General features: G+C 39.2%; 2 protein-coding genes across 2 annotated transcripts; both read left to right on the top strand.

The window, feature by feature from the left end:
* The first annotated feature begins 27,449 nt into the window (after positions 1-27,449).
* LOC113462805 lies at positions 27,450-47,547 on the top strand. Its single transcript, XM_039122935.1, has 11 exons — positions 27,450-28,312; positions 28,471-31,383; positions 31,530-32,037; positions 32,233-32,324; positions 37,288-37,425; positions 37,779-37,843; positions 39,009-39,643; positions 41,665-41,716; positions 43,469-43,592; positions 44,966-45,382; positions 45,514-47,547. Exons 1-11 carry the CDS (start codon positions 27,962-27,964, stop codon positions 47,545-47,547), a joined length of 7,329 nt encoding a protein of 2,442 aa, XP_038978863.1. The 5' UTR covers positions 27,450-27,961.
* Positions 47,548-47,641: 94 nt separating this feature from the next.
* LOC120109187 (putative adenylate cyclase regulatory protein) lies at positions 47,642-53,561 on the top strand. Its single transcript, XM_039122936.1, has 5 exons — positions 47,642-48,964; positions 49,111-49,660; positions 49,799-50,001; positions 52,988-53,119; positions 53,214-53,561. The coding sequence occupies exons 1-5, from the start codon at positions 47,708-47,710 to the stop codon at positions 53,217-53,219; spliced, it is 2,148 nt and encodes a 715-aa protein (XP_038978864.1). The 5' UTR covers positions 47,642-47,707; the 3' UTR covers positions 53,220-53,561.
* The last annotated feature ends 9,645 nt before the right edge of the window (positions 53,562-63,206 follow it).

Here is a 63,206-nt window from a genome sequence, read left to right as displayed (position 1 = left end):
TCATTAACAATTTACTTGATGCAAAAATAATATTATATAAATGAATAGTCTAGAGAAGGCAGTTCATTACTTACATCGAACACGATCCACAACAAATCCAATTAATCTCACAAATCCCTCGCAGAACCTAATATCCAAAATCATATTTTTCTTTTAAAATTCATCACAATATATATAAAACTTAAATTTTAACATTCTCCCAGGGCCGACCCTGCAGAAGTGTCTAGCCCCCTCCGGGTTCGGGTTCGGATTCGAGTTCATACCCATAAACCATCCTCTCCCTTTATTTATTTATTTATTTTTTTTCTTTTTTTTCTTGCTTTTTCTTTCTTTTCTTTCTTTTCTTTTTCTTTTCTTTTCTTTCCTTCCCTTCCCTTTTCTTTTTTTTTTTTCTTTCTTCTCTTCTCGAGAACCTTCTCCCGACTTCTTCTTCCTTCCCTCTTTCTTTCTCTTTCTATTTTTTTTTTCTTCCTCCTCCTCCTCTTCTCCCGACTTCTTCTCCTCCCCCCTTTCTTTCTTCTTCTTCTTCTCCCGCAAAGGGAGGTCGGCCGAGCTCGAGAGACGTCAAGACGAGGCCGGCGGCGCCCGCGGCGGCCGACTCTCTCCTTCCCACGGAGGAGGTATGCGCACGGGAGAAGAGGAAAAGCCCACAGCAGTCGGCCTTCTCCTTCTTCCCTCTCTTCCTTTCTTCTTTCTTTCTTTCTTTCTTTCTTTCTCTCTTTCTCCTTCCACTATTCCTTCTCTGTTTCACTGAACAGAGAAGAGGAACAAGGGAAGGTGGTGCTCACCGGTCCTCAAGGTGGCCGCCACTGAGGGGCCGGCGACGCCTGTGGCCGAAGGCATGCCGACTGCCACAGGTGCCTCCCCCTCCTTTTCCTTCTCTCTTCTTCTTCTTCTTTTTCTTCTTTTATCAAATGGTATAACAAGCGGTGAAGCTAGAATCCTTACCTCAGCCCCGGCGAAGATTCGGCGGCTCCCTTCCGGCGGCAAACAGAGGAAGAAGATCACCCGAAAAAGAAATCCGGCACCGACGGCTCCCTCCCTCTCTCTCTCCCTCTCTCTCCCTCTTGGGCGGCTGCACAAGGAAGAAGAGAGGACTCGGGTGGCCTCAAAGAGAAGGAGAAGAAGCCCTCCGAAACCTGGGACTGGGCCGGTCAAATGGACCGGGCCCAGTTCCGGGTCTCACAGTATTGCTTTCATATCATTCATGATGTTTGTGGGTAACATCCTTGAAAACCCTCACGAGACAACACTCGTCCATAGGGTAACCTAGGGTTTAACGGCTTGTTGCACGTGCTAAGTGCAATCGTGATGCCCTACGAAAGTGGGTACATATCTTAGTTTTATGTCTTGACCAACACTTTTTTTGTACTCTCATGTTATTATTTACTCTGAATTGCTAGAGACTAGCAATAAGCTAGTTGGGGGGTATGATGAGAGCATAAAAGTGCGTTATACACGTTGCTTAAATTAATTTTATTGCTAACAAATAATGATAAAAAGGCTGCATTAATTTTATATTTTATTTGGCACAGATTATCGTAAATCAGAGTTTAAATGTGCATTTGATTGACTTCAAGCCTGATTACACTGGAATAGAATTGAACCTGGTCGAGCACACTTGCACCCGAGGGACACATGGCAGCCATCCGGAGGCAGCACAAGATGGATCCACTAAGGGTCTAATTTCATCATCCGGGAGGATCCAAAGCCCGTAACGGATCTGTGATTTGATCTCCCGCAACCCCTCATCCAGATCCCGCGATCAAGGCCCTCATCTTCTGCCCGTTTAAGGCGCTTCCCAGCTTCCTCCTTCGCTTGCGACCCTGTATCCCAGCACCCAGTCATCCGCCAGCGTCCGTCCGCCTCCGCAGGCGTCCGCGCGTCATCCTCAACCGCAATCGGCTCCCTTGTTTCCGCATCCAAGCATCCCAAACCGTCCACGAGTCCAAGCTTCATCCCCAGCGATCTTTCGGATTTCCAGCACCCGCACGTCGTCCGCGTCCGCGATCACCTCCGGCATCCGCACGTCATCTGCGTTCTCCTCCATCGCATCCGCGAGGGAAATCTTTCCGCATCAGGCCTCCCAAGCATCCGCCTCCTCCACAGTGGTCCACGATCATCTCCCGGAACCTTCCAGCAGCCGCGATCACCTCCACAGCTCCCGCGAGCCCGGTGAATCACCGCCCGGCCGTCTGCCACCGCCAGCTTCTTTCCGGCCGTCCGCTCCTCTCGCACAACCAGATCTGCAACGCGTCCCAGCATCCCGTCTCCACCGTGTCCGCTTCTCCCGTGCTCTCAGCCATCTGCCGGACCCACATCCGAGCTCCTCCATGAACGCACGCCTCCGCCCGCAATCACCTCCACAGCTTCCTCCCGTCAATCCCGTGGCGGCCCTCCAACGTTCACGGATCTACCTCCCGAGATCCCGCACCCGCTTCTCCTCCACTCCATGCTCCGGCAATCTATAAGAAGGGGTGAGGAAGAACAAGATGAGGGGCTCTCATTCGAAAAAAAAAAGGAAGAGAGGAGCGGGGCCGCCTGCAGGGGTTGAAAAAAAAAAGAGAAGAAGAAACAGGGGATGCCCTGTTTCGAAAAGAAAAAAAGAAAAAAAATAGAGAGAGGAGTAACAGGGGAGAGTCTTTGATGTTGATGGCTAGCCAATCCTTTAGGGTGAAGGGTGATGGAGGAACCCTTGATGTATTGCTATCATTGAAGTAAATTCTAAACCTTTAATTCTTATAGATTTATATTTCCAATATATTATGGATTCTTGCATAATTATTTTGTAGATAGTTCTTTAATGGTTTATGTTGATCGACATGTTGGACCGCTTTAGTATTTGATTTGTCGTTGATGTAATAGGCACGATAAATGCTTAGAAATAGAGTTCATATGCCCCTAAAATATATCCCATGCTTTGATCTATCTTACATTGATATCTTTAATCAAGAATCGAAGAATTTATTTCTTGAATGCAAAATTATCAAGGGAAATTCCAGATCCCTACTCCATCTTAATCTATCCATACTTTGATTCTCTGTGTATTGATTTGTTTTCTATTTGCAAAACATCATCTTAATCAACAATTAACTGAATTAATTAATCTAAGATTACGCTAATAATCCATAGATCGTTCCCTGAGGAATCGACCTCGGACTTCCGAGTTATACTACTTGTGCGAATCTCCTGCACTTGGGAGAACAGTTTTATTTTAGCATCATCCTGCAACAAGGATATTCAACTAGGAAGTGAGTATATGAATACTCAGTGAGTGGAGTAGAGAGTACTATGCACATGAGACAAGACATAATCATGGCTCGAGGTGAAATCTCAAGAACATATGAGCAGTCATCAATAACAGGATACACATAACTCAACATAAAAATAATGGAGTAAATCATCACAGTAATCACCACAATCACAATCAACTCATCTGGAGCATATATAGAATAATCAAATACACATGAATGATACATCATGAACATGCTCAACAAATCATAACACTGAATTGTGTAAATCAGGGTATTAATATGCGAAGTCATCACTAGACAGCTGTCGGAAGGTGGGTCTTACACCCCAGGCGAACCACAATAACTTCCTACTATCACATGTATATGCAGAATAAGACACCACACTGATCATGTAAATGCTGGCCAGTATTCAGAACAGAAATTCATAAAATCATCTTACATCTGAATACTAAACGGCACCTCGCGGGGTCTTACTTTGCCCGGCGGCAAGCCATACTGCACCTCGTGGGGTCTTATTATGTCCGGCACAAGCAGATATAAGTCGCAGCACCGGCCGATTCTATGCTTAGGACCGTATCCTCCTTAGGAAGGAACTGGGTTGCGTCCACTCAGGGGACAACTATGTGCACATAGGTCGATGTCTAACCCCATCGACTATAGGTATCCTGTAGATACTGCCAAGCCATGCATAAATGACATAATACACCTTCACAATACTCAACTATAAAGGAGTATAATCAAGACTACCACTCACTCGACCACAATCCAATCATAAACTAACATCAGGGTTGGGAGCGAGGAGTCAAGGGAGTGCAATGCAATTCAATATACCACTGAAAAGGGCTCTACAAGTCTTTGAAATAGAGAAAATGAATTCAATTTACAAAAGAAGTCATTTCACAACTCAGAATCAATTTGATTACTCTTTTAACCCTTGTAATTCCTCTCAATGTTCCCTCAAATGCATGTACAAAATAATCAAGCATGCAGAAACAAGATTATAGAGGAATCTACTACAATAACAATCAATATGCTCAAGTGAAATCAATTCACACTTGGCGGCATTCATGAAAATGAATTAAGAATGCTCATGGTGCAAGGTACAATCATAATCTATGTATCAATCATAAGCATAGAAACTTTAATTGACTCAACTCCCCCTTCTCTAAATCTTTTCTTTTCTTTTTCTTTTTTTTCTATTAAATAACTCATCATTTATGTGTATTAGGGACTCCCTTGCATGAGTACAAGGTCCCCCTTAGCCTAATCTAGGCTTAATACCCTATTATGGCATGAAATTCCTTATTTTCCCACCCAGATGAACAGTAACCCGGACCGACAGCCGATTACTTCATCCCGGGTTTGATCTACTTTCCAAACTCCCAACTCTATGAAATTTATACCTAATATTCTACACTTATAGAGGTTTCCAGAATGGTGACATGCATCACCATCGAAGGCTGATTGACCTCCAAAATAATTCGCTGAAATCAGAACTTCGACACAGATTTTCCGCAGTCTCGGAAAATCTTGCCGAAATCCGATTCTCTCTCTCTTAACCACCTCTAAAACCCCTATCTAATCTCTTTATAGCTTCAATTCCATTAGGGGACTAGGTAGGGATGGGGTACTCACCACTTTTTTTCTCTCGTCTTCCCTCCTTCTTCTTCTTCTTCTTCTTCTTCTTCTTCTTCTTCTTCTTCTTCTTCCTTTATTTCCCCTTCTTTTTCCTCTTCTTCTTCACCGCCTAAGACCTCCTCTTCTGCTTTTCTCTATGTCTCCCTCTCTGTTTAATCCCACCGCTACAGCACCCCAAACCCCCCATTTAAATCACATCAAGCACTGTTTACCCTTTGTTTAAAATTATTAAATTTTTATTTTGCCCCTAACACTTCAACGTATCTACTGTCATGCCATTAACTTTTGATTCCATCCAATTTTACCCCTTATATCAATTTTAAGAACTATTCTATCCTTCTTTATATAGAAAAAAAAAAGTTTGAGGTTATTACATCCTCCCCCCTTATATAAAATTCGTCCTCAAATTTAAAAAGAGTAAATTACCTGATTACTCAAAGAGGTGAGGGTACATGCTCTTCATATTCTGCTCCGACTCCCAAGTGCACTCATCAACATTGTGCCGGTGCCATTGAACCTTCACCATACATATTTCTTTATTTCTCAGCTTCCTGATCTAAGTATCAAGAATAGCTACAGGAAGTTCTTCATAAGAAAGGTCTCCTCTACTGTAACTTCCTGCACTGGTAGCACATGGGATGGATCCGGCACATATTTTCGAAGCATAGATATAAGAAATACTAGATGCACATGGCTGAGGTTTGGAGGCCGTGCTAATTTGTAAGATACATTGCCAACCTTGTCTAGTATCTCAAAGGGGCCAATGTATCGGAGACTAAGCTTGCCCCTCTTTCCAAACCTCATTACTCCTTTCATAGGAGAGACTTTAAGAAAACATGATCCCCCGTGCCAAACTGCACGACTCCCTTGCATGAGTACAAGGTCCCCCTTAGCCTAATCTAGGCTTAATACCCTATTATGGCATGAAATTCCTTATTTTCCCACCTATATGAACAGTAACCCGGACCGACAGCCGGTTACTTCATCCTAGGTTTGATCTACTTTCCAAACTCCAAACTCTATAAAATTTATACCTACTATTCTACACTTATAGGGGTTTCCAGAATGGTGACATGCATCACCATCGGAGGCCGATTGACTCTCAAAACAATTAGCTGAAATCAGAACTTCGACACAGGTTTTCCGCAGTCTCAGAAAATCTTGCCGAAATCCGATTCTCTCTCTCTTAACCACCTCTAAAACCCCTATCTAACCTCTTTACAGCCTCAATTCCATTAGGGGACTAGGTAGGGATGGGGTACTCACCACTTTTTTTCTCTCGTCTTCCCTCCTCCTCCTTCTTCTTCTTCATCTTCTTCTTCTTCCTTTATTTTCCCTTCTTTTTCTTCTTCTTCTTCACCGCCTGAGACCTCCTCTTCTTCTTTTCTCTGTGTCTCCCTCTCTGTTTAATCCCACCGCCACAGCACCCTAAACCCCCTATTTAAATCACATCAAGCAATGTTCACCCTTTGTTTAAAATTATTAAATTCTCATTTTGCCCCTAACACTTCAACGTATCTACTGTTATGCCATTAACTTTTGATTCCTTCCAATTTTACCCCTTATATCAATTTTAAGGACTATTCTATCCTTCTTTATGTAGAAAAAAAAGAAAAAAATTTGGGGTTATTACACACACGAAGCCCTAGGTAGATCGTCTTCCGCGGGAGTGCTAGCTCGTGCAGGAACGTTGCAATGGCTAAAGCTTTCTCCTTCTAAACACTCAACCTTTGATTGTTCTTCAAGAAGATGGAGGATGGACATGAGGAAGAAGGAGAAGAAGAGATGGAGGCCCTCAGAGAATTTTTTCAGAATTTTCTGAAACCTCTAAATATTGTATTTCTTGAACCCTAGGCATAGGGGTCTTTTATAGCCAAAAGATCCCCCCACGCCTCATACCTAATTTAGCCAATTAATTTGGCTGATAAAATTCCCAAAAAATTCTGATGATTTTGGATCCCTAAAAGATAGGAATTCATGTATCCAAAGTTCAGCCGCAGACCACCCCATTTCATGCCCCATGCAATTCCTACAAATTAGGAAATTCATCTAAATCTTTTTAGGGAGATTTGAGGCGCCATTTTTATATAACATATAGCCCCACGCCTTCTCTCTTCTCACGCCAATTTTTGGCCAAAAATAAAGAGGATAGGTATGGAAAATATTGGGGATAAATCAAGATGTCATTCTTCCCCAAGAAGATAAGGATGGGTTCCTAAAATTTAGGAATTCTTCTTCTTATCCAATTCTGATTATTTGGACTCATAATCCTCATCAAATAAGGTCTTCTAATTGATTTGGATCAATCCCAATCCAATTGGGTCAAGCTCAATCTACTTGGTTGAACCCAATCCAATTAGGTCAAACCCTGATGCAGCCCAAATTGAATCCTATTCAATTTGGCTCAACCTAAGCCCAATTACTCAATCAAATTGAGTTCATTAGCAATCTAATTGCTAATTAATCCTCCAATAATTCAATAATTATTTTAATACAACTTTTGCTTAGGATAATTTGTCAATCGAATTGACCAAATTATCCCTGAATGATTCTTAATCATCAATCAGCCATTTGATCAACCTAAAAACTTCTATGCGTGTGACCCCATTGGTTCGAACCTAAGCCGGTAGCACAAGAACAACTTTTTATACTAATCGAAATGACCATCTAGCAATGGTACCCAACGTCCGGATAGACCGAATGATTGCAAAGCAACATTCAAGAACCTTTGGACTATGGTTACCGTATAATTCATCCCTTTGACTCCTAATGCCAGGATGACTTAGAGCTCACTGTCAACCCTATAATTAGTACATCCATTATTTGATTAACTTTAGATATCTCGTGACTCCTCACTGGGATTACCCTGGCCAAGGTTTTGCTAAATTAATTACAAGACATTATCTTCTATTTTCAGAGGGGGTCAAGTCCATCTCGACTCACAACTGACTATGCAAGTACTTGACTGCACCCAGTGACCTTCCGTCACTGAATTAGAAATTCAGGTAGTTCGGTACCAAAGTACAATGAGTTGCTTGCTAGTCATAGGTTACGATCTCAGGTCAGAAGATCAAACTTATACCCATATCTACTCGGAACATCTCTTGACAGTACAGCGTTCCGAAAATAGTCACGTTCAGTGAAATGTACTCCTACACTTCACCTATGTGGCATACCAGTGCATCCACACTCCTTGGTTAAGAGGACAACCAACGTATATGTCACACAATGACCTAATCTCGATAATGCTGTCGTCGTAGTAACAACATATCATTTGATCGCGAACAGTTTTAAGGACTTGAAGATAAATCTTTCTTTATCATAAAATAAGTCCTGAGGACTTCATCATGTAAGAGTTCATTTGAAGATGTACAATGAAATGATGAATAATGTCAAATAACACTTTATTAATTTATCAATTCATTTACAAAATTCAATCATCAATATGCTAACGATTGACATTTAGGATACAAATCCCAACACTATGCTACTGACGGTTTAGTGTTGTCTTAGACCAATTATGCTCTCGATATTCTTAATCATGCCTAGATGATGGATTGCAAACCCATGGCAACACCTATGATTTCGAAGATGAAGGATTCTAGGAGATCTACACCCTTCTTCGATCCTTTCCATTATCGTAGTATTGTCGGTGCCCTTCAATACTTCACTCTCACCAGGCCGAATTTAGCCTTCAATGTCAACTTCGTATCTCAATTCATGCACACTCCTACTAAAGCCCACTACCAACTGGTTAAGCGTATTCTTCGTTATGTGCAAGGCACAACCACCATGGGCATCCGTCTTCACTCCAACTCCATAGCACACACTACTGCAGAATTAATATGGTTGACACCTCTCCTTCGCGACCTTGGTGTTCCATTGCCCATGATTCCCACACTGTTTTGTGACAAACTTAGCGTTCTCTACCTAACTTATAACCCTGTGCTCCATGCCCGAAGTAAACACATTGAGATCAACTACCACTATGTCAGGGAACGAGTTGCTCTTGGTCTACTTTACACTCAGCATGTGTCCTCTTCCTCTCAAGTAGCTGATATTTTCACTAAGCCCGTCTCCCGCTTTGACCTTGATTAACTACGCACCAAACTGAACCTCATAGATCAGCTCAATCTGTGGGGGAGTATTAGCAATGAATCCTCCTCCCACACTAATGACTCCAACGGCTAGTTTTCCAAACCAGCAAATGCCAACGCAGACTTTCCAAGATGAGCAGCCATGCCTCCTACAATCTCTCCAACAGCTAGAAGTGTAATCTCCTAAAATCTAATTAGCGATGAATCCTCTTCCCAAACCAATGACTCCAATGGCTAGTTTTCCAAACCAGCAAATGCCAATGCAAACTTTTCAAGATAAGCAGCCACGCCTCCTACAATCTATCCAATAGCTAGAAGTGTAATCTCCTAAAATCTCTCAACGGCTAGTCTTCCAATCTTTCCTTCCTAAAATCTCTCAACTATCAATCTTGTAATTATCTTTTCCTTCCTTATCTCAAGGCCTTGTAAATTGCTACAGTGCTTATAAATAACGGCCCAGCCACGACTCTAGGAATTATCAAGAGAGTTCAACTTCAATACAATCTCTTGTTTTCTTTCTTTAGGTTGGTCCCCGAAGCCCGACAGGGTCATGGTGGCAGCTGATCTTCCCCAAAAAGCTCTTATGGCTTCGGAATTTGCTAGGCTAGTTCAGATGATCCGGAGTTCTCATCGCCACCCAGACCCTAAATGGCCGGACATTAGGCGGAGAAAACAGCTGCTAGTGGATGCTGTCAAGCAATCAATAGGAACATCATGAACTACTGAATCAATAAGCATGGCATTGAATTTAATAGTTCAAATTTCCCAGAGAACAAACACTATAATCTCTAGGAACCATTGGTCAGCACCAATCATCTCGAGGGCAAAATCAGATACAAATCTCAGACAGTACGAGTATCACTTGAACATCAAAAACACAGGCATTCTGAGTAGAATCTCAAGCTCACAAGCAGCTGGAGAAAGAGTAAACTGAGAAGAAATGAAAACCAATGCAGTATATATACTATGCTGTGTCCATGTCAGAAGCACTGACTGGAATAATCCCCTGCTCTATCTGATAAGGACTCTGCACACAGAAGAATGATGGATGGGAGACACGGCGAGATAACGCTTCCCGATCATTCCTTGGTTTCTTCTTTACTTTCTTCCTTGGTGTCTTCGTTGGCAGCCTTGCTCTCACCGACTTTGGCAGTGGTTGCAGCATCATTGGAGTTCTCTGTCCCCCCCAGCAGTATCTCGATCTACATTCAAAGAGCTAACGGTAAATCGCAACACATTTCCTTGCATATTTCAAATAAATTGGCAGCATAATCCAGAAATGGCACCTAGGCTTTCCGGACAAGGCGGCCCTTTGTCTCATCTTTGGTGCCAACAGTCGATGTCAGAATCTCTGTTCCCATTACACGCCACAACACACACACGCGCGCGCACACAAAAAAAAAAAAAACATTGAGAAAAATCTACCAAGTTTCAGGGTTTACGAAGAGAAGTCGTGTGCCATGATTACTATTCTCAGTAGCCTGGCCATTGTTCTTCAGTATCTCAGCAACGGTAACAACGGGGCCAATAGCTTCAACACACCCAAAATAGGATCAAGAAATCATCAGTGATCATGCCGGGTAGCATTGCTTTCTTCACTTCATTAAGTGTAAATCAAGACGACACGGTATGGATTTTGATATTATTTCTAACGCAAGAATATAATCCAGGAAACTATACTTAAAGATTCAAAAAGGTTTAAGAAAGAAATGGCGACTAAAAACATAGATTCCATAAATGTGAAACAGCCACCAATCCAATTGTTGACATATATAAAAACTTGATTATCTGAAGTCAAGCAGTAACAATCTGATATTTGGCATTATTTATGGGGTTCTTTTATATGAATATCCTTCTAAAAAATTAAATTTACTTGAATACCCTCTTCAAATTTATATTTATTTCTGTACTCCTATGAAATATTGTTTTTGCCCAAATGCCCCTAATATAACAGGTTCTTCTAGCACCGTTAATAAAAATAATTTTATTTTAAGTAAAAATTAAATAAAATTTTGAAATTACTTTTTTGTTTTCCATCGTGATTGTGTTATAAATGTTGTTGTTTTTTTTGCACATCTACCCATTAAGAATATTTTAGTTATTTTAATTTGAAACCGTTAATTTTTTAACGGTGTTTGATGGTGTGGATACATATGCAAAAATAAGGCTAAGAAAAGGATAGAATAGCAAAGCAAATATTTTACAAGGATACATGCAAATATCAATTTGAGAGGATATTTATATAAAATTCGTTATTTGGGAGGGTATTCATGTAAAAAAAAATTATTTATATAACAAGTAGATAATCTATGAAATTATATACGAGAAAATACTTGTGGAGCAAAAAAAATTGCAACTAAAAACACGGATCTAACAAAATCAGCAGTTGTCACACCCTTGAAAAGGTCGGAATGGAGTAACCAATTTTTTTTTCCCTTTGAGTTCTCCCTCTTTTCGGTGTGCGACACTAGTGTGGAGTTGGCTACCCACCACTAGTCAGCCTCTTGCATGCGCCAAGGCCAGATCAAGCCCCGCATGCATCTTGGCTCGGCTAAAACCCTTGCCAAGATCCTATCCTACCAAGCACACACATAGGCACAAGTCCTTTTAGGGGAAAGAAGGCTTGTATTGCACATACCAACACATATCCCTCCTCACAAGCCGAGGAGATAGCCACCACATTGGCCCCTCTAAAAACCCCCAGCCAACCTTGGCCCCCCAACCCCAAATAGAACCCTCACAAAACTCCATTTGGTGGATGCATGTACAAGGATAGCTGATGACCCAAAGATTGATTCATAGATTGATTTTGATGATCACAAAACCTTGAAGTATGGATACTAATGTTTATGTTGCAAGGAGAAAGATATTTATTTTGCAAGGAACATAGCAAGTTGGAAGAACACAAGAAGGCCTCCAAAAGCTCTCAAGAAAAGTTAGAAGAAAGCTACAATTCATTGGCCCAAGTTTAAAGTTCAAAAGGTTCAAATTGGAGGAGTAAAATCAAAGGAAAAATTCGAAAGAATAGTCTTCGAGTCGACTCCTGAGGAATTCGAGTCGACTCCAATGTTTACCGAGTCGACTCCGGGGAAGTATGAGTCGACTCCTAGGAGTCACAGACAGAAAAGTCAGAGAGCAGTTTTCGGGTCTGAGATTCGAGTCGACTCCAGTGGAACGCGAGTCGACTCCGATGGTTGGTAGGTCGACTCCAAAGAAAGCAAGAGTCGACTCTCAGCGGAACACAAAGAAAAAGTCAGAGAGCATTTTTGGGACTCTGAGATTCGAGTCGACTCCCGCATTGCACGAGTCGACTCCGAGACTCCGCGACCATCAACAGACAGAAAAACCAAGTTACTGCCTCTGAGATTCGAGTCGACTCCCAGACAGCTCGAGTCGACTCCAAGGCAGCGCTACACCAAGATGGCAGAAGGCTGTGTTTCGCAAACTGAGAGCCGAGTCGACTCTAAGGAAGTTCGAGTCGACTCCAAGACTGGACGAGCCAAAAGACAGAGGATCGGGAGTTCGGGCTCTGAGATTCGAGTCGACTCCCAGGACAGTCGAGTCGACTCGAGAGGACAAAATTCAAAATTGGATCCACAGACTTCAGTGGATGAGCCGACTCCGAAATTGCCAAGTCAGCTCCAGAAGTTGGCGAGTCGACTCCAGGTTAAGACGAGTCGACTCCCAGTCGAGGCAAGCACATTAATTCAAATTTGGAACAGTGGCCGAGTCGTCTCCGGTAAAACACGAGCCGACTCCTGCAACAGGCGAGCCGACTCCTGATCGCGCGAGTCGACTCCGATCCCAACGGTCATATTGTCAGGAGGTGCAGACTGGTTCCAACGGCTCTATTTTTGTCTCTAACGGCTATATTCTTGTTTCCACGTTATCAAAAGCTATAAAAACAAGAAGAGAGCTAGGAGAGAACGGATGGAAGTGGGAGAGATCATCTAGGAAAGAGATCTCAAAGAGATTACAAAGGAAATCTCCCATAAGCACAAAAGGGCCATCCAAAACGAAATAGAGAGAAGAAGAGCATCCAAGTGAATCCGAAAGCTTCCTCTCCATCCGTGTGCTGCCTCGGGGATCCTCTACTTCATGCCAAATCAGAGGAGGATCAAGTAAAGAAGAAGCCGAGCTCCTCCATCTTCAAAACTCGTTTGAGGGCTTCTCTTTACTCTATTTGTTTATATTGTCATATCTGCTTGTTTAAGAAGCTTTGATTTGTTTTTATTCTTTGTTTTAATATCTTGTAACTTGATTCAATCAAGGGATTGAATCAAGGGGTTAAAGGTTTGTTGGTGAGCCAAAGGGAAAACCAACGGTGTAAGGTTTGTTGGTGAGCCAAAGGGAAAACCAACGGGATTAAGGTTTGTTGGTGAGCCAAAGGGAAAAACCAACGTTGTAAGGTTGTGGTTGGTGAGCCTTTGGGGAAAACCAATCGGGTTGATTGTGAACCCGAAAAACAATCATTGTAAGGTTGTGGTTGGTGAGCCTTTGGGAAAACCAACTGGGTTGGATTGTGAGCCCGTGAAAACAATCGGAGTGGTTCTAGTCGGTGAGCCTGGGAAAACCGACCGAGTTCGTTGTGCGCTCGTAAAACAACAAGTTGGGTTGTGAGCTTGTAAAACAACCGGCTGTAATCGGTAGGATTATAGTGAAATTCCCAAGAGGTCTTGGGGAGTGGATGTAGGTGCTGGGGTGCACCGAACCACTATATGTTTGTTGTGTTTGTGATGCTTTTTGTCATTGTCTATCTTGCTCACTTACTTACCTAGATAAATTGCATGCTTAACTCTTATCCGCGCATCCTTTAGTTGCAAGCATATTAAATTTACTTAATCAAGTCTCATTCGATAAATCAACCTATTGCTAAGTTTAAATTCCACTGTGCAACTATACAACTTAGCATAATTAATTGAAAAGTGTTAGAAGTGGCTTAAAAGTTTTATAAAACCCAATTCACCCCCCCTCTTGGGTTGTATCTACTGGGCAACAAGTGGTATCAGAGCAGGTGCTTTAAGATTAATTATTGATCTCACGATCAAGAGCCAAAGATCATGACAACTCAAATAGATAGTTTTCTAGGAGAAGGACAGTTAATTGATAGGCCTCCACTGTTTAATGGCATAGACTACACATATTGGAAAGCACGCATGCGCATTTTTATTCAATCACAAAACTATTATTTATGGAAAATCATAATAAATGACCTTCATACACTCTCTAAAACTATTAATGAAAAGGACTTAGCACAATTGAATGCTAATGCTATGAACATATTATATTGTGCTATTCATGAAACGAAGTTTAATGAAATTTCTGCATGCTTATCTGCTAAGGAGATCTGGGATACTTTAGAAACTATTTATGATAAATCTCAGATTAGCTTACATGTGCTTCAATTGCGTACTAACAATGAGATTGCAGAATCCTCCACAGTAGCCGAGTCGACTCCCAGTTCGTCCGAGTCGACTCCTAGAGAAGAACAGTCTGAAAGGCAGAGACACAGTCTTGAAGACCCTGTGAACGAGTCGACTCCAAGTAGTTCCGAGTCGACTCCCAAGCTAGCCGAGTCGACTCCATTAAGGTCCGAGTCGACTCCGAGGCAAATCAGCTTCCTAAAGACAAGGAAAAAGAGGAAGCAAGAAGAAAGGAAGAAAGAGATAAAAAGGAAGAAAGCCTTGACCAAGAAAGAGTCAAGCCAAAAAATAAAGGTTAGGAGCAACAATGATGATATTAGCTCCAAGAAACTACAAGAGGTAACTGACTTGTGCTTTATGGCACAAGAAGACAAGGTAAAATCTGAATCTACTCTTACCTCAAATGATTTTCAAGAAGAATTCTCTTATGATGAATTATTAAATGCTTTTCATGAGTTGTATAGTGAATGTAGAAAATTAACTGTAAAGAATAAAAATCTTAAGAAACTAAATTCTGAAAATGAAAGCTTAAGGTCATTTTCAGAAGAATTGATTCAGAAAAATCATAGCTTAATTAAAGAAAATCAAAACTTACGCGAAGAAATTAATCAATTAAAATCTTGCATTAACAAATTCACCGTAAGCTCAGAAAGATTAAAAATGATGTTTGAAAGCCAACATGCTGATTTTGATAAATCAAAATTTAGCTTGACTCCTTCACTTAGCCATAAATCTCTAGAGAAAAAGGTTATCAATTTACCAAGCAAACCATTAAATAAGATAACTTATTTCAAAAATGAAAAGGATGGGAATAACAACTTTACCTATCGTTCTAGTATAATTAAATCAAATGGTAAAGTTATTACTATTAAACAGATATGGGTTCCAAAAGGAACCATATGTCCTAACTCTCAAGGACTCAAGCAAGCTTGGGTACCCAAAATGAGAAAATGAGGATGGACACATAGGTGTACCAAGGTACCCATGGAACATAAAGAAACTTAAAAAGTTATTAACAAAAAAATAATAATGAAATCAGTAATTCTCGCATCCTCTCATACTGAAATTGTTTTATTAGTTGATTAAAACACATCTTGCAAGTATTAATCATTCTTTTCTTGTGATATAAGTGATATTTCTGATATGAAAAGAAAATATATCCAAATCACTCCATCTTTCTAGATTATGCTTTACTTATAGATGGATAATTTGGTAAATCAATTCTCCTAAGAATAACTCAATGAATTCTCTATATGCTTGACTGAGAGTTTTTATCCATGGCATTATTGTTCCTTGATCATAGATATGAAAATGTGTACTTGGTATATCTTTGAATATATGCATTATAAATACTATGATCAAAGAATTCTTTTTGGCATATAAAATTAACTTATGCTAGTATGGACCTAATCTCAAAAGATCTTGTCATTGGTTTACTTAGAATATCTTCTGCAAGGTCAAAGTTTACTATGCATGTTAACTAAGGAAACAAACAAGAATCAATTTCTAAATCTAAAGATGTTGTTTCCATCACTAAGTTTTCACAAGCTTACATTGGATTTGTTTTTGGCAAGTAAAATTAAAGTATTTTCTGCATTTGCTAAATCTTGTGAAAGGGATCAAATGAAAAAGGTTTGCAAACTATGAAAGTAAAAGAAGTATCATGGCATAGTGTTGAAAACCAATTTTGTATTAAGTTGTGCACAGAAAATAATATTGAATACAATTATTTCTGCACCAAAGAACACCATAAGTAAAATAGGGTTAATAGAATCCTTGAAGAAATGAAAAAGGCAATGTTGTACGATAGTCATTTAAAAGCTATCATCATTGCTTGTCATATATATGGTTTCTATTAGGTCTATATTTGATGAAAACTCCATTTGATCTTCTGAAAAATAGAAAATGAACTACTGCATATCTTTCATATTTTTTAGTCGTACACGTTATACCTGATATATTCTTATGAAAATAATGCCAAATCTGATAAAGATATTTCTATCCTTGGATATCATTCATCAAGCAATGCATATAGAATATTCAATAAAAAGATTCTAGTTAAAGAAATATCAATTCAGTTTATTCTTTATGAGACTAATGATTCATTATCAAGATACTAAAATCAAATTATATATGGATATGTTTAATCTTTTACATATGACAATCTGAAAACTTGTTAATAATTAGAACCAAATTGAGTTTTCAAAAATACACTTAATGAAGAAAAATTGGTGACTACTAAAAGATTCAATCAAGAAAAGATGAATTAGATCTTGATGAAATTCTTGCATGATTAGAAGTAAAGATCACCATTATCATTTGCTTGCTTTATGAGCTTTATATTCTGTCAAATGAATGTGTAGAATATACGTCTATGTGGTTATTTCATTTAAAAAAAAAAATCTATATAAAATAACCACGTTATTTGAAAACACTCATTACTAATATGATAAAGCAATATGTGATTTGGAACAAGCATCAAAAGCATGATAGAATAATTATTTCATCAAACACCTAATAGACCAGATTGTGTGATCATTATGTGCCCTTATGCAAGACTTCAATCTAACTCTAATGAATCATAATTTATTGATAACAAATGAATCATAATCTGAATTTTGATAGAAACAATTGTTTAAGGCAATTTGATCAAAACTTAGCTAGCATGCCTTATTGATAATTATCTTAAGCAAATAGAATCTAAGCTAAATTGATTTGACCTTGATGAATCTTCCTATTGCCTCACATGCTTGTCCTTGAACCATCTTGGTTAATGAAACTATCTCTTTAGTTCAAGTGATATATGCTTGCTTATATTTAGGCAATCTCTTGAGTAAAGTTACTCAATATTCAACTATTGTCTTATCTTATATTGAGTCATCTAGTTAGAAAAGTGTTAGATGAATGGTTTGTATATTAAATAAACTAAAGACTTTCCTTCAAGAAAGAAAAGGAGTTTGTTAATAATGCAGAATCCTTGAGCAAGAAAATGAGTGAATTCAACTTGAAGGACACCTCCACATAAGATACAACAAACATTCACATGCAAACAAGAGAGAGGATTTTCTTCAGCCAAAAGTTCACACGTAAGAAATCTAGTAGATATTTGCTGAAGAATGCAGAATGAATTGGTAATTCTAGATACTTCTCTCATAAATTAATTGAGCAAAGTCAATAACTTAAATCCTATTATGGCATGATTAAGGTCTTTAATTATTAATTTTTGATATCATGTCTCTATATATATTGATTGACTTATGCTCTTAGAAATTGTTTCATGGTTTGCACAAACTAAAATATATCTTTGACTATATCATAACCATGAAATACACAAGTATATGCTTAAAATTTTGATGTAAAATAACTTGTGAGAAGTTATGAATCCAAGAGCATAATGAAAATGTTGTTTGCATGATATACATCTATATGATACATAAGATTATTTCTTTATTCTGCTCTTTCATGTAAATTACTTGGGAATAACAAAAAGAGAGAGAGATAAAGAAAAGAAAGTGGACATTATTCAAGAGATGAAAATCTAAGCAAGGCAAGTACTCCAATCTTAAGGAAAAGCAAAACAAACATAATATATTCGGCACACTTATGAGACTTGGGTGAGCACTCTTTTGGAAGGGATAAAATCCATAATTAATTACACTTAAACAGGGAGAGTTTGAAGTAACCATTTTAAACTTTCTATATTGCTCATCATAGGGATGGTGCCAATGGGGAGGCTAGTGGTAGTACCCGGCACTATTTGACCCAACTATTCGGTGTAGGGCATATTAGGGACGGCACAAGAGGGAGGCTAGTGGTAGTACCTCGTGCCCCTTCCCAACTCCACCGGATAGGGAGTAAATAGAGTATAGAGCATAAGAAAGTAAAAAATGAAAGACAAAGTAAATGAAAGTATATAAGAAGAATCAAGTCATCTTTTTTTATCACTTGAAAACATAATTTAAGGATGAAATCAATGCAAGATTATATTTAAATAGGGGGAGTTTATTTGAAAAGAATTGATTTTGATCCTTGACATGCGTGTTCTTATTATTTTAATGCATGACTTAACACATAACATATTTTGCATGTGGCCTGATGTTCTGAATTATGAATTCCCAATATTTTGTAATGTTCCATGATTGAATGTTTGAAGTACTATATGAAGTTATTTTTATTTTATTTCAGATTTGTCATTCACAATCATCTCTAAAATCTGAAAGTAGAATAAAATTTGTAAAAAAAAAAAAGGGGAAGAGAAGGATATATCTATTTAGGAAAAATGAATTGATTTTGTTTCATCTTTCAACATGCCTAATTTTAGTATATAATGTTCTAATTCACACCAAAATTCAACATAAATACAAATATTCTGAATATGCTCTTATATGTTTGAAATATGTGTTTTCAATCGTAATGATTTAAGATGAGCTACAATGTGGAAGATACATATCTCAAATTATGATTTTGAAAGCCTCTATTGAAAATCCTTATGTAATTCAGAATCTGATTTTATATAAAAGCTTGAACTCAATATGATTTTTAAATAAATTCTTAATGTAAGAAAAACAGAATTAATTTTGATGCCTTGGTTGATTGCTCCGATACGCATCAGAAACATATCATTTCTTATCTTCAAAGTATACTAATATTGGTTCAAATGATGTGTCTTTCGATGATCTTGATTGCAAACAAAAATTTCTAAATATATGATTTTATTTTGATATTAAAAGGATTTATTGTGTTTCATGTATACATTGCTGAAAAACTATGATTAAAAAATTGAGTTCTATAAATATATATACCTCAATGATCATCTATATGTTTTTCTCCCCTACATTATTAAAAACTTCCATCAATAGAGTGAATGATCTTAAAACTAGAAATATTTCAGCTCACTCAAATGATTCTAAAAGAAAGAAAATGTAAATGCGGTTGAAAGAAACTAAGCTTCAAATGAATCATTTTCTGATTGATATTTCTATACATTTTCTCTAAGATTAAGAGAAAACATAACTTGTTCGTAAAGGATTAGAAAGAGTAATTACTACAAATTTTGGAATAATACTAGATTACTCTACATTCTCGATATTACAGGATTTCAGTGTTATTCACGTTTATCACTATAATCTGAAATTCAACAATTTAAAATGATTAAAGAAGAATGCATCTTTTGAGGGGGAGCTTTAGATATCTTATCCTAAAGTTACTTCAATTTGATGTATACCTTAAATCTTATGGATTGATTTTTATGAACTTCCTTATATTGCAAGACATGCTTTAAATTACCTTGAGATGAGTTCTATAAAGGTTGTCTTATCTCAAACCTTGAGTCTTATGAAAATAAGCTGAAACTTATAGAAAATAAATTTTTGAGATTGACAATTTTATTGAACATTATCTTAGGATTCTAAACTCTTAAATGGAATGATCAATTGAGGGGGAGAAAGAAAATTTCAGAAGGAGAGGTCTTATGGAACTTAATCGCATAAATCTATAACTAAAGGAGAGAGAAAGAATACTAAATGAAAAGTGATTCTAATACTCTCCAATATGTATCATCTGAAATTTAAATCTGAAAATCTTTATGATACACCTTGAGGCGTGTTATTTGGTTAGTATATCTCATGCATCACTCTTGAACCAAATTGCAAATCTTAAGAGCCTCTAATTTAATGAAAAAGGAGGAGAATAATGTGTTAAATTTTCTTGAGTATCTCTTAGAAAATCTATTTTTTTTAAACTTCACTAATGAGCTCTAATTGGCTTGCTTTTTGGAACTTCAATTTTGTGCAAATTCATTATTTTATGTATCAAATTGTGCTTATTTTCTAAAGAAATAAAAGAAAGTCTTTAAAAGAGCTCTAAGATGTATCAAAAATTGCATGAATGTATATTTTGATATTTGTGCCCCAATGCTCCTATTATCATAAAAGAACTTTGAAGTCATTAAGAGAATTAATTAATTTGCTCTCATGGTTGATAAAATACTTAATAGATTGGGCAAAAGGTCCTAAATGAACAAGCTTTCATACTTATTATTGAAGAGAGGTTAGATTTCCATTCGTGTGGTACTTCTTGAATTAACTTAAGAAAGATTCCACCTACACTTGCTTAGAAAACTATCTGTGGTATCACATTCGATGTGTTCTGCTCTGAAATTATCTTAATTGGCTCTGATCTATGCTCATTAATCTGATTCTAATATTATTGCCTTGAGTTATATGATTCATATCCTTGCAATAATTTGACTTGCAAATCAGAGTACAATAAGGAAAAGAAATATATGAGCATTCTGATCTTTGTGCTTAATGTTTCACTATCTTTTGATGTTGTCAAAAAGGGGGAGAAATATCTAAGTATATGCTCATAATGCCTTTATGCTTTGAATTGAATACAAATCAGCTTAAATTGAAATATGTTGATTGTGTTAAGCTGATTAAATCTAAAGCATTATCATGAAGTATGTTTTTTTTAAATATATATGTTTTCTACTTCATGCAACTTAGCTATGTATTACTTCTAGAAAACAATATCTTTTATATTGCATATACTCCAAGTTTTGTCATCATCAAAAAGGGGGAGATTGATGACCCAAAGATTGATTCATAGATTGATTTTGATGATCACAAAACCTTGAAGTATGGATACTAATGTTTATGTTGCAAGGAGAAAGATATTTATTTTGCAAGGAACATAGCAAGTTGGAAGAACACAAGAAGGCCTCCAAAAGCTCTCAAGAAAAGTTAGAAGAAAGCTACAATTCATTGGCCCAAGTTTAAAGTTCAAAAGGTTCAAATTGGAGGAGTAAAATCAAAGGAAAAATTCGAAAGAATAGTCTTCGAGTCGACTCCTGAGGAATTCGAGTCGACTCCAATGTTTACCGAGTCGACTCCGGGGAAGTATGAGTCGACTCCTAGGAGTCACAGACAGAAAAGTCAGAGAGCAGTTTTCGGGTCTGAGATTCGAGTCGACTCCAGTGGAACGCGAGTCGACTCCGATGGTTGGTAGGTCGACTCCAAAGAAAGCAAGAGTCGACTCTCAGCGGAACACAAAGAAAAAGTCAGAGAGCATTTTTGGGACTCTGAGATTCGAGTCGACTCCCGCATTGCACGAGTCGACTCCGAGACTCCGCGACCATCAACAGACAGAAAAACCAAGTTACTGCCTCTGAGATTCGAGTCGACTCCCAGACAGCTCGAGTCGACTCCAAGGCAGCGCTACACCAAGATGGCAGAAGGCTGTGTTTCGCAAACTGAGAGCCGAGTCGACTCTAAGGAAGTTCGAGTCGACTCCAAGACTGGACGAGCCAAAAGACAGAGGATCGGGAGTTCGGGCTCTGAGATTCGAGTCGACTCCCAGGACAGTCGAGTCGACTCGAGAGGACAAAATTCAAAATTGGATCCACGGACTTCAGTGGATGAGCCGACTCCGAAATTGCCAAGTCAGCTCCAGAAGTTGGCGAGTCGACTCCAGGTTAAGACGAGTCGACTCCCAGTCGAGGCAAGCACATTAATTCAAATTTGGAACAGTGGCCGAGTCGTCTCCGGTAAAACACGAGCCGACTCCTGCAACAGGCGAGTCGACTCCTGATCGCGCGAGTCGACTCCGATCCCAACGGTAATATTGTCAGGAGGTGCAGACTGGTTCCAACGGCTATATTTTTGTCTCTAACGGCTATATTCTTGTTTCCACTCCATCTAAAGCTATAAAAACAAGAAGAGAGCTAGGGGAGAACGCATGGAAGTGGGAGAGATCATCTAGGAAAGAGATCTCAAAGAGATTACAAAGGAAATCTCCCACAAGCACAAAAGGGCCATCCAAAACGAAATAGAGAGAAGAAGAGCATCCAAGTGAATCCGAAAGCTTCCTCTCCATCCGCGTGCTGCCTCGGGGATCCTCTACTTCATGCCAAATCAGAGGAGGATCAAGTAAAGAAGAAGCCGAGCTCCTCCATATTCAAAACTCGTTTGAGGGCTTCTCTTTACTCTATTTGTTTATATTGTCATATTTGCTTGTTTAAGAAGCTTTGTTTTGTTTTATACTTTGTTTTAATATCTTGTAACTTGATTCAATCAAGGGATTGAATCAAGGGGTTAAAGGTTTGTTGGTGAGCCAAAGGGAAAACCAACGGTGTAAGGTTTGTTGGTGAGCCAAAGGGAAAACCAACGGGATTAAGGTTTGTTGGTGAGCCAAAGGGAAAAACCAACGTTGTAAGGTTGTGGTTGGTGAGCCTTTGGGGAAAACCAATCGGGTTGATTGTGAACCCGAAAAACAATCATTGTAAGGTTGTGGTTGGTGAGCCTTTGGGAAAACCAACTGGGTTGGATTGTGAGCCCGTGAAAACAATCGGAGTGGTTCTAGTCGGTGAGCCTGGGAAAACCGACCGAGTTCGTTGTGCGCTCGTAAAACAACAAGTTGGGTTGTGAGCTTGTAAAACAACCGGCTGTAATCGGTAGGATTATAGTGAAATTCCCAAGAGGTCTTGGGGAGTGGATGTAGGTGCTGGGGTGCACCGAACCACTATATGTTTGTTGTGTTTGTGATGCTTTTTGTCATTGTCTATCTTGCTCACTTACTTACCTAGATAAATTGCATGCTTAACTCTTATCCGCGCATCCTTTAGTTGCAAGCATATTAAATTTACTTAATCAAGTCTCATTCGATAAATCAACCTATTGCTAAGTTTAAATTCCACTGTGCAACTATACAACTTAGCATAATTAATTGAAAAGTGTTAGAAGTGGCTTAAAAGTTTTATAAAACCCAATTCACCCCCCCTCTTGGGTTGTATCTACTGGGCAACACATGTAAAGAGAATTAATGAAAATCAATAAAAAAGAAAACTTTTAAAACACACAATAATTTGTTCTTAGTGGATTCGATACCTCGAGGCTCATTATCTCTCTGTTGGGGCTCCTAATGGAGTAATCTCCAGAATCTATTCAAGAGATATTCGGAGATTAGTTGAATCATACTTAAGAACAAATTGACAGATTTTTCCTCTAAAAAAAAAAACCAAAAATTTAAGTTCAAAAGCTTCAATGCACTAAAAGAAAATTCTGAGATTCAAAACAAAGTTGAATGCATGTGTTGAGGGGGAGAATCTGAATTTTTAAGAAAGCAAAATCATTAAATATATATAAGCCAAACAATTGATTGCATGATATGAAGGCTTATATAATTCCAAATGAAAGGGGGAGCCTTAACGTCGAAATTTATTGTTTCACACCTTTCAAGTCTGGATAAATTAAAACTAACTAGACACTTGAATGCATTTTCAAATTTTACTATAATTCTCCTTGTTTGTTGAGCAATTCACTTTACATATACTCAATATTTTGTCATCATCAAAAAGGGGGAGATTGTGGAGTGATTGATTATAACCCTATTTGATTTTGATGAGCTCAAAGCATTTGAGTATATCTTATGTTTACTAATGAATTCAATCTAGTGTTTCAGTGATATCCTTGTAAATTTATGGCTAAGTGTCTCTAGATTTGGTTCAAGACAATTTGGATAAGTTAAGAAGTCAATGTGAACCAAAGTCTGAGACTCGAGTCGGCTCCGGGATATTTCGAGTCGACTCCAAGCGTATCAGAAGCACTGGCACAGGCTCGAGTCGACTTCGGGGCATTACGAGTCGACTCCGACTGAGAACAGACAAACGAACAGAAAGATACAACTCAAAACCTGTCAGTGAGTCGACTCCTGAAAAGCGCGAGTCGACTCCGATGCTTGCCGAGTCGACTCCAGGGGTTACAAACAGAAAGACAGAGAAGGTATATTGGACCCTGAGAGCCGAGTCGACTCCTGAGGAACGCGAGTCGACTCCAATGGTTGGCAGGTCGACTCCAAAGGAAGCGAGAGTCGACTCTCAGTGTAATACAAGGCAAAAGTCAGAGAGCAATTTTCGGACACTGAGAGCCGAGTCGACTCCCGCAAAGGGCGAGTCGACTCCGAGACAGCGCGACCCCAAAAAGACAGAAGACTGCTTTTCGGATACTGAGAGCCGAGTCGACTCCAGAACAGTCCGAGTCGACTCCAAGACAGCACGAGCCAAAAGACAGAAGCTCGAAAGTTAGGACTCTGAGTGCTGAGTCGACTCCCAGAATTCACGAGTCGACTCGAGTGAGCAAACTTGGAAAATGCATCCATGGATTCCTTGGGATGAGCCGACTCCAAAAGTGCCAGGTCAGCTCCAGACTCTGGGGAGTCGACTCCGGGTTAAGTCGAGTCGACTCCCAGTTGAGAAGAGCACTTTAATTCAAATCCGGAACAGTTGCCGAGTCGACTCCAGAAAAGCATGAGTCGACTCCTGCTGCAGCCGAGTCGACTCCAGATCGCGCGAGTCGACTCCGATCCCAACGGAAACATTGTCAGGTTGTGCAGAATATGCAGAACGGCTAGTAGATTGTGTCTAACGGCTAGTTTCCGTGGGAAATGGCTTAAATAGCCACAGAGGACTGTAGCAAAGCAGAGAAGTAACATTCCTTTCAAAGAAAACACAATAACTTCATCTGCCAAAGGGATTTCAGCGGAAAAGAAGGAAGAGAGCCATTAACTCCATTCAACCAACTCTTCCCAGCATTAAAAAAGTCTCCTTCTGCCTTCAAGTCTTCAAGACATTCAAGAGGAGACCCAAAGTTCGAGAAGCCCTCCACTACATCATCATAAACTTGTTTGAGGGCTCTTAACTTTTCTATTATTCATATTGCTGAATATCTGCTTATTTAGAAGCTGTATTTTTCTCTTTGTTCTTTCTATCCATTTGGTCCTTACTTGATTCAATCAGGGGATTGAATCAAGGGTGTAAAGGTTTGTTGGTGAGCCTAGGTTGAAACCAACGTGTAAGAGTTCGATTGTGATCCCGGAAAAACAATCGAATGGTTCTAGTCGGTGAGCCTGGGAAAACCGACCGAGTTTGTTGTGACCTCGTAAAACAACAAGTTAGGTTGTGAGCTTGTAAAACAACCGGCTGTAATCCGAGGGGTTATAGTGAATTTCCAAGTGAGGCTTGGGAAGTGGACGTAGGAGCAAGGGTTAGCTCCGAACTACTATAAAATCTTTGTGTTTGTGATTGCCTTGTCATCTCTTACTTTCATTTCATTCACTGCACATAGCATCTAATTAATTAACTTGCAAAAAGTATTAATTAGTTATCCACAGACATTTTAATTGCAATAATTATTTTAAAACCCAATTCACCCCTCCCCTCTTGGGTTGTCTATCTGGGCAACACCAAGCATTCTGGATTGGTCACCTCCACCGCAATCTCCCAGCAATTTCTAGATCACGCGATGAATGCCAAGCTTTCCGCATCTCATCCCATGCGTACGCCCCATTCCTCTTCTCCCGTGATGCATCCAAACCGACGTCCGTCCAGATTAGCTCCCCTCTGCACTCCCGGCGATTTTCCAGCTTCCATGGATCAAGCTTCCGCGAGTAATGCATCCAAGGATTCCCGCTTCCAATCCGGCACCCAAAGAAGGAAATCCCAGCATCCGTTTCTCCTTTCGTCGATCCTGCGGCACTCTTCATTCCGGATCAGCCTCCTCTCAGCATTCCGTGGCCAGCTAGATGGAAATCCACGTCTCAGCCTTCCCATGATCCCGTGTCCGTTCCGAAGAGATGATCCCGCGCACGATCCCAGGCGCCCATTCCTCCTCCTCTCCATACGCAATCAAGGCTGGCTTCAAGGTCTTCGGCGATTTATAAGAGGAGGACGGGAGGAGAGGGGAAGGAGAGCTCGGTTTTGGGTGGTGGCCGGCGGGTCCAAGGAGGAGGAGAGGAGCTCGGTGGAGGGCCAAAGAAACAGGGGAAGAGGCGGACGAGGGAGAAAGAGAGAAGGCATTGCTCTGTTTTCAATGAAGTTGAAAACAGAGCATTGCATTTTTTTTAAGTTTTCTGTTTGAGTTTAGTTTTTTTTTTATTTATGAGAGCAATGTATTTTTTTAGTTTAATTGAAAGTTTTAATTGAGAAGTTATGTTTTGAGTTTCAGAGCATGTTGTTCTTATTTTTAGTTTTATTTTAGGTTTTTCTTTGAGTTTTAATTTTTGAGAGTTTATTTAGGTAGAAAGTTGTATTTATTCTGCAATTTTAATTTCTGTTCTGCAATACATTAAATCTTCTTTCATGCAATCTATATTCCAGTCTCGAATTTTTCTAGCATTTTTTTTCATCCATTTTATGCCAAAGCTTTTCTTTGATTAGTTCAATATATAAATGCATTTCGAATTTAAATACCCATCTTTCCGTCAATTTTAAGTAGAAAACATTCTCTGGTAGCCTAGAGAATCATTCAAACATCCTCGAAATAATGTTTTTCTTCTATCATTCAAGAATCGATTTCGAATTCGAGTGAACGTTTACATTTTTATGCAACTCCAATCGCTTCCCTGTGGATCGACCTCTTACGACCACTATTCTTCGAGTAGAATAGGTAAGAGTGTAATTAAATTAAACTTTGTTTGTCGGTTCTAACAACGATCTGTCTAGCATATTTTTAGGTAGACAGGAATTGGACGAACAACGGGCATAGATCAGGGGCGGCCCAAAATATTTGAAGGCCTAAGGCGAATCCAGTGAATGAGGCCTTTCTCTTTTTTTTAATAATAATTTTTTTTATAAGTATAAAATATTTAAAAAAATGATATGGAAATAGATAGCTGTCAAGTGTACTATTTCAACAAAGATATATGAATTCAATGAAGGTAGACAAGAAGTCTCTTCAATTTAATATAATTCTTGAATGGAAGCATAGAAAAATATTTACTCTAGAAAAAGGGCGCATGGAACTGATGAAATAACTGAGATAATGCTTGACAATACTGTTTACCTGGTCAAGCAAGAGCTGAATAGGAAACGGTCATTGCATGGCACTACAGGGTCAAGTTAAGGAAAAGAATTCGTCCAGAAAGGGACCTCTCTAAGAGAGAAAAGTAGGGGCATTATGGGGCAAGGACACATACATTTGACAAGTACTGATTTGAGGCAAGGCCACCGAGAAGCAAATTCTGCCGGACAAATTGAACGCGGATCAAGCAAACCCACCAAATTGTTCGACCAGCAGCACTCCCTCCCCGTCTGGATCGCGTCGCACGTGCTGCTTCCCTCCTCGTATGCCTCCGCAGCTCCCACCCTCAACCTCCGTCTGTTCGACTTCCTTCCTGCCCCGTCCCACATGCACCAAATCCTGTTTCCAGTCTACCGGCAAAAGAATAAAAAAATTCCTACCTCTAGACATCTCAAAGCGAAATAAAAATGATCCAATAGTCGCGGGCATAGATCTCGACGTTTTTTTTTTCTTTCTTTTGACTTCTCGTCTATTTCCGTTTCTTTTCATTTTTGTTTTCTTTTTAATGAGTGAGTCGTAAGATTTTTCGCTTGCTTTAGCAACGTGGACGGAAGCATGCCAAGCGAACGAGAGCTGTGCTTTGCTCGCCATTGACTTGATCCCTGGTCACTCGTTCCGCGAACAAAAGCCAAAGCCCTCTTCCTTGTTTGCCGTGTCTGATCCGAGCAGAGCAAGGAGGAAACCGAGGTTGTGCAATGGCGAGCGCTTTCCTCTCTTCCATCCTATCAAAAACCAGCCAAGTACTGGGCTTTGCTCAGAGATCGGCAGTCTCGCCGTCTTCGTCATCGGATCCACGCAGCAGTGTCCGAAAAGATCTGGAGAAGCTGGAGAGAACATTGAAGAGGATCCAGGCAGTGCTCCATGATGCGGAGGAGAGGGAGATACGAGACGAATCCGTCAAGCTCTGGCTGAAGGAGCTTAAAGAAGTGGCTTATGAAGCAGACGACGTGCTGGACGAGTACCAGTACGAGGTACTGCGAGCCCAAGTAAAAGGCCGAGCTTCCCGCAAGAGGAAGCGAGTGGAAGGGGTCGACGATGGGGAGGAGGTAAGTGGTTCTCTTTCCACCATAGTGGTTTCAATTCCGGACGGCATGGGGGATAAACTAAGTATTTTAAAGTATTTGAATCATCTAAAATTCAGGGGGAAGTCTCGTTTATTTTCTTAAAAAAAATAAATCTTTTTATAAATTTAAACTTCCAATAGGTTTCAATTCCGGACGGCATGGGGGATAGAATCAGGGACATCAGGGAGAGGCTCAATGAGATCTTGCGGGATCGGGAACGCCTCCGTTTAAAAGAGGAAGATGGAGAGCGACGGGTCCTCGAAGTTCCATACCCCACACCAACCAGCCACATGGTGGATGAGTCGAGTATTTATGGAAGGGAACGCGACAAGCAGGAGGTAATTGATTTGCTGTTTTTCGAGGGTGTGGGAAATGGTGTCTCCGTCATTCCGATTGTCGGCAAGGGGGGACTGGGAAAAACCACCATCGCCCAGCTGGTCTACAAGGACCCCAGGGTAAAACAATATTTTGATCTAACTGGATGGGTTTGTGTATCCGATGATTTTGATGTTCCAAGGCTAACAAAGGCCATCATTGAGTCTCTTCCTGGAAGTTCATGTGATTCTACACAACTAAGCAAACTTCAAAATTCTCTCAAGGAAAAGCTGAAGGGGAAGAGAGTGTTGCTGGTGCTCGACGACGTCTGGAATGAACAGCAAAGCCGTTGGGAGAGCTTAAGAAACCCCTTCCTTGGTGCAGAAACGGTGACAATTATCATGACCTGTAGGAATGATTCGGTCGCCGAGATCATGCAGACAGTGCGTCCTTATCATCCTCGCTGCTTGTCTCCAGAGCAGTCTTGGGCATTATTCAGGCATTATGCATTCGGTGGTCGAGACCCTCTACAACAACCAAGCTTGGTGGATATGGGTAAGCAGATTGTCCATAAGTGTTCCGGTTTACCATTGGCTGTGAAGTCAATAGGAAGCCTTCTGAGATACATGGCAGATGAAGATAGCTGGATGAATGTCATACAAAGTGAGATATGGGAAGTCGACGAGAAGAATGAGATTTTGCCAGCTCTTAGATTAAGCTATAGCCGCATGCCAGCCCGTCTAAAACCTTGTTTCGTTTATTGTTCCATGTTTCCCAAGGATTATCTATTTGAGAAAGATGAATTAGTCCGATTGTGGATGGCGCAAGGTTACATCCAGACATGTGGAGGTAGAAGAAGTATCGAAGACATTGGCACTGAATATTTCATTGACTTGCAAAGAAGATCGTTCTTTGATTTCCATCATTCTAAGTTTTTTAAGATGCATGATATGATGCATGATCTAGCGAAATCTATTGCAGAAAATGAGTGCTGGGCAATTGTGGATAAGAAGCTACCTGGGCTCCCCGATGAGGTTCGCCATTTATACGTGCAAGTGAAAGAGATATTTGTGAAATTACTATGCTCGTATAATTTTAGCGCCTTACGGACCTTGTTAATCCAGTATTGGTATGGAGATCACATAGCAAACGCAAAAATAATCAAGAATCTCCCGCTACTAAGATGTTTACGGACTCTACAGTTTTGTTGGAAAATAAAAGATGAGATCCCAGATTTACTCGGGAACCTGAAGCACCTACGCTATTTACGTATCTCATCCGACACAATTGAGAAGGTCCCTGAATCAATATACGTCCTTTATCACCTACAGATATTGTTTCTTGATTGCCCGAATCTTGCAGAGTTGCCAGATGGCCTAGGCAACCTTACTAACCTCCACCACCTAGAATTTGGGAGCAAGAAAATTCTCTGCCTGCCAGTTGGGATCCGAAAACTAACAAAACTTCAGAGCTTTCTTGGATGTTATAAATTGCAGGGTGGGATAGGACGGCTAAAGAATTTGGTGAACCTCAAAACTCTCATCATCTCAGGGCTCAGGAACGTGGTCAACATAGAGGATGCCAGGGATGCCGGTCTTAAACACAAGCATAAACTTCAGAAGTTGGGTCTATATTGGAATGCGGTCGGCTGCATAAATGATCCGTATCATAAGGAGCAATATTATAGATTACTACATCTAGAAGCTTTTTCAGGGGGAAATAAGGATGTCCCAATGGAAGAAAAATGGGAGGAAGCCATGCTCGAGTATCTCCAACCTCATGCCAACCTCAAAATGTTGCTTATACATGGGTATGGTGGTTCCAAGTTTCCGGAATGGGTGGGAAATCCTTTCTCCTTTGCATCACTTCAAGAAATTTATATAAAGGATTGTGAAAAAATAAGCTCCCTTCCTCTATACATTCATGACGACTCTCTTGGAAAACTAGATGCACCCATATCAAAATCCATGCTTGAGAGGGTGCACATTTCTGATTGTCGGCAACTCACATTCATAGCAGGGCTGCATCATCTCCACTCGCTTAAAGATCTGAAGATATACAATTGTCCTCAACTCCGGCTTTTATCAGATGAAGAACTGCCATCCAATCTTCAATATCTGCATATTGAGGAGTGCCAACAGTTGACATCACTGCCGAGGATGCAAAACCTTACTTCTTCCAGAAGATTAATTATACAAAATTGCCCTCAACTTCAGCTCTTATCAAATTGGCTGCCATCCATTCTTCGAAATCCGTTTTTTGAGGAGTGCTGCTACGTGGGGATGCAATTACTCCCGAGGATGCAAATCCTTACTTCTCCCAGTAGATTAATTATACACAATTGTCCTCAACTCCGGCTATTATCAGAGGAAGGACTGCCATCCAATATTCAAGATCTGCATATTGTGGAGTGCCCGCAGTTGATATTACTACTGGGGATGCAAAACCTTACTTTTCTTGGAAAATTAATTATAAGAAATTGTCCTCAACTCCGGCTCTTATCAGAGGAAGGACTGCCATCCAATCTTCAATATCTGCATATTGAGGAGTGCCAACAGTTGACATCACTACCGGGGATGCAAAACCTTACTTCGCTCGAAGGATTAATTATAAAAAAATGTCCTAAACTTTGGATCACGACAGAAGATCGACTCTCATCTATGCCTAAAGAAGTGAAAATTGTTGATTGCCCTGGATTGAGTAACTGGTGCCAAATACAAAGAATCGAGTGCATTGAGGTACCCTCCATTCTAAATTTGAAGTGCTTCAATTAATCACTTGAAGACTTACACAATCGTAGATTCTCAGATTGTTTGTTTAAAATCTTTTGTATGAAACTCATGTACCAATAGAGTTCTCTGATTCTCTTTTGCTAACATACCAGGTTGCTTCAGGCAACAAGCTGACTATATCGAACACATGGGAGAACATAATGAGTGGGTTTGATGATTTGACATCCATTGAGTATCTTTATTTCGGTAATTGTTGGAGATTCCAAATGAGAAGATTCCATATTTTGGTACTTGAAGAGCTGACTATATGGGGTTGCACAGACTTCCCACCGCTATGGTACCTGCCCAGGCTCCCATCTCTTCGAAGCTTGGTCATAAAGGACTGTCCGAAAATCGACTACCTACCATCTTCTCTTTTCCCATCGACGCTTAAGTCGTTGGTGATTGATAGTTGTGAGGACCTAAGGGATTTGCCGTTGGCGGAGAAGAATCGAGATGCATTTGAGGAGCTGCAGCTTGCTAATTGCCCTAAACTCGAACTGGTGCGAGGGCTGAATTTCCTTTTCTTTCCAAAAATCTTAAGAATAGAACGATGCCCTCAACTCTGGTTTCCACAAGATGATCGACAGCCATCTATTCCTCCATGTGTCCAAATTGCAGGTAGCTATACTTGCATTTTGGCTAATTGCCAAATCAATAATTGTACTGGCACCAACTGCTCTATTTCTTTATCCATCTTTGCAGAGGAAATAGAGAACAAAGAAACAATTGATGATGGAACTTAGAAGAAACAAGTGTCGGATTGTGTGAAGATTGAGCATACTAACAGTGCTGTATTTTCAATATTTGATGCAGCAGATGATTGCAACATGGGTCAATTTCTACAGCTCGGGCTTCCTTCTGGTTGCTGCTCGCAGTCCCCAGTACATAACAATACAGAACCATCGGTATAGATTGGCACAACCCTGTTAAATTTATTTTTAATTTTTTAATTAAAGAAAACCTTTTAAGTTCTTTTAATTTTTTTTTTGCTTTGATACAAAATTAAACATGCACCGGCATGGCACACAGGCATGCTGTGCCAGCAGGTGTTTGGCATGAGTATGGGAACCGATATCTAAATCCTTGGTCAACATTAACCAAGTTTGATTGCTGACATCTTCCTTAAAGTCAGTTACTTGTCATGTCAGTTACTTGTCCAGCCTGATTGTTTATTTGTTGGCATTATCCTGGCATCACTACTAAATGATCTTAACTGGTAGCACCATACAAAGGGAGTGGTTTCGCAAATAGTCACCAGTAATATAGTGGGTTCAGGCTAGAAGCATCTTTAGGTGCGCCTTTTCCATTGTTGTGGTTGTGTTTGCTGAGAACTAAGGTTTATAAAAAGGACTTATAGCTTTCATTGCTACCTGCTGTGTTTTATGGCTTGCAAATTTATGATAACACAAGAAATCTGTTTTTTTTGGGTCATGACACACATATACTAGGCATGAGTACACCTTGAATTTTGCATGTCTATATAAAGCTCAGAAATTTTAAGCATTCGTTTGAACCCATTCATGAGTACACCTTGATTTGGCAAGATATGGAGAAACTTGGAATAACTTTGGAGACAGTCCTAAATTAGAATACTTGATGATTGAGAATCCATAAAGCCGACTCTAAATAGTTGGGAAAAAGGCTTGATGATTATAATGATTATGACATCTGGATGCCTACAAGAATCAATGTTACAAGAATTTAGAACCTATCAAAATTTGTTAGCAGACATCTACAAGTATACATTTGATAAGCGTGGATCTTAGGATTGGTCTTAGAACAACTGATATTCTAGGTGTCAACATGTCATGTGTGTGCATTGATCTTTACTTTCTTTTTTTTTCCAGCATTTTGCATACCAGAACAATAGTCAGGAGAGGTGAGACTTGTCTTATATTAACTAAGCTTATATATGTACCAAACCACTCTTCAATATTCCTTAAATATGGAAAGAACTTAGATTAAAACAAGAAATCATCATTGATACCAAGGACTACTACCATCTCAGAAATGCATGAAAAACAAGATAGAAAGGCAGGCATATGATGCCAACTTTGAATTGGAAAAAGATGCATTGCCAATTACATTCTGGGCAGAATGTCATAGATAATATTTTCCAATCTTGAACTTGGTTTCCTGCAAATTATGCATTTTGTTCTAGGGAAGATGATTGACTCCTCAAGGATAAGGGCGAACAGCAACGTTACGTTGCTTCTCTTCTGAACATGGAAGATGTATACTTACTGGGTCCCATTATGTAACAATATGTATATTTTTCCCATGACATAATAAGATGCACCACTCATCCTAACTAAGTTACCTTCATGCCATAGAGCTACTGTGAGGATCCGTACGGGCGTGTGTTTAGTCCCACATCGGTTATTTACTGGATAGATCTTGGATACTTAAACAGGATCAAGGAACCCAAATAATAACTTCCGGCTAGCCATTTTGGGTGAGGTCCTGGGTTGTTACAAATGATATCAGAACGGACCCGGCCCATAACCTATGTGGACTAGGGGACACTGCAGCACGGATCTATTGAGGCTGACCACAGGCTGATCGTGGTGTTTGTGATTAGATTTGAATGGATTTGAACCCTTAGCTTGACGAGGACGTCAAGGCTTGAATGGGGGAATATGTGAGGATCCGTGCATGCATGTGTTTAGTCCCATATCGGTTATTTACTGGGTAGATCTTGGGTACTTATACAGGATCAAGGAACCCAAATAATAACTTCTGGCTAGCCATTTTGGGTGAGGTCCGGGGTTGTTACACGTGGCACCGCCGGCACCGCCACAGGCCGACGACCATGGGGCGTCGCCGGCCATGGGCCACCTGCAGCCGAACCCCCTTCCCCCTTTCCGTCGGGAAGAAGAAAGAAGAGAGAAAGAGAAAGGGGCTTCCCATTCCCTTTCTCTTATTATATTTCCTTCTCTCTCTAGTTTATCTCTAGTTTGGGCTCTCTCTCTAAACTTAGATCCGGGGAGATTAGTATTTTGAGGGTTCTGAGTTGTCATTTATCTCGAGTGAATTTTAATATTTACTTGATTCTGTAGGAAAACAATCTATTGGACAAGAGGACACTGGGCGGAGTCCTGCGCATTCCGGTTCATAGATCGCCGTGAGGGCGGTGATTAGTTGTCTGAGTTTTCAACAAAGGGTAAGAATCCTTGTACGCCAATCCTGCATGATATAAATATTTTTGCACCATATATGTTGATATGCTATGATCCAGACAAAGCAAAAATAGTTTTATATTAAATTATATTTTGATCGTGTTGGTTTGTGATTGGTATTATGATGGATGCTTGTATGTGTATAACCTATACCTGCATAATTGGATTTATGGATGTGGTGGTATGGACTAACCATGTTATATTGATTGCCCTGTCACGGGCCGGAAACATGACCATGGTTAGTCTAGGTCAGAAATAAAGTGGAAAAAGGGATTGATGTGTGTTTGCGAATTGATTAAATGAACAGGGACTTTGGGCTTATCTCGTTATTATTGATTGCCCCATCACAGGCTGAAAATGTGATATTATTGATTGCTCCGTCACAGGTTGGAAATATGATACTGCCCGCGTCACAGGCTGAAATGTGATGCTATCAATTGCCCCGTCATAGGCTGAAAATGTACTATTATCGATTGCCCCTGTCACGGGCAGAAAACATGACCGGGATGTAGCCCAAAGTCGGAAAGATAATTGATCCAGATCAAGTTAATAGAGAATGGAAAGAAAAAGCATTGAAAACATTAATTGAAGATTTTGAGATATCCTATGACGTATCACACTTGAGTGGCTGGATTTTTGTTGACATTTGACTTGCATATTTATATTGATTATTCGAGCTTTTGATAGCCGGTATATGATTTTATGATATGTGCATTGATTTATCATGGTTGTCAAATTCATATTATTATTGTGTTGGTATGGATGTGTAGGGATTTTTACTGGGCTATAAAGCTCACCCCCTCTTCTTCTTTTTTTTAATCAGAGTTGCATGATGCATAGATTTGGATGGGAATGGGCGTAGAGTGCGAGTACCAGAGTCATTAATTAGTTAGTTTGTTTATCCTTCTTTGATGTCGATGAACATTTAAAGATCTTGTAATTGAACTAATTTGTTTATTTGGACATGTCGGATTTGTCAATTTGAATTAATTAATTAGTTGTGGATTTATTGGATTTTTGTTTATCTTAGGCCTTGCATGATCTTTAGGGCACTGCTCTAGGGCTCATGCGGCCGGTCACGTACCGGACTCGGGTGCTGGGTTCGGGGCGTGACAGCTACTGCCCCAGTTGCATAGCAAATCTCGAGTTGATGGGGCAAGGCATTCTATTTGCAAGAAGAAGTCTATTTTCTTTTGGAATAAATTTCTGAAACATAAATCCATTTTTCAAGGACAGGTAGTTTTAGCAAGACTTGTCCAACTCACATGGACAAGAGAAACGACAAACAACTTATAGCCCTTTTAGCCATTTATTAATTTTAGCATCAGGTTGACCTTCCAATAAGTGATGTAATAGGACCTAATGTATCAATAGTACTACATTTTTTTTTCCTGAGCAAAAGAGCACTGCTAAATTCTTTGCTGCATTTGCTAAAACTATCATATTTTTGGCTTTAGAAATTAATCCAAATCTTTTCTAGTTGCTATAGATGAAACACAAGATGTGATCAGAAAAACTTATTTTTTAATGAATATGTGTACGGATATGCATATTAAATGGATTCCAAAATTAGCATCCATATTTGTTCTAAACAGATACAGATATAATTTAGAGTTAAGTGCATCCATAGTCATTAATTTTGATTGGATTTGGATATATGCCGGGTATTATTTGTATCCATATTTGAATATCTTAATATAAATATAAGCCAAATACTATTTGGCTATAAATCAAATTTTTAGCAGAATTAGTGATAAAAATTGATATTAATTTATATAATCATAAAGATTGCAACAATACACAGATAACTAAGGATTTAAGGTAAGATTATTTATAAACCTGCACAGAGACCTACCTTGTTAAGGGTCTAGATCATCAATTATCTATTTTTAAAGAGCTTGTAAGAAAAGTTGTATATAGATATAGAAAATATATAGAAGTTATTAATACTGAAAATATCATAAAGAGTAAAATAAAATATATTCATTTTTTCATTTTTTATCAAAGAGAAAAAGGATTTTTATAAAAAATAGAGAACATATATTAAACGTTACTTATGGATAGATAAAATAAATTACTTATATAAGGCAACAATCATGTTGTAGACTAGTGGTTGAAGGCTTGCCTTTCAAACCAAAGAACGTTGGCTTGAATCTTGGGTTGTACAATATATTTTATTATATCTTTTACCAAATACTAGGATCTAGATTGAAAAAATATTTGAAATCAAAATCTATAAATAGATATCCAAATTCAAATCCGGATCTGATTAAATATCAAAATTTCTAATTTGAGACTGATCTGATTTGGATACGGAAATAGTGTTGTGATCCGATTTGGGTACGGAAATGGTGTTGTCAAATTATATCGGACGGAAATGGTGTTTTCAAATTATATCGGACCTGTTTTCAGCCCTACTCTAAAAGCCAATGTGTTTGGAATATTGCTTCTTGAAGATGGAGGTCCATTTTCAATACTCTTTTCCCCGCTTCCTAGGCAATCCTGCAATATTTCCCTAACTATTTTTTAATCTTTTTCCTTATGTGAAGTTTTTTTTTTCCTAGTGTTAGAAATTTTCTCTAGCTGTTTATTTTTAGTAAGAGCATATAATTAGTGAGATACAGAGATAAGCACATAACTAGAAAGAGAAACCAATGAAGGGCATAGTTCTAATTCTGCAATCTTATAGTTCCAGCGGACAGACAATAGTGCTGTATCTCCAATATCTGATGATGCAACTGATTGCAACATGGGTCAATTACTACAGCTTGGGTTCCCTTCTGGTTGCAGCTCACAGTCCCCTGTACATAACAATGCAGAACCATCGGTATGGATTGGAACAACCCTATTAAATTTAGTTTTGAAGATTTTTTAACTAATAAAGAATTTTAAGTTTTTTATTCTCTTTTGTTTTGATGCAGAATTGAACATGTGCTGACATGGCGCACACACTGCACCGGTAGGTGTCTCACAAGGGTATGGGCACTAATATCTAAATCCCTATCAACATTAACCAAATTGTTGTCATCTTCCTAAAATGTATAATGTGTTAAATACAAAATTAGTTTCTTCTCCAACTTAATTGTTTGTTTATTTGCATTAATTATTTTTTAATTTTGTGGGAAAATGATCTTGGCATCAATTCCTAAATGATCCTATCTGGTAGCACATGTAATGTAGTGGGTTCAGGCCACAAGCATCTTCAGGTTTGATTTCTCCACTATTGTGGTTGTCTTTGTTGAAAAGTAAGGTTTATAAGAAAAGAGTTGTTGCTTTTAATTGCTACTTGCTATGTTTTATGGCTTGCAAATTGATGATAACACAAGCAATCTGTTTTTTCGGTCATGACACATATACAAGCGTATGCATGGACCTTAATTTTAACATGCTTATATAAAGGTCTGGAATTTTATGCATTCTTTGAACTAATAGGAACTATTAGTAGTCTAAAACACTGCAAGCACCTAATCCAATTTGAGCAGCTAGTTGTTCATGGCAAGTGATAGAATCTACCAATAAATAATGTGATATGATATATTGATTTAGCTGATTTTCACTAGCTTAAGAACATTGTACAACCATGGTAAGGATTCCCAATTATGGGCAACACGTGAGTTTATTAGGATATGGAGAAACTTGGAAAAAATCAGAGATCGCCCTAAATAAGAATACTTGATGAAGGAGGATCCATAAAGCCGACTCAAAATAGTTGTAAAAAGGCTTGATGATTATGATGACTGTGACATGGGCTTGCCAAGCTATACAATAACCAAAGCTACAGGAATTTAGAACACATCAAGATTTGTTAACATGCATCTACAAGTATACATTTAACAAATGTGGATCTTAGGATTGGTCTTAGGATGACCGACATTCTAGGTATAACTTGTCATGTGTGCCCCCCTCATTCCTTGTTCTAAAAACAATAACGAAAAAGCGAAAAAAAGAAGCATCCTACTTAATATAGATCTCTACTCAAAAACTGCAGGTGAAGCGATTGCTGACTTTGTGCATATTGTGTATCCGATGATTGTTTTTCGTCCACAAATTTACTTGTTAGACCTCTTCTTCACACACAATATATGCAGCGACCTTCTTGTCTGAGAAATCCCAATGGACGAGATTTCCTTATGAACAGATGTTATATGGTTGCTAGTGCTCTTTTATGCAGAAACAACCAAGAAATTTATTCCCTTTCCGTCTACAATATCTTCTCCGAGAAGCTATAGTCCACAGAGAGAAAGAGAGAGAGAGAGAGAGAGAGAGAGAGAGAGAATGGAGCTCCAAGGACCCTCCGAGCTCCGAGCTCGCAGAACCCAACCATGGCGAACACCACCTCGACCCTCCCCTCTCCCCCCTGCGCTTCCCCTCGGACGATGTCGACAGCTTCTGCTCCACTCCCTACGTCAGCGCCCCCTCCAGCCCCGGCCGCGGCGGCGTCGCCGGTGATTACTTCTTTAGCGCCCCCACCAGCCCCATGCACTTCATCCTCTCCTCCGCCGGCGGCGGCGGAGGCCGCTTCCCTTCCGACTCCCCCGACGCCTCCGTCGCCGGCTCCTTCGAGTTCGAATTCTCTGCCCGATTCCCCTCTGCTGCCGCCTTCGCCACCGGATCCATGACCTCCGCCGACGAGCTCTTCCTTAACGGCCAGATCCGCCCCATGAAGCTCTGCTCCCACCTCCAGCGGCCCCAGGTCCTCGCCCTCCTCCTCGATCTCAACGAAGAAGAAGACGACGACGATGAATCCGAGCGTCACCCGCCGGAAATGGCCGTGAGGGGGCGGGATCTAAAGCTCCGGAGCCGATCGATCCGCCGGAGGGCCAGATCCCATTCCCCGCTTCGGAACGCGCCAATCCAAATCCAAGTCCAAACCTCCGCCGCCGATTCCTCCTCCCTCCGCCTCGGCCGCCGCTGCTGCCGACTCCTCTTCTTCCGCCAATCCTCCGCCTGCCGCCGCGATCTCGGGGGCGGAGAAGGCGAAATCGAAGGATCCATCGCCACTGGTCGGCCGGTCTTCAAAGAGAACGGTGGCGAAGCCGAAGCCGGTGAACTAGGTGGGAGGCTTCCCAGCAAGCGTTAAATTTTTTTTTTAAAAAAAAAAGCCATTGCCGACGCTTTTAAGCGTCGGAGGCTTATAAAAGGAACGACGCTTAAAAACGTCGGCATAGACCGACGACGCTTTTTTGACGCGTCGGGTAAATATTCAGGCAATGCAGATATCTATAGCTTCGATTTGGCAAACTGAAATATGTACAACAATGGAGAGGCCGAAAATGAAATATAGCAAAGATGGAGAAACTCAATTCAAATGAATCCAAGGCAGCCTTTTTATCCAGAATTGAGGCAGGATATGTCGATGGAAATTATGATAATCTTGATGCAGAACCCAAACATAGTGTGCTGAGCCAAATAAATTACTTGCATTTGACACTCAAAAAATAAATTAGATATGTTTTAGTATAAACTATTGTTGATTCCGTGTTTCAGAACTTATTACCTTGAGATGAATTAAAGTAGGAATTCAAGGGAGCTCATTCTAATTGAGTCGCAAAACAAAGTTCATGACATCCGATGGATGTCATGGCATTATACTTGACCTTGATACCGTTTCTGTGATTAACTGTAATATACATGCTACCAGGAAATTACCATCAAGGTTTAACGAAATATTCAGGAAAAAAGGCTCAAACTTGGAATAGAGATTTCACTCTATAATGCATGTGATCAGCCAAAAACATAAGAAATTCTAACCAAATGCTGCTTCAATCTGTATATTCCCCCGCTTACTATTTTCCCACAGTAATTGCACTTTACCTTTTTCTTCCTCTCATCTTGAGCAACACCATGTTCCCATCCAGAGTCGGTAAGCCCTGTTGAGCGAAGCGGAACCATCTCTTCAACCATTAAGCATATAGGACAACAGCTTCAGCCTTTTGCACCCTATGATCTAGCTTCTACAAAATTGGAAAAAAGAGCACACCTATGATAAAACTTGAATCAAGAAGAGATGTTTTCCTGAGATCACTAGTAATTGTTGAGACATTTTGTCATTAACAGCATCCTCATAAAGATCTTGGCTGCAAGCCAGGAGAAAAAAGAACAGGAAACATTTTTTCCTACTCATGAGTTATCGTAAGACTAAAAGGAAGGAAGAAGAATGTTGAGACATTGTGTATTTGAGCCTGCACACACACATATATAGTATTAAGTAGCATGAAATAGATATGTTTTGATTATGCGAAACATTCATCCACAACTTTCACTGTAACTCTTCTGATGCTGCTAACATTTAATTCATGTGTGGTTTGTCAAGGAATATGCAACTGTGGATATTGAAAAGCATCTGGATTGCTAAACAGAGAGGAAAGAGCTGTACTACATGAACTCAGGTTCTTGCGCTGGGTGCAGCTGCATGTCTGTGTCTGATCCTTTCAATAACCTATGAATTTCTCCTCGTGGAGCCATATCTGAGTGTCATACCAGCGTCCATCTCCATGTCTGAGCGTCATACCAGTGTTCATGTGTTGGGTATTACATTGGGGACTAGAAATAAAACTTCGATATTATGATTTTTGGTTTATAAATGTCATTGGCATCCTAAAAGTGAGAAGCAAAACATGAAACAGAAGTAAGAGAAGAAGCGCCATTGCTTGATCTAAAAAGTTAGCCACATTTAATTGTTTGGTTAAATTCTGCATATCATAATTAGTGAAAGTAAATTTATGCAAGTAAACATGAAACAAAAGTTTACCTGCTCCAGTTCATGCCAATTTTCTGCCAGATTAATCCATCACGAATATTATGTAGTATTGTGGAGATTTTAAGATGAGCGTAATATTGTTTTGACGTCAAGACTTCACGAGTGAAATGTCAAGATCAACCATGCCCTGACCTGAATCAATCCAGCAATATATATACTAAGATCTCTAAGATGGAGATATCCACAAAAAGACCTCAATATAGTGGAAGCTGGAAAAAAATCATGCAGCCTGAAAATTCACTACTTCCTTGCCTCTTGTGTATTGTACTTTGCTTGGTTGATATTCTGGTATTTCTACTATTGCAGATTCCTTGATGAATAACACCTCCACTTTGCAACTCCGGGAGCCAAGAAACAGGTATATTCTCCAAACAAAACCCTTGAGCAAAGCTGAAAACTCTCACTTAAACCCGTTTTAACTGACAAACATAATCAACCCCAAATGTGCCAAAAGAAACACAAGTCCTCAGTAGAAACAATGGAAGATAACAAAGGATAAAAATGGAACATGTTGAACGACATGGAAATTTACAGCCTCCTGACAACTGCAATTTCCAAAAAGTCGAAAACTAAATTAATATAGTCCATTAATGTTCTTATATTCACTGCTTCAGGCCAGTAATTAATATGTGATCAATTTTCTATTAAGCATGTATAAAACACAAAGGAACCAACAGGCCTTATTAATTCCATTCGAGCGTAACTTAAAAGCTCAGAGGAACGTAATGTAACTATTGTAGATACCTACCAACAAGAATATTTCTGTGCAAGTACATAACTAGCTGACATTGTATAATCATTATACAGACAAACTGGAATTTATTTATCTTTTGATTGGAAGCGGACTAAGTGAAACATTCTTACAAAAGACTGCTGCCAATTATGACCAGCCATTATACACATTTTGCTACATGTTTCTAAAAACAGGAGTTTCTGGGTTTTTCTCCTAACTCTGATATACTGCATAGTGAGTGTCATCACTCCAAGGTATGGCATAAGATGATAAAAAACAAAAAAAGGCATCCCGATGCAAGAGATTCTCGCCACTCCCAGGTCTAGAGAGAGTCAGATGTATGCAGCTTTACCTCTGCGAGTGGAGAGGCTATTTTCATGTTTCGAACTCATGATATCCAGGTCACAATGGACAAATATTATTGTTGCATGGCATCAGATGATAAATTACCTAAATAATCCTATGTTCTTGGTAGTAACGAATCATGTGTCCTGTTGCGTTAGATTGGGCAATCTTTTGGTTTTGGCTTGAATATCTGTAGCCTTGTATACCGAGAAGTTGACTAGGCTGCTTATCTAATTTCAGTCATGATGGTGAAATTAGGTTCTTTACTTTTTCTAATTGAATACATATTAGACCAAATGTGCCCCAATGAGTTTCTTGTGACCGTTGCATTCTTTTTTGCTTGTTTGGCTGCTAAGACTATAATATTGTCATCTTTGTAATTTCTCACCAAGAAGTTGACTATGATGCTCGTCTAAATTGTCTCATTGTAGTGAAAACAAGCTGTAATTAATAGGCGCCCTTCAAAGAAGACCTTGCTCCTCCCGTCCTCCCGTTTTGGTTGCAACCATGCCTAAAATGATGGAGGAGATTGAATGATTACTCAGGCAGGCTTTATCCGGACCAGATGGTCGACTACATAGAATGATCTCCCAAGTGGTTTGGACGTCAGAGGAATCTGCAAATGAATATTCTATATTTCACTTGGAGAGGTCCTCTTTTCTCATTTGCGTGGTCCCTTTGGGGAATATGTGCTTTCAATCAAGAGTATGAAGTGAAAATTTTAATTGGGAGGTGGAGGTTTCCATGTGGCCATTGCATTCCTTTTGCCTTCTCTGCTGCCATCTTTTTCTAATTGAAGACATATTGGACTAAATGTGTCTCAATGAGTGTCTTGTGACCATTGCATTCTGTTTGCTTGTTCAGCTGCTGTCTGAGAGTACGCTGTTATCTTTTTTGTGATATCTTGCATTAAGTGCATATGTAAAATTAATGTTGTATTAAGTCACCAAAAGAGAACACTTCATTAAACTTGGTTTACTTTCCAAAAAACTAATGACCATATTTCATGCTGATTGATGTCAATCCATTCAGAAGGCCATTTATGTTGTTTCAGTGCATGGGCATGAATGCCCTAGTTGTTTGTGTTTTGGCTTCTTCTGAGCTGTTTCCTGCAGCTATTCAAGGTTTCTATTGGCGTTCACTTGAAAACAACATGGTATTTCTCTTCATTTTTATAAAGAATTGTGCATGGAATTTGGATTTATCTCAGAATAAGATACTTAATAAAGGCCGGATCATGATTGCCAGTTAGCTTTTAGTTATCACTTTCAGCGTGGCAAAATGAATTTGATCCCCATCTTCACCCAAGAAATTGAGATACCCTTTCCAATTTGGAAATTTCGACAATTCTTATTTGTTGAGGTAACGAATTAACACGACATTAGGCATGTTGGATTGCATCACATAAAACTTTGCTGCAAAGTAGAAATAAGCTGCCTGATAAAAATCAAGAAGGGGAGTGTTTGGAGGTCTTGGACAGTTTGGCAAATCCAACTTGCTAGAACAAATATTATGCCTATAAACAAAGGTCCCACCAAAGCACATGATCATTTCAACTGTTAATTACTTAATTGATGATGCACGCATACACCCTAGTTCTGTGAGTTGTCATCTTATTATTTCTTGGATGATTGCTTAATAAATGCTATAATAACTCATTATTAAGGGTTTGTCCTTTGGATGTTAGCATAGAAGATTTTGTTCAGCTTCTACCATTAATCTGATTTTGGCTGGGATTTTTTTTTCCAACCTATTTTTTGAAAAATAAAAAATATATTCAGGAAAAGAAAAAAGGAATATATGAACTGATCTCATTACAAATGTCCGTTCTATGGAATTTTTGTGCATTGGGGTTCACATATGTAAGGACGGGGCGGTATCAGGAGGTGGATGTTAAACTTTTCCTTATGATATACTCCAAGCATAATGAAGATTTAACTTGTTGCTATAATAAAAAAAGTTCAATACGTAGATTTTTTTTTTAATCCTACTATAAATATAAAAATAACATTTATATTTATGAACTAAAAAATTTAGGATGAAGATAAAATAATAAGATATCCATGTAGCAAAATATTAACATGTAAATAACATGTATCTCTATTAATATTATGAATTTTCATATAGAAATGAAAAAAAGAAGCTGCCATCCTCAATCTCCGTCTCTTCATCTTCCTTCCTGCCTCTATACACTATTTTGGGCTTACAGACGTTGGCATGAGCTTCTGCAAAAATAAAATATAGGTTGGCACGAGCCGCACGACTATCAACTTGGCATCTATAAAATAGTTTACAGGCATTGGCACCATGAGCAACTTGACATTTATAAAATAGTATTGTATACTTGTAATACTTTTTTGGCACGATGATCGGAACAAGACAGCTAATACGAGCGGTCAAAAGGACGGAATAGTCGAAAGTGCACGTGGTCTCTGCTATCCTCCCCGCTTGACTTGACTTCGGTGCGCTCTTTCCGAGAAGGAGACGAGAAGGAAAACCAAAGCCCTCTTCCGAGTTTGCCGTGTCTGATCCGAGCAGAGCAAGGAGGAAACCGAGGTTGTGCAATGGCGAGCCCTTTTCTCTCTTCCATCCTATCGAAAAACCAGCCAAGTACTGGACCGTGTTCACAGTTTGGCAGTCTGGCCGTCTTCATCATCGGATCCACGCCGCAGTGTCCTCAAAGATCTGGAGAAGCTGGAGAGAACATTGAAGAGGATCCAGGCAGTGCTCCATGACGCGGAGGAGAGGGAGATACGAGACGAATCCGCCGTCAAGCTCTGGCTGAAGGAGCTTAAAGAAGTGGCTTATGAAGCAGACGACGTGCTGGACGAGTACCAGTACGAGGTACTGCGAGCCCAAGTGGAAGGCCGAGCTTCCGGCCGCAAGAGGAAGCGAGTGGAAGGGGACGATGAGGAAGAGGTAAGTGGTTCTCTTTCCACCATAGTGGTTTCAATTCCGGACGGCATGGGGGATAAAATAAGTATTTTAAAGTATTTAAATCATCTAAAATTCAGGGGTAAGGCTGGTTTATTTTTTTAAAAAAATTAAATATTTTTATAAATTTAAAACTCCAACAGGTTTCAATTCCGGACGGCATGGGGGATAGAATCAGGGATATCAGGGAGAGGTTCGATGAGATCTCGCAGGATCGGGAACGCCTCCGTTTAAGAGAGCAAGATGGAGAGCGACGGGTCCTCGAAGCTCCGTACCCAGCACCAACCAACCACATGGTGGATGAGTCGAGTATTTATGGAAGGGAACACGACAAGCAGGAGGTAATTGATTTGCTGTTTTCCGAGGGTGTGGGAAATGGTGTCTCCGTCATTCCGATTGTCGGCAAAGGGGGACTAGGAAAAACCACGATCGCCCAACTGGTCTACAACGACCCCAAAGTAGAACAATATTTCAATCTAACTGGATGGGTTTGTGTATCCGATGATTTTGATGTTCCAAGGCTAACAAAGGCCATCATTGAGTCTCTTCCTGGAAGTTCATGTGATTCTACACAACTAAGCAAACTTCAAGATACTCTCAAGGAAAAGCTGAAGGGGAAGACAGTGTTGCTGGTGCTCGACGACGTCTGGAATGAACAGCAAAGCCGTTGGGAGAGCTTAAGAAACCCCTTCGTTGGTGCAGAAACGGTGACAATTATCATGACCTGTAGGAATGATTCGGTCGCCGAGATCATGCAGACAGTGCGTCCTTATCATCCTCTCTGCTTGTCTGCAGAGCAGTCTTGGGCATTATTCAGGCATTATGCATTTGGTGGTCGAGACCCTGTACAACAACCAAGCTTGGTGGATATGGATAAGCAGATTGTCGAGAAGTGTTCCGGTTTACCATTGGTGGTGAAGTCAATAGGAAGTCTTCTGAGATACACGGCAGATGAAGATAGCTGGATGGATGTCATACAAAGTGATATATGGGAAGTCGACGAGAAGAATGAGATTTTGCCAGCTCTTAGATTAAGCTATAGCCGCATGCCAGCCCGTCTTAAACCTTGTTTCGTTTATTGTTCCATGTTTCCCAAGGATTATCTATTTGAGAAAGATGAATTAGTCCGATTGTGGATGGTGCAAGGTTACATCCAAACATGTGGAAGTAGAAGTATAGAAGACATTGGCGATGAATATTTCATTGACTTGCAAAGAAGATCGTTCTTTGATTCCTATCAGTCTAATTTTTTTAAGATGCATGATATGATACATGATCTAGCAAAATCTATTGCAGAGAATGAGTTCTGGGCAATTATGGGTAAGAAGCTACCCAGTCACGATGAGGTTCGCCATTTATACGTGACAGATGAAAAGAAATTTTGGAAATCACCGCGCTTGCATAATTTTAGCGCTTTACGAACCTTGTTAATAATGCCTTGGTTTGGATTTCTAACAACAATCTCAGAAATAATTAAGAATCTACCGCTACTAAGATGTTTACGGGCTCTACAATTTTGTTGGGAAATGGAAGATGAGATTCCAGATTTACTCGGTAACCTCAAGCACCTGCGCTACTTACGTATCACATCCAACAAAATTGAGAAGCTCCCTAAATCAATATGCCTCCTTTATCACCTACAGATATTGGCACTTAATTGCCGGAATCTTGCAGAGTTACCAGATAGCCTAGGTAACCTTACCAGCCTACGATACTTTGAACTAAGCATGACTCGTATTAGAAGGCTGCCTGGAACAGTTTGTCAGCTCCGCAACCTACAGATGTTGGTTCTTAAGGGGTACAAGGGTCTTGAGGAGTTACTCAATGGCATAGGAAGCCTTACTAATCTCCACCACCTACAAATTCGGAACGGGCAAATTTTCTGCCTGCCAGCTGGGATCCAAAAACTAACAAAACTTCATAGCCTTCTTGGATGTTATAAAGTGCAGGGTGGGATAGGAGGGCTTAAGGACTTGGTGAACCTCGAAAGTCTCATCATCTCAGGGCTCAGAAACGTGGTCAACATAGAGGATGCCAGGGATGCCGGTCTTAAACGCAAGCATAAACTTCAGAAATTGGGTCTACATTGGAATGCGGTCGACTGCATAAATGATCCGTATCATAAGGAGCACTATTACAGATTACTACATCTAGAAGCTTTTCCAGGGGAAAAATAAGGATGTCTCAACGGATGAAAAAAGGGAGGAAGTCATGCTCGAGTATCTCCAACCTCACGCCAACCTCAAAATGTTGCTTACAAATGGGTATGGTGGTTCCAAGTTTCCAGAATGGGTGGAAAATTCTTTCTCCTTTGCATCACTTCAAGAAATCGATATAATGGATTGTGAAAAAATAAGATTTCTTGCTCTATACATTCATGACTCTCTTGGAAATCTGGACGCACCCATATCAACATCCATGCTTGAGAGGGTGTACATTTCTGATTGTCGGCAACTCACATCCATAGCAGGGTTGCATCATCTCCACTCGCTTAAAAATCTGAAGATATACAATTGTCCTCAACTCCGGCTCTTATCAGAGGGACTGCCATCCAATCTTCAACATCTGCACATTGAGGAGTGCCAACAATTGACATCACTGTCGGGGATGCAAAACCTTACTTGTCCTAAAAAATTAATCATACAAAATTGCCGTCAACTCCAGCTCTTTTCAGATCTACTACCATCCAATCTTGAAGATGTGCATATTGAGGAGTGCCGGTGGTTGACATTACTTCCAGGGTTCCAAAACCTTACTTCTCATGGGGCATTAATTATAAGAAATTGTCCTCAACTCCGGCTCTTATCAGAGGAAGAACTGCCATCCAATCTTCAAGATCTGCATGTTGAGGAGTGCCAGCAGTTGACATCACTGTCAGGGATGCAAAACTTTATTTTTCTCGAAAGATTAACTATAAGAAATTGTCCTCAACTTCGGGTCTTATCAAAGGAAGGATTGCCATCCAATCTTCAAGATTTGCATATTGAGGTGTGCCAACAGTTGACATCACTGTCGGGGATGCAAAACCTTACTTCTCTTAGGACATTAACTATAAAAAATTGTCCTCAACTTCGGCTCTTATCAGAGGAAGGACTGCCGTCCAATCTTCAATATTTGCTTATTAAGAAGTGCCAGCAGTTGACATTACTGCCGGGGATGCAAAATCTTAGTTCTCTTAGGGCATTAACTATAAAAAATTATCCTCAACTCCGGCTCTTATCAGAGGAAGGACTGCCATCCAATCTTCAATATCTGCTTATTAAGAAGTGCCAGCAGTTGACATTACTGTCAGGGGTGCAAAATCTTACTTCTCTTAGGGCATTAACTATAAGAAATTGTCCTCAACTTCGGCTCTTATCAGAGGAAGGACTGCCATCCAATCTTCAAGATCTGCATATTGAGGAGTGCCAGCAGTTAACATCACTGCCGAGGATGCAAAACCTTACTTCTCCCAGAAGTTTAATTATCAAAAATTGTCCTAAACTTCAAATCATGTTAGAAGATCAGCTCTCATCTATGCCTGATGAAGTGAAAATTGTTGATTGCCCTGGATTGAGTAATTGGTGCCAAATACAAAGAATCAACTGCATTCAGGTACCCTCCATACTATATTTGAAGTGCTCCAATTGATCACTTGAAGACTTACACAATCGTACATTCTTAGATTGTTTGTTTTAAATCTTCTGTATGAAACTCATGTACCAACAGAGTTATCTAATTCTCTTTTGCTAATGTACCAGATCGCTTCAGGCAACAAGCTGACTATATCGAACACATGGGAGAAGATAATCCGTGGGTTTGATGATTTGACATCCGTTGAGCATCTTTGTTTCAGTAATTCTTGGGAACCCTTTCAGCAAAGAGACTCCATACCGATAATTGAAGAGCTGACCATATGGGGTTGCACGGACATCTCACCACCATTACTATGGTACCCGCCCATGCTCGCATCTATTCGAAGCTTGGTCATAAAGGACTGTCTCGGAGTCCGACTCTTACGAGATGAACTGCTCCCATCCATGCTCAAGTCCTTGGTAGTTGACAGTTGTGAAAACCTAAGGTGTTTGCAGTTGGTACAGCAGAATCGAGATGTATTTGAGGAGCTGCAGATTGTGAATTGCCCTAAGATCGCAATGGTGCAAGGGCTGAATCACCCTTTCTTCCCAAAATTCTTAACAATAGAACAATGTCCTCAACTTCTGCTTTCCCAAGATGATTGGCGGCCATTTATTCATCCACGTGTCCAAATTGCAGGAGTGTTGGAGACAAAATTCTATCCTCCACATTCAGGTGGTACATATGGGTACAGGCGTATTGGAAACGAAATTGCAATTTTGGTTCTCTTTTAAATGAGCTATACTTGCATTTCGGCTAGTTGCCAAATTGATACCGGCACCAACTGCTCCGTTTCTTTATCTGTCTTTGCAGAGGAAATAGAGAACAAAGAAACAATTGATGATGGAACCCAGGAGAAACAAGTGTCGGATTGGGTGAAGACTGAGCATGCTAACAGTATTGTATCTTCAATATTTGATGCAGCAGATGATTGCAACATGGGTCAATTTCTACAGCTCGAGCTTCCTTCTGGTTTTTACTCGCAGCACCCGGTGCATAACAATGCAGAACCATTGGTATGGATTGGCACAACCGTATTAAATCTGTTTTTAATTTTGTTAACTAAAAAAATTAAAGTTTTTTAAATTTCTTTTTTGCTTCGATACAAAATTAAACATGTGCTGGTATGGAACACAGACATACTATGCTAGCAGGTGTTTATTTCCCTATGGGAACCGGTATTTAAATCTTTGGTCAACATTAACCAAGTTTGATTGTTGCCATCTTCCTTAAAGTTAGTTTCTTGTCCAGCTTGATTGTTTATTTGTGGGCATTCTCCTGGCATCGCTTCTTTTTTGTTTTTTGGGAAATGATCTTGGCATCAACTCCTAAATGATCTTAACTGGTAACACCATGCAAAGGGAGTGGTTTCGCAAATAGTCAACAGCAATACAGTGGGTTCAGGCCAGAAGCATCTTTAGGCGGCCTTTTTCCTTGTTGTGGTTGTGTTTGCTGAGAACTAAGGTTTATAAAAAGGACTTATAGCTTTCATTGCTAGCTGTCGTGTCTTATAGCTTGCAAATTGATGATAACACAAGCAAACTGTTTTTTTGGGTCATGACACACATATACAAGGCATGAGTATATACACCTTTATTTTTACATGCCTATATAAAGCTCAGAAATTTTAAGCATCCGTTTGAACCCATTCACAAGTACACCTTGATTTGGCAGGATATAGAGAAACTTGGAATAACTTTAGAGACACTCCTATATTAGAATACTTGATGAATGAGGATCCATAAAGTCGACTCTAAATAGTTGGAAAAATGCTTGATGATTATCATGATTATGACATCTAGATGTCTGCAATAATCAAGGATACAAGAATTCAGAACCTATCAATAGCAGATATCTACAAGTAAACATTTGACAAGCGTGGATCTTAGGATTGGTCTTAGAACAACTGATATTCTAGGTGTCAACATGTCATGTGTGTGCATTGATCTTTTTTTTTCTTTTCTTTTTTTTCCTCAGCATTTTGCAAACCAGAACAATAGTCAGGAGAGGTGAGACTTGTCTTATATTAACTAAACTTATGTAAGTTCCAAACCGCTCTTCAATATTCCTTAAACACGGAAAGAACTTAGATTAAAAGAAGAAATCAGATACCAAGGACTGCTACCTTCTCAGAAATTCATCAAAAGCAAGATAGAAAGGCAGGCATATGATGCCAACTTTGAATTGGAAAAAGATGCACCGCCAATTACATTCTAGGCAGAATGTCACAGATAATGTTTTCCAATCTTGAACCCATCCATGATTTCCTGCAAATCATTTTGTTCTAGGGAAGATGATTGACTCCTCAAGGATAAGGGCGAACAGCAATGTTATGCTGCTTCTCTTCTGAACATGGAAGATGTATACTTACTGGGTCCCATTATGTAACAATATGTATATTTTTCCTGTGACATAAAAGGATGTATATTTTTCCTGTGACATAAAAAGATGCACCACTCATCCTAACTTAGTTACCTACATGCCATAGAGCTACTGCCCCAGTTGCATAGTAAATCTCAAGTTGATTGGGCAAGGCATTCTATTTGCAAGAAGAAGTCTCTTTTCTTTTGGAATAAATTTCAAAAATAGGAATCCATTTTTCAAGGACAAGTAGATTTAGTAGGGCTTGTCCAACTCACATGGACAAGAGAAACAAGAAACAACTTATAGCCCTTCTAGCCATTTCATAATTTTAGCTTCAGCTTGGCCTCTCAATAAGTGATGCAATAGGACCTAACGCATCAATAGTTTTACTATTTTTTTTTCGAGCAAAAGAGTACTGCTAAATTCTTTGCTGCATTTGCTCAAACTATCATATTTTTGGCTTTAGAAATTAACCCAAATCGCTTCTAGTTGCTATAGATGAGACAGAAGATGTGATCAGCAAAACTTGTTTTTTAATGAATATGTATATGAATACGCATATTAAATGGATTCCAAAATTAACATCCATATTTGTTCTAAACAGATACGAATACAATTTAGAGTTAAGTGCATTTGTAGTTATTTTGAACGGATATCAATGTATGCTGGATATTATTTGTATCTATATTTTGATATCTTAATATAAATATAAGTCAAATACTATTTGGTTATAAATCAAATTTTTAGCAGAATTCAGTGATAAAAATTGATATTTATTTATATAATCATAAAGATTGCAAAAAAAAAAAATACATAGATAACTAAGGATTTAAGGCAAGATTATTTATAAACCTGCACAAAGACCTACCTTGTTAAGGGTCTAGATTATGAATTATCTATTTTTAAAGAGCTTGTAAGAGAAGTTATATATAGATATAGAAAATATATAGAAGTTATTAATATTGAAAATATCATAAATAGTAAAATAAAATATATTCATTTTTTTATTTTTTATCAAAGAGAAAATTTTTTTTATAAAAAATAGAGAACATACATTGAACATTACTTATGGATAGATAAAATAAATTACTTATATAAAGCAATAATCATGTTGTAGACTAGTGGTTGAAGGCTTGCCTTTCAAACCAGAGAACGTCGGCTTGAATCTTGGGTTATATAATTTATCTTATATTTTTACCAAATACTAGGATCTAGATTGGAAAACTATTTGAAATCAAAATCTATAAATATATCCAAATTCGAATCCAGATCTGATTAGATATCAAAATTTGTAATCTAAATTTGATCCGATTTGGATACGGAAATGGTGCTGTCAAATTTTATCGGACCTGTTTTCAGCCCTACTCTAACAGTCTTTGTATCTGGGATATTGCTTCTTGAAGATGGAAGCCCAATCTCAATAATCTTTTCCTCACTTCCTGGGCAACCCTGCAATGTTTCCCTAACTTTTTTTTAATCTTTTCTCTTGTGTGAAGTTTTTTTTTCAAGTTAGGAATTTTCTCTAGCTGCTTATTTTCAGTAAGAGCATATGATTAGGGAGATACAGAGATAAGCACATAACTAGAAAGAGAAACCAATGTAGGGCATGGTTCTAATTCTGCAATCTTATAATTCCAGCATGCAGACAATAGTGTTGCATCTCCAATATCTGATGACGCAATTGATTGCAACATGGGTCAATTCCTACAGCTTGGGTTCCCTTCTGGTTGTAGCTCGCAGTCCCCGATACATAACAATGCAGAACCATCGGTATGGATTGGAACAACCCTATTAAATTTATTTTTAAACATTTTTTAACTAATAAAGAATTTTAAGTTTTTTATTCTCTTTTGTTTTGATGCAGAATTGAACATGTGCTGGCATGGCGCACACACTGCACCGGTAGGTGTCTCGCTAGGGTGTGGGCGTTGATATCTAAATCCCTATCAACATTAACCAAATTGTTGTCATCTTCGTAAAATGTATAATGTGTTAAATACAAAATTAGTTTCTTCTCCAACTTGATTGTTTGTTTATTGGCATTATCTTGGCATTAATTATTTTTTAATTTTTTGGGAAAATGATCTTGGCATCAATTCCTAAATGATCTTACCTAGTAGCACCTGTAATGTAGTGGGTTCAGGCCACAAGCATCTTTAGGTTTGGTTTCTCCACTATTGTGGTTGTCTTTGTTGAAAAGTAAGGTTTATAAGACAAGAGTTGTAGCTTTTGCTTGCTACTTGCTATGTTTTATAGCTTGCAAATTGATGATGACACAAGTAATCTGTTTTTCGGTCTTGACACATATACAAGTATATGCATGGACCTTAATTTTAACATGCTTATATAAAGGTCTGGAATTTTATGCGTTCCTTGAACCCATTCATAAGGAACTATTAGTAGTTCAAAACACCGCAAGCACCTAATGCAATTTGAGCAGCTAGTTGTTCATGGTAAGTGATAGAATCTACCAATCAATAATGTGATATGATATATTGATTTAGCTGAGTTTCACTAGCTTAAGAACATTGTACAACCATTGTAAGGATTCCCAATTATCGGCAATACATGAGTTTATTAGGATATGGAGAAACTTGCAAAAAATCAGAGATTGCCCTAAGTAAGAATACTTGATGAAGGAGGATCCATAAAGCCGACTCAAAATAGTTGTAAAAAGGCTTGATGATTATGATGAGTAGGACATGTGATGTAGCACAACTACAGAGAAAGAGGAGGAGGAAGAACAAGGAAGGGAGAAGGAAGAAGAGGTTATAGAGACGCAGGAAGAAAAGAATGGAAGGAGGAAGAAGAACAAGGAGGCTAGGATTTTTTTTCATTCAATGATCAGTTCCCTCATACATGAGAGGGGTGGTCTTTATATAGACCTTACATATTGATCCAATTACATAAACCCAACTGACCAGTCTAATAACAAAATAACGGACCAAATTGACTTGACTAAAACAAAAACAAATAATGCAATAAAAGAAAATGACTCGGACTCAAATGGACCCAATCCGGGTCTGACTCAATCCGGGGGCTCAGGATCATCTGGACGAAGGGCTCTGATGTCCCCATCAACTCCTTCCGGATGAGAAAAACTCGATCCCGTCGAGTACAGGTCTGGCCGGCTGTCGTACTGCTCCAGAAGATCGGGGTCAAGGCGCTGCAATTGGGCTCTGAAAATCCACGTCATGTCAGACTTTAGTCGACCTTTCCACCGAACAAGGTAACGTTGGTAACCATCGTTCCTGGTTGAAATAACCTGCTCATCCAATATATGTTCTATTTGTTCTTTGCGTGCATGAAATTTGGGAGGTGGTGGCTCAACAGCAGGTAATAGGTCAGGGTGTCCAACATGGGCAGGTATATCAATAAAGAGGTCAGAAGGCATGAATATTGTCTTTTTGTATGGGACGAAATCTTCAATATTAAATGTCGCACTAATCCCATAGTCATCAGGAAGATCCACAACATATGCATTCGAACTGATTTTCTTTAAGATTTTGAACGGTTCCGCACTACAAGTTTGCAATTTCTTAAACGTTTCCGAAGAAAGTCGTTCAAGCCTAATTCTTATCATGACGTAATCTCTTTCACTTAACTCTTTATAACGTCTGTGTAAATCAGCAGGAGATTTATATTTTAAGTTATTAAAGTGACTACAATTGCTGATTTCTTGATGCAATGAATGTGGATGTGATGCAATTGATTGCGCAGACTCAAAGACTTTATACTGATGAGACATGAAAAACAGGTCTAGGGGTTGCTTAGGTTTGTAATCATGCACCACTTCGAATGGATTCATGCCTATGGACTTATTAACCGAACTATTATATGCAAATTCAGCTGTCGGTAATATTAAATCCCAGATCCTAGCATATTTATTTGGGTTGAGCCTATGTTGTGGAAGGTTGGGCAAAGATGCCCCGAAAACTAAATCAATTGCGTGTTGGATATCACGCATCGGAGGAAGGGCATCCAGAAGATCATCAGGGACTACAAAATGAAATTCCTCTAGAAGGGAAACTACTATCGGGGAATGTTCAAGGTTGGACTCCGCATGGGTATCTTTAGCTACAAGTGCCAACTCAGGTGACTGGTTGTTGCCCAAGGTGACAAGCCAAGAGGGGGGGTGAATTGGTTTCTTCTAAATTTTGGTGCTTTAAACGTTTTCTTAATTAAGTGCGGTGGACGCTTTCTTAAGCTATTTGAGTGAGTTAAACTAACGCAAGAGTAGAAGATGATGCAAGAGTAAATGAAAACACAAGCACAACACAAACACAACAATATATAGTGGTTCGGTGCTCTCCTTAGCACCTACGTCCACTCCCCAAGCGTCCCCTTGGGAATTCACTATAATCTCGCGGATTACAGTTGGATTGTTTTCCGGGCTCACAATCCAAAAACCTTTGTTGGTTTTACGGGCTCACCAACGAACCTATACACTTTGGTTTTCCGGGTTCACCAAAAACCTTTGTTGGTTTTACGGGCTCACCAACGAACCTATACACTTTGGTTTTCCGGGTTCACCAAAAACTTTTGTTGGTTTTGCGGGCTCACCAACGAACCTTTACAAAGTGTTTAATAACAAAAGGAAAGATTCAAACTCCTAAATGAGCATATGAAACAATATAAGCTACAAGGAAGAGTTAGAAAGTATTTATCGCTTTGAAGTCGCTTTGCTCTTCTTTGTCAAGGATGCTTCACTCTTTAAAGGGGATAGAGCTCTTGATGCCTCTTTGAATCTGCTCAATCCCTTTCTTTGATTCTTGAATGAAGCTCTTGATGAAAAAGATTAGGGCACTTTTGTATTCTTGGGTACTCTTTGATATTCAACTCAAAAGTTGTTCTCTCTGATGAATAGTGCCCCTTTAAATAGCTTCCCACCTTCTTAGGACAAGTCCCAATGGTTAGATTTGAAAAACTAGCCGTTACTCACCTTGGGAAGGACAAAAAGTACAGTTGCAGAACTAGCCGTTACTGTTCAGCCCGTGTTTGGGTCGGCTCAACCTGTCCTTGGGTCGACCCAACTTTGCCTTGGGTCGACTCAAACATTCCTTGGGTCGACCCTCTCAGAAACCACAGAAACTTCAATTTCAGCCTTCCTTCCCATGGGTCGACCCAACCATTCTTTGGGTCGACTCAACTTCTTCTTGGGTCGACCCTCTCAGTAATTCCAGAGAGCCAATTTCTGTCTGTCTTTCTGTCTTGCCTTTGGGTCGACCCTCTCAGGATTTGGGTCGACTCAAGCTTGGGTCGACTCAACCACTGTTTGGGTCGACCCTCTCAGTAAATCCAGAGAGCATTCTTCAGTTGTGTTTTTGAGGTTCTTCAAGGTTGGGTCGACTCATGCTTACCTTGGGTCGACTCAATCCACACTTTGCTGCATTCTCAATGTTAGATTCATTCAAATGAACAAGGTCATGTATTTATTTTCAATTAACCAAATATACTGAGAGTAATGAACTTATAAATGAAGTATCAATTTAACTTATACCATACTCTAGATAATTGCTTGTTAATCATCAAAATAACACTATCATCCTCAATCTCCCCCTTTTTGATGATTACAAAATAAAGAGTATAAGTCTATTGATACTTGTCTTTAAAATCAGTTTATAAAAGGGATTAAATTGCTGAATTTCAGCTTTTCATATATACTTGTGAAATCTCCCCCTATATCATTCAAATGTTGCCAATTTGACTTTTTGAATTGCTTCCCCTTTCATTTATAATTCATTAGCAATGAAACTTCAAAAATTGGAGATAAACTCTGAGTTTCAGGTTATGTATCGGGGTGCGAGAGGTGCGTGCCAAATTCTGAATTTATATGTGCCAAATTCTGAACTTTGATGGAAATTTTTGATTTAGTCAATTTCATTGTTACAAATTGCTCCCCCTTAGATGTATAAGCTTTCTTATATGATTTTCAATTTGTTTGCCCATTTATTTCTCTTTTCTTTACATAACTTTTATCTTTATTTCTCCCCTTTTTGTTATATTTCTTTACTTCTCCCAAAATTAATACTCTTTCTTTACTTCTTAAATAAAATACTCTTTCTTTACTTAAATTGAATACTCTTTCTTTTCTTAATACTCTTTCTTTTCTTAAATACTCTTTCTTTTCTTCTCCCCCTTTTTGTTATCATCAAAAATATATATATGAGAAAAGATGCAATAAATAATAAACTTCAAACTTCATTGATCAAAATAGGAACATTTTCATACATTCATGTCAAAAACAAAGACAGATACAATGTTCCTTAATCAAGATTTAAAGATACATAAGATAAAAACAAGATACATAGAAGAAAAGCAAGATACATGTGAGAACTAGATATCTAGCCTAGGCTCTAAACATAGACGCTAAGATCAGCCTAGGGGGAATCTAATGGCTGGATCTAGTCCTCATCCTCCTAGCATACGTGGCGAGGGGAGGTCGAGCCTGGTGAGACTGTGTCTGGCGTGGAGCACGACGAGCGGGATGACTCTGTGCCGATATCTCTGACTCAGCAGCCTGTGGCACAGATGGTCCATGTGTCTCTCTCTCTCTTCCGGAGTGCTCCTATCTGCTGCCTCAGATCACTGATCTCAGCAGACATGACATCCAACCGGGCGTCCAATCGGCTCGTGAGCCCGTCAGTAATAGTCCTCGCCTGAGCTGTCATGAGCTCTGTCATCCTGCTCCAGAAGTCATCCGTATCTGTCGGAGGAGCGGATGACGATGGTCCAGCCTCTGAGGGTGCAGTAGGATGATCCATAGGCTCCTCATCCTCATCCTCTGGTGCCTCTCCTCTGGTGCCTCACCCTGAATGCCTGCACTGGTGTGAATCCACTGTCCGTTCACTTTCGCATATCCCATGCGTATGAGTGTCCGTGCAGTGTACGTGTCCGTGTGATGCAGACTCTTGGATGCCTCCTCCTCAAAAGGTAAACCATGCTGACGGAAGATCAATGTAAGTATCATACCATAAGGTAGTGATACCCTGTTGCTGCACATCACCTTCCTTATCTGCCTTAATATCATAGCCGGAAGATTTAGAGGAGTCCCCCGAATCATACACTCCATAACTGCTAGATCTCGCTCTGAGATGAGATCAAATCTCCCGGTCTTCGAAAATAAAATCCTATTTATCATATTGAGCAATAACCTCATCTCAGCGGAAAGAGAACTAGCTATTACCTTCTGAGAAAAATCGAAGTTCTCGTTTTCCATGATCAATTGCAGAGCTCTCATTTTGTCTTCTGGCCTCTCCGGAGTGGCTCCTATGCAGGGTAGGTGTAGTAACTCACTCAAGCTCTCCTCGGACACACGGATCCGAACCCTCGAACTTCCGACACAAGCCCTCCCATACCAGTCTTGAGGGAAGGCATAGAACTCTTGTACCAACCCGGGGTAGATGACCACATCTAGGGAGCAAAGATACTCCCAACCTTGTCTTTGGATCCATTCCAAATCCGAAAACCCTTCTTGATGAAAAACTCCGAATGGATCCTTCTCCCGGGTAGTAACCGGCCTCCCCGCAAATCTTGCAAGGATCACTGAGGGGGAAGGAGGAGGAGGGACCTCCGCACGTGCCTCACGTCTTGGAGACACGGGAGAAGACTCGGTAGGGTGCCTTTCCTCTGGTTGGACCCGGGTCACTCTTCCGGATCTCTTGGCTACGGCTCGTTTGGGTCCCAGTTCTCCAAGATCCTTAGGAAATCTACTGTTTGGAGGAGTTTAGTGGAGATTGGAGAGTGGGAGCTAGTCTTTTCGGAAGAAGACAAAGGGCAAACAGTACCCTAGATGTGCTCTCGGGCCCCTTTTAACAGTGGGGTCCCGACGTTGGGTCGACTCAAGATTTTTCTTGGGTCGACTCAACGTTGGGTCGACCCATGTTCTGGGTTGGGTCGACCCAAGTGCAGAAATTTTCTTTTCTCTTCCTTTTTGCTTCTAAAAAGTTTTCCTTGCTTCCAATCCTTATAAACTCTTTATGGAACAATGATACATGAGTAAGAAATCTATAGATAACAAATTTGACTCATGTTTCATGGGATTTTTGAAATTAGAGGAATGTATCATGAGACTACTATCTCCCTTTTATATTTCTTTAATAAAAAGGATCACATATGCCTAATTCCCTCCTGAGCATACAGAATCTATCTTCACTCAATGGTTTGGTAAATATGTCGGCCAATTGTTTTTCCGTGCATATATGCTCAATACATACATTTCCATTTTGCACATGATCCCTAATAAAATGGTACCTTATTTCTATGCGTTTGGCTTTAGAGTGCTGAACTGGATTTTTAGTGAGATTGATAGCACTAGTATTATCACACTTAATAGGAATATTATCTAGTTTGACTCCATAGTCCTCTAGTTGTTGCTTGAGCCATAATACTTGAGCACAACAACTACCAGCAGCTATGTATTCAGCTTCAGCTGTGGACAGTGCCACTGAGTTCTGCTTCTTACTAAACCATGATACTAAGTTATTTCCTAAGAATTGACATGTGCCACTTGTGCTCTTCCTATCTAACTTGCATCCAGCAAAGTCAGCATCTGAATATGCAAGCAAATCTAGATAGGAGTCTCTCGAGTACCATAATCCAATGGTGGTAGTTCCTCTTAAGTATCTAAGGATTCTCTTAACAGCACTTAAATGTGACTCCTTAGGATCCGATTGGTATCTAGCACATATCCCTACACTAAATACAATGTCGGGTCTACTAGCAGTAAGATAGAGCAAGGATCCAATTAGTCCTCTATAGAGCTTAATATCAACACTTTTCCCTTTTTTCATCTTTGTCTAGCTTACTAGTAGGATTCATTGGAGTGCCAATTTTCTTATGATTTTCATTCCCAAACTTCTTCAGTATTTCCTTTGTATACTTAGTTTGATGAATGAAAATGCCTTCTTTGGTTTGTTTGATTTGTAATCCTAGAAAGAAGCTTAGTTCTCCCATCAAACTCATCTCAAATTCTCCATGCATTAAATCAGCGAATTCTTTGCATAGAGTATCATTAGTGGCACCAAAGATTATGTCATCTACATATATTTGCACCACTAATAGATTTTTGTCCTTTCTTTTGATGAATAAAGTTTTATCTACATTTCCTCTACAAAAATCATTTTCAAGCAGAAATTTACTTAGTCGATCATACCAAGCCCTAGGTGCTTGCTTAATCCATATAATGCCTTATGTAGTTTAAACACATGATTTGGCAATTCATGATTTTCAAATCCTGGAGGTTGTTCTACATATACTTCCTCCTCAAATAATTACCATTTAAGAATGCACTTCTTCACATCCATTTGATATAATTTAAAAATCCATGAAACATGCAATGCCAGAAGCAATCTAATAGCCTCTAATCTAGCTACAGGAGCAAATGTCTCATCAAAATCTATTCCTTCTTCTTGATTGTATCCCTTAGCTACAAGTCTAGCCTTATTCCTTATAACTAATCCATTTTCATCTAATTTATTTCTAAATACCCATTTTGTTCCAATTACTGAATTATGCTTTGGTCTTTCAGTTAATGTCCATACATTACTTCTTTTAAATTGATTTAATTCCTCTTGCATGGCATTTATCCAGTTAGTATCTTTTTCAGCCTCTTCATAAGTTTTAGGTTCTAATTGTGAAACAAAAGCAAGATAATCATTTAAATTTCTAAGAGATGATCGAGTTCTTACCCCTTGAGATGGATCACCAATGATTAAATCTTTAGGATGTCCATGTGCATACCTCCATTCTCTTTTGGCACGTTCTTGGGGTTGTGGGTGGCACGCAATCATCTCCCTTATCTTGATTTGGCACTCATCAATTTTCAACTTTTCAAAGTCGATAATTCCTGTATCATCATCAATAGTATTTTCTTTCTAGCAGACTCACTATCAGACTCATCAAATATAATATTGACTGACTCTTCTACTACTAAGGTCTTTTGTTGAATACTCTGTATGCCTTGCTAGATGTGGAGTATCCTAAGAAGAATACCTTCATCTGACTTGGCATCAAATTACTTAAGTCCTCCTTGCCATTATTTAAGATAAAACATCTACATCCAAACACTTTAAAATATTTTGCACGGTTGGTTTCTATTCTTCCAAAGTTCATAAGGAGTTTTCTTAGTTTATAGGTCGTATTAAAACCTCGATTTAGAATATAGGCAAGAGGTTGTTTTATAGGTTCACGCCCAAAAGTATTTGGGAAGATTATGACTCGCACAAAGCATTGTGCGTGCCATTTCTGCCAATGTCCTATTTTTCCTTTCAACAACTCCATTTTTGTTGGAGGCGTTCTAGGTGCTGAAAATTGATGTGATATTCTATTTTTAGTGCAAAATTCGCTCGAAGTGGTTGATTTTCAAATTCATACCATGATCACTTCGAATGGCTACTAAGGTGAGTTTCTTTTCATTTATGATTTTATTGTATAGTTTCAAAAATTCTGAAAATGCTTCATTCTTATGTGCCAAAATGAAAACCCATGTATACCTTGAAAAATCATCAACAATAACTAGTCCATATTTCTTCCTCCTAGACTTGTAGTTCTAGTAGGTCCAAATAAATCCATGTGTATGAGTTCAAATGGTCTAGTTGTTGATACTACGTTTTTCGATTTGAAAGATGACTTAGTTTGTTTTCCCAATGAACATGGTCCACATATTTTGTCCTTTTCAAAAATCAATTTTGGCACATCCTTTGTTAATTCCTTCTTAACTAGTTTTGATATTAATTCCATACTAGCATGTCCTAATCTTCGATGCCAAAGCAACTAGTTTCAATTTTCTTTTCTTCATTAGTAATTAAGCATAAACCATTTTTCTTGCCTAACTCATGAAGATCTACTAAGTAAATATTTCTTTGCCTTGTCCTACAAGTACAATGCTATTATCTTTAGGATTTATGATTATGCATACAGATGCTTCAAATGTAACTTTAAATCCTTTATCACAAAATTGACTTATGCTAAGAAGGTTATGTTTCCAAACCCTTAACTAATAAAACATTTTCTATAAAAATAGATGGAGCAATGAAAATTTTACCCTTTCCAATGATATATCCTTTACCATTGTCTCCATAGGTCACTACTCCACCTTTCTTTGGTTCCAAGGTGACAAATTGATCTTCGTCACCAGTCATGTGTCCTTGAACAGCCACTATCTAGATACCATCGTTTTTCTATTTTATCAGCTGCAAGACACACCTGCAATCAAGATCAAGAAGAACCTTTAGGTACCCAAGCTAAGTTGGGTCTTTAGGGTTAGTACTCCATGTTCCTTTTGGAACCCAAACTTTCTTGAATTTTATCTTTTGATTATTACTTGATCTGTTTTGACTAGACTTTCTAAAATTACATTCATATGCTCTATGTCCTATCTTATTACAACAATAACAAGTAATATTTTCCCTTTTAGCTTTTACAAAAATATTCTTTAAGAGTTTTTGTTTCCTATTTGTTCTATACCCTAAACCGGCCTTATCATATACAGCTTTTGGCTATCAAGAATCAAGTTTAATTTGTAGAACTAAGAGTAAATCTATCTACCAAAGATTTATATTTTTCAGCATCTTCTTTTAGCTTGACATTTTCAGCAATTAGATTTTTGGTTTCATTTTCAAGTTTCCTACTTAATGTTTCATAGTTATGAGACAGTTTTATCTTATCTTTAATGAGAGATTGATTTTCTTCTTTTAGAGCTTTATTTTTATTAATTACTTTCTTATGTTCTTCCATGAGTTCTAAGAATGCATCATGCAATTCATCAACAGTAAAATCACAGTCAAGTTCAGAATCTACCTCATCGTCATTGGCCATATGACATATTTGGGCCGTGTCTTGATGATCTTCGTCCTCC

The sequence above is a fragment of the Phoenix dactylifera genome, unplaced genomic scaffold, assembly GCF_009389715.1.
Source record: "Phoenix dactylifera cultivar Barhee BC4 unplaced genomic scaffold, palm_55x_up_171113_PBpolish2nd_filt_p 001892F, whole genome shotgun sequence".
Classification (NCBI taxonomy): Eukaryota; Viridiplantae; Streptophyta; class Magnoliopsida; order Arecales; family Arecaceae; genus Phoenix; species Phoenix dactylifera.
The sequence above is the reverse complement of the archived record's forward strand: the minus strand, read 5'-3'. Positions and strand labels throughout refer to the sequence as shown.

Bases quoted from the DNA above. Each gene is read 5' to 3' on its own strand.
- LOC113462805 (XM_039122935.1), top strand. From the start codon at position 27,962: ATGGCGAGCGCTTTCCTCTCTTCCATCCTATCAAAAACCAGCCAAGTA. The intron at 41,717-43,468 runs GTATATTCTCCA...CAATCCATTCAG, and splicing joins CTCCGGGAGCCAAGAAACAG to AAGGCCATTTATGTTGTTTC. The intron at 43,593-44,965 runs GTATTTCTCTTC...TGCCGTGTCTGA, and splicing joins GTTCACTTGAAAACAACATG to TCCGAGCAGAGCAAGGAGGA.
- LOC120109187 (XM_039122936.1), top strand. From the start codon at position 47,708: ATGGATTGTGAAAAAATAAGATTTCTTGCTCTATACATTCATGACTCT. The intron at 48,965-49,110 runs GTACCCTCCATA...CTAATGTACCAG, and splicing joins AAAGAATCAACTGCATTCAG to ATCGCTTCAGGCAACAAGCT. The intron at 50,002-52,987 runs GTATGGATTGGC...TTATAATTCCAG, and splicing joins ATAACAATGCAGAACCATTG to CATGCAGACAATAGTGTTGC.